Genomic DNA, 51,129 nt, shown 5'->3' with positions numbered 1-51,129 from the left:
CATGAGAAAACTGAAAACTATGAATGAGGAAAGAAATAAAGATTTAGAAAATGTCAGCAACAATAAAATTCAAAGTGACTAAAACTATGAAAAGATAAAGAAGTACATTGCAGAGGCATGTTAAAGGAAAACGATGGAAAATTTAATGATCTTCGACTTTTTATTAATCCAAACCAACTGGGTTTTTAGTCTACATTTAAACAAACTCAGTGTTTCGGCGGTTTGGCAGTTTTCTGGAAGTTTGTTCCAGATTTGTGGCGCATAGAAGCTGAAAGCTGCTTCTTCATGTTTGGTTCTGGTTCTGGGGATGCAGAGCAGAACCAGAACCAGAAGACCTGAGAGGTCTGGAAGGTTGCTATGACAACAGCAGACCTTTAATGACTGTTCGTGCCGTTCAGGGATTTTAAATGTGGAAATTCACATTTTGTACGTTTTCTACTTCTATTTTGGTCTCGGCTGTTTCTGCAAATACATCAAACACTAAAAAACAACACAAAGTGTTTTTTGACAATAAGTTTTTGTTAATATGTCTGGAAAATTAGCCGTTTCAATAACCTTACAAATATAACGTCATAAGGCACCTACTGCTGCTAGCAACCCTAGCAAAGCTCCAGCATGTTTGGTCAGCTGGTTTTACTGACGCATGTGCTGTACAATGGCTGCTGGAAAAGACGAGTGTTTTGTTGTTGACTTACCATCCAGAAACCACTTGCTGCATTCTGGTCGGTTGTGCCGGAGGCTCCACTTCTGCTTTTCAAAGTTGTATAACTTAGCATCGGTTTGCAGCCATTTTCACATGAGTGTAAAAGTGACAGGAGGCCCTAAAACAGCAAATTCTGAAAGATTAAAATCTCATTATCTAAGAATGATTTTATTCATAAAATGAAATGAGCAAATTTTGATGAACATGATTGATTTGTAAAAGTAATAAAAAGGTTAAAACATCCAGGGGTGAATACTTTTTATATGAAATATGTGCATCACTTTCGCCACACAGAGAAAACAGAATCATCTGAGCTCATTTCAGCAGAATCAATGTTAAAACGTGGAGTAAAGACATAATAAATGCATGCTTTAAATGTTATATTTAATTGCAAAATAGAGAAACTTTCACCATAAAGTTGGATTGATTATTTCATTTTTTACTTTTTCAGTTTGCCTCAGCTCTCTTCTTTAAGTCAGGCAAGATTTTTAATATATATGTCAGCTGTATTTTATAAGCATCGTTTACAGTTTTAAGACTGGAAACACTGAATTCTGCAGAGACCGTCTCAGTGAAATGCCTTTTAAACCAAGATGACACATTTCGTGGTATTTTGCAGGCTGAAGTAAAACGGCAATAAAGATGAAGCTGCTGAGTCGGTGGTTGCTATGGTGATTTTCCTCTTTTGAAAACACACGATGGTTGGAGCAATTAATGGTTTCAGGGTTATATTTTTTGATGATTGACTTTCAAACCTTTGTGATCACAGATTAGGAGTCCAAAGGAGGAAGTAAAGATGGATGAATTATAAAATGGACTATAATTACCTTGTAATGTTATTTTAATTTCCTTTAAAGACTTCCTCAACCTTTCAGAGTAAGGACTTTACCTGAGAAGCATGAGCAGGATAATTTGGACTCATTCTTTCCACATAATGCTGGACATCTTTGGCCACAATTTGCTCTCCTTCATGACCCAACTAGGAAACCAACTAACTAACCGGTTCCACATCTTAGCTTTGCCTTTCTTAGCATCCTAGCTTTATTTCTGACATGATTTATTTTTTAATTTTGCAGTGTGGTGGAGATGACGCGGTGTAAACATCGCTGTAGAGGAATGTGGCGGGCAATGCCCCGTTCCCCCGTGGGCTTTCCCATCTGAGCTCAGCAAACACATGTGGTTGTGGGGGAAGTTTGTTTTGGTCTGATCCAGATTCTGCTTCCTGGCTGCTGGGATTCCATTACTGCGTTTATTTGGTGACAGATGAGAGTGATGTAATGCCGTTTTGTTCAGGTTCCTCTCCTCTTCTGAATGTTTTCATCTCAAAGTTGGAAAACATTTGGTGCCGGTTTGCTCATTTGAACGCAGCGAAGTGATTATTGATTAAAGCTCAGCTGGCTTTGCAACCAGATCAGATCCATTGATTAACTGATTATTGGCCAGCTGTGTATCAGCAAAATACTACAAGAAAAAACCCCCATCTTATTCTGCTTTTTTAATCCCAATTATTTATTTATTCATCATTGTTTTATTCTGACGTTATTTAGTTTTACTATAGTTTTTATCCTAAATATATTTTGATTTTATTCTGGTTACAATCTAGTTTTTATTTGAAGGAAGTAAAGTTAAAATTATTCATATAGCACCTAACACAGACATTGAAATCACAAAGTCCTTCACAAACACATACATAAAAACTGACATTAAATTTAGCATAATTAGATTTTGTCTTATTTTCATCTTGTTTAAATTGAGATTTTATCCTACTTTTTCTGCAAAACACATTGACATAGAATATAGTTACTTTATAAAGCAGTTTTTCAAACCTAAACGCCGCTTTGATTTGGGACCAAAATTGCAATATTTCCTACATTTTCAGCTCCTGCAGTTCTCCTTCACGCTGCGAACCAAACATGTTCCCCTCCTCGCCTGTGGGGGGAGCTGCACCTAGAACCACTAAAGAAAACGACACAAAATCTTCAGAAGCACAATTTCCTTCTTCACAGAATGTAAATAAAAATGGCGTGCCATCAGATTCTAGCGGCTGTGGGATTTCTCTTTTGTCTTTGGCAAGACAACAGATATTTCTCCATCTAGCACTAGATGCTAGTTTGCTTTGGTTGTATTTACCCAGAATGCCCTGCGCTGCAGTCCACTTCCAACTTTTGGAGCAGTCCCTAATCCGTTTACCATCCGTATAAGCATTCAAACCACACCAGAGTTCACTTCAACCGAACTGAGACGGAGGTTTTTAGACGGACCAGATTTTGAATTTTGCTCCAAATCAGAGTTCAATTGAACATTCACAGCTCCACAAACAAACCGGACCTTCTAGTGATTGAAGTGGACCAAACAGGGCTGATATGAATGCATAGGAAATGATTAAGGAGGGTTCTGATTGGTGGTTCTTTACCACGACGGACTGGGTCCATCTGGAAAGAAGCAAACCAAGCAGGTGGTCCACCACACCAATGGAGGTCAGACTGTTGAGGACGATATGACGGGGGATCATCTCAAATAATGTGCTTTAGTGGATAGAAACCAGAATCAAACTCTTTACAGGGATAATATTTTAGCAAGATGATCATGAACCTGTAAGCAACTTTTTTTTTAAGGATTTCAAAGCAGAAATGTGAGGTTTGAAACGGGTCTGGGTTGGTTTGAGTGACCTGAATGAATGGGGCTTAAACAGGCATCAGCATCTCAGATGCCAGCTGAGCTTTATGCAATGTTACCAAAGAAGTTTAAGAGATGAGGAAGCCTCATTTTGTTTTTTTTGAAAGACGTATACAACTTTTCAGAATTAAAATGGAGAAAAGGCAACAGAAAACCCCTTTAAAAACCTGGAAAGAACAAATCAAAGAGACAGTAAAACCACAGAAATGTTTCCTCCCTCACCAGCAGCGGTGACTCAGCTGGGACAGAAGTGCTGTGTTGCTACCAGTAAAGGGCCTGTGGTCTAACTAAGAAGTGTTGTTTCATCGACTTCTGCCTTCACTTCTTTTGTCGACAGTTAGTCAAGACATGGAGCGTAATCTCGGCTAAATGCAGAAGTCCTCATGGATTACATCTGAGAAGATAACGGACATTTGCTCCAGATGCTTTGCAGTGATTTCTGCTCTGACCGTATTGATCAGACGTTTTTCCGGCTGTGGCTGAGGGACTTTAACCCCAAACCGGAGTCACATGTCAAAGAAGTGGGACATAGTGGGAAATTTTTACATGCAAACTTCAGATTACAAACATTGCTAGTTGGAGTGGTTCCTCCACCGATCAATAACTGCGACTGGCTTCCGACCAGAAAATGAGAACAACAGATGAAGTGGCTGAAAGCAAGAAAGAATGGAGAAGTTTGTAATTTATATCAGGCCAGGTTTATTTGTATTGCACTTTTCTTCAACAAGGCAGTTCAAAGTGCTTTACATCATAAAAACATAATGCAGTAACCAATTATAAAAGAAGCAATAAATGTTACATTTTCTCAAATCCCATCATCTTGGCCATTTAAGAACCTTGAAATGCTTCTAATGGAGCCACATCTAGTGGTGCGTTCACACCAAACGCGTTTTGAGCATCAGGTCTGGTTTACATTCAAAGTCCATGTGCATCAAAGGCTCAAAACGGGCCCTCATGGTGCCTCCACATAGACTTTGAATGTAAATCAGACCCACCTGACGCTCAAAACTGCACTCATCTGTCTTCACAGCGAGTTTTTAACCAAAAAGGTCTATTTTGGTCTAATCTGCTTTTCTGCATCGAAAGGAATTAGTTGAGGTGATTCAGGCGTCTGATCAGAAAGCCTCTCTCTGCAAGTTTTCCAGGTATTTCCCAATGGGAGGAAATCCAGAAGAAGACCCAGAACTCACTGGAGGGAAACTGTATCCCATCTGGATTGAGAAATCCTTGGAATAAGAATGACTGGGGCTTCCTTCTGGACTGGTTGAAGGCTCCAGAAGCGGAAGACAACAGAAGACAACGTATGATGGATACAGAAAAAGATGGGTTGAGTTTCCATTGAACATCAGTGTCATCAGTGTTAAAAGGGACCCAATATGCAAAATTCACATTCTGCAGGTTTTTATACTTTCATTTTGGTCTTTACTTCTAAAAACAGTCAACCTTATAAAAAAACAGATTGATTTTTGGAAATAAGTTTCTTGGTGTCTGGAAAATGAGCTATTTGAAAAACCTTCAGAAAGAAATGGTGCAAATCAGCAGGCACTGCCTGTTACCTAGCAATCCCAGCAATGGGGTGCTGTTATTTAGCAATCTAAGCAGAGCTCCAGCATCTTTGGTCAGCTGGTTTTACCGCTGTATGTGCTGTACAATGGCTGCTGGAAAAGACAAGTGTTTTGCTGTTGACTTACCCTTCAGAAACCACTTGCTGCATTCTTACTGGTTGTGCAGGAGGCCCACTTGTACATTTCAAACTAGTACATTTATATGATTGCTCATGTTTGCAGTCATTTTCACCTGCAAGTGTAAGCTGCAAGCAGCATCTTATCTGGATTTAAAGGGACAAGAGTCCTTATAAAACAGCTCATTCTGAAAGGAAGTAAAATAGCAGACTAAAATCTCTATCTAAGAATAATTTTGTGCAAAAAATGTAAAGAACATGTTTGTATAGACCATGGACCTATTCTAACCTGTTTAAGGAAGCATAATAGGTCACCTTTAATTGCTAGCTTCTTCTGCAGCAACGTTTTTACTGAAGGATTCAGTTTATTCTTCATGTTGATTCCTGATTCTAGATTTTTTTATGAAATTTATTGTGTGAATTGAAACATGAGCAAAACTTTAATTGTGTCATGCGCTCTCTTGATACAAACATCAACAAATCGTCTGTTTTCCACAGGTACGTGTCAAAATAAAGTCCCACATTTGTTTATCTGGAGCACGACGATCTTACAAAACAACTGTAACCAACTTTGTGTGTACAGGTGCCGTGGTGGTGGGTTGTTTGGGCAGAGAAAGCACAACCGGTCAGAACAATGAGGACAAATAAAATGGCTTTGTTCCCAGAACCGCACCGCTACCCTCTACCACCAACCAGCCGCTGCAGCCTGAGGACAGCAAACACAGCAGCCTGTCTGTAACTTTCCCTCCAGTCCCCGAGGTCGCTCCATCTCTCAAATGTTTGGGTTTCACTCCCCCCAAAATAGCCTCAGTATGTTTAACAAGTCCGTCAAATAGATCTCTAAGGGTGGCTGCACAGATTCAAAATAAATCCTGTGATTATTAGCTGGACTTGGACATGACCATCTCATGCCGTTTGTTAGGAACGTGCAGACGATGTACAGTAGATTATAGTAACTGATTCACAGCTTACTTCCAATGTCTGCCTTTAATCTGGCTTCAAATAGTGAATTGCATACCGTTTGCAGACTGTTTCTCTAGCAGAAAGTATTGGACCACTACTGGACCAAAGGAAGCATGATGGTTTCAAGCCTTTATGGAAGCGCTTTTGGGTCTGTGGTGGCAGCAGCTGCACTGGAAGAAGAACCAGTACAGTTCGTGCAAAGATGATCTAAAGTCAAATTAATCTCACGTGACGTCAACAGTTTTAAATGATGTTCAAAATTACTTTTTATACTTAAGCTTTGTGCAGACCTTTCCGGGTATTTATAAAAACAAATATCTCTGTTGTATTGTTTAATAATAATATTGTACACATGACTGGTTTCAGAAAGGTTTACGCCCGCACATACACCCCAAGTGTTGTTTAAACATGCCAAACCCATAGGGGGCAGCGTAGCACGTAGCCAACACCTGTGTCAGCCAATCAGGGTGCTTCAAAACAACCACATCTTCCTCTTAGGAATTCAACGTGGCGCCAGGAGGTTCATTTGACAGATGTATGGGTTAAACTATTTTAAAATGAATTTATTAAGACAAACATCAAACGGGAATCGTGTCAAAGCAGGTACGTCGATATACTGACACATTATTTGTTGCTGACTTTATTTCCGGTTTCCCATGGAAAACACACAAGTACAAATATAGAGTTTTCTCAATTCTCCACTTTAGACAGAGATTTTATAAATAATTGTTTTTAGAGATATTAAGCTGCATTATTGTATCGATGAAAGACCAAAATGCATAAAAATATATTTGTTTTCCCAGGTATCCAGCTATGTCGACTCGACCTGAATTTTATGACTTTAGATGTCAGATATTGCGGTCTGGCCTTTCCCCCTCCATAAAGCACTTTACGGTGCCTCGAGGCACCAATCATCGGGTCGGTGCCCCGTTTCCCCTGTCTACACTTTTAGCCTGTTTTTACTGTGCTTCACTGTTGACCTGCCTCCTTATCTAGGTTCTGGTTATTCTGTTGGTGTCTTTCTGTTTGTCTGGAGCTGCTGTTGCCTCCAAGAACCAAGGCCACCAGCCAAGGTTCTCACTATTCTAACAGATATGCATCTCCAGATGACAACTTAGTGAGCAGGATGAGGTCCTGATTTAATAAAGCAATTTACACAAATACTATGCAATCTCCAGACTTGCTTTTTCCAGGGGAATTTTGCTCTGATGCAAGGAGCTTCTCCATACAGAATGCCAATAAAATGGTCACCCAGCTGAACCACATGCCTGTGATTCACAATGTAAAATCTGCACCCTGGTGTCAAACAAGCGAGGGCAACCAGAGAGGCAACCAAACAAGTCATTATCAGTCTGTGGATGGCAGCATTAACAGGATATTTTCTTTAATTGACTAATTTGAAACAATTTTTATGGATTTCTTCACCCACATGATCACGGTGCAGACATTTTTAACCGTAGACCCGGCGGTAACTCAGTCAGTCAGTAAAAAACAATCCCATTTTTAGTATCATCTCTCACCCTGACAATAAATCTTGTTATCCCTGAAGAGTTTTGGACCGGAGTGTGTCTGGTGCTGGACTTTTGTTTCACCAAAAATCTCATTCAGCGAGTCTCACTAACTTCTGATCACTTGATTTGGAGAAATGTTCCCTGATTTCAAAACTGAAGTGCCACTTGTAATCCCAGCGTCCAGTGTAGCAAAGAGGCTAATTCTTCCTCCAAATCAACATCAAAACTTAGAGACATTTGATTAACAACCTGAATAATTCAGGTCGATGCGGCCGAAGCTGTGAGACTGTCAGGCCACTGTAGTTAATCGTTCCTAATTTAAGTGCGATCGTTTAATTTCATTATTTATGTGTAGTTACTATGGCAGAAGTTAGTGGTTTTGGTTTTTCATCTGCTTACTGTGTGACGACATGATGTGGATTCTCTGTTCAATATCAAACTGAATGAATATGTCATTATCATTTTGACGGGTAAAAACAGATTATGACAGATTTTCTTTTGATGCCGTCAGTCAAAATAACTGACCATGAAAAAAAATCTAGCGCAAGCTCTGGACTGAAGTCTGAAAAACGCAAAACTGATAAGATGAACTACATCTTTCTGTAGTTCATTTTGTGAACACAGAAACGCTTTGAGAGAACTGAAAAAGACACAAAACAGTGGAAAGATTGATGAATAAATAGGAAGTAAAAAAACAAATCCCAACGCAATGATAATTAATTTAACAATAAAAGCACATCTTGCTCTGTTTGATTTTACCAACAATAAAACCCAGTGTGCTTTCCTTGAAAGGTCCAGGATTTCATCCTTTACTAGGGTTGAAGCATGTGATTTTTATTTTCAGCCAGCTTTAAAGCTTCAGAGGTTGTTCAATCGAGAACACGCCTGTGGACAGAAGCGACAAAGTTAAAAGTAAGATTTATGTCCACAACCCCCTGCAGGTAGGAACTAATTACCAGCCCAAACCCTCAAAGATGGCGAGGAGATAAAGTCTCGTGTCACATTTAATCAGATCTGCTGCACTAATGAACTGGGGTGTTTATAACTTCCTATGACACATTTCATATCGCTTTTTGAAGAATTTATTTCTTAGAATAACTTGTTTACAATAGTTAATTGTAACTACTACTTTTCACGTGGCTCATAAAGAGCAGCCAGACCACAAGATGTTGACAATAAAGGCCAAAAACAAAAAGACACGCTGTAATGTGACGGTGATCAGTGGACAGGAATCAGAGGACAACTTGGACAAAACGCAGGTCCATCACTGAGGACAAACATCATGAAGGGAAGTTTAGGGAGATCAAGTCATGTTTTTGGTCTGTGGGAGGAAGCTGGAGTACCCAGAGAGAGCAGACTCATGCAAAGGGAGAACATGCAAACTCAGATCTATGCAGTTAAATATAAACAGCAACTGTGACAAGAGAGGAAAATATCACACAATCTTCAGATTTTCTTTTACAAATCAAGCGGAAATATTTACCCTGGCATAATACAACCATCTTTATCTGAATTTTCCTGTTTTCAAAGATCTTTTTTTAAAATAAATTATGCACATTTACATTACAGCTGCAACTCTTTTATTTTGGGCTTATTTCTCTATCATCTAAATTAAACTTTGTTCGTTTAGTGCTGACCTTTCTTCCATGTTTGTGTTGTGATGTGTGTGTTTAAGGTTGAACCAGAACTCAGACCGGAGCTTTTAAAGAACACAACGAGAGAATTTATTAACAAAAACTGAAGATTTACAAACACTGGCGCAGGCAAAAATGGAAAAATATGAAAACATAACTCAAATAATGAAGGATAAAAGAGGTGAAATGATAGTAATGGGGTAACCATTGAAGAGAAAAGAGGATAGGCAACCAGAGAAAGAGTAAATCTGAAATTAAACTGAGATTAGCAGTTTAATTTGCAATTCTAATACACAAATAATAATAAACCAAGAACTTAGAGGAATTAACAAATACCTGATCTAAGTAAATAGTGAAAAAAAATCATTAAATCAGAATTGCAAATGAAACTCGAGGCTCAAAACCTTCTTAAAAATGACGACTTAGACTGTTGGCTATTTTTAATGTTATTTTGCTTCATACCTGCAAAAATCCTAATATTTTTATAACTATGTTATAAATATATTTGTCTTTATAAATATTTTTATACAAATATTTTACATTTATTTTTATAATACAGTACAAATATTTTTGCTACACGTATAATAAATATTTTTATAAATATTTTTTATTATTCATCTTACTATGAAACAGTCACACCAATTTAAGGTCAGTGAATCGTTCCTGTTTTCTCCAGGATATTCCAGGGTCGTCACACATTGAACGTATTTAAAACCCACAGAGTGACGCCAGCCTGATTCATTCCTGAAAACGACAAATTGTGTCCAAACGTGTTTAAAACCGACCACATCCCGCTGAGTGTCGCCCCCAAACCCTCAGCGCTCCAACCTGAGGTGATGCATTTCCTCCACAGACCCAGATAAGGCTTTTACTGCAGCAGGAGAGAAAACTTTGCCTCACAACTGGATTAAACTGCTGGGCCACATGAAAGGAGCTGTCAAAAATCACACCTTGGTTCCTGTCGGAGGGAAGAACCCGGCGAGGCGCTGCTCTGATCTCAGGGACTGTTGTTGTTCCAGCAGACAATAATGTTCGCTTTTTACAACCCACAGCATCTTTCCTCACTACACACAGTATCATCGCTTCTTCTCATCAAACTGTGAACTGAGTTCAGTTTTTATTCATATTAGTTTAAAAGGTTTTTAATCTAATCCAGCAGATTGGATCCAGTCTATAAGCTGCGTTTTCATTAACAATAAAATCATTGGAATAATAAAAATAAATAAATTTATTTAACAGAAACATTTCTAGTTACATTTACTTGAGTAACTTTTTGGGAAAGAAATGTACTTTTAGGAGTATTTTTACTTTTACTTGAGTAATTTTATTATGAAGTATTTCTTCTCTTACTTCAGTAAAATTTCTGGATTTTCTTCCCACTGAAAGAAAAACATGTTTTCAACCCAACAATCCACCAGACATGGACACACCTGCAGTTTTTATTAAAGTTTCATACGTTTTTTATTGAAAGAAACTGATTTGGAAAAATATTATTGTGCCTTATTTCTATTTTTTTGTTACTTATATGAATTATTGTCCTTTTTGTCCTTAAAATACCAAAATTTCCACTCAACTTGAAATTTTGATCCATCAAATGAAGCAATTTTAAAATATGAAATGATTGATAATTTGATCAGTTACTCAGTAATTGAGTAGATTTTTTACTCTTACTTGAGTAATCTTTTGGATGTTGAAGTTTTTGTTTAGAGTTGTTTTTATGCATAATAACTGGAACACTGATCAATTTATTGGCTGTGTATTTGCTTGGTGATTTATATGATGAAAATTTACTAAATATAATGTAACTGCTGTATCATAATTGGTGCTTTTATGATGTAAAGCACTTTGAGCTGTTGCTGACATGCATTATTACTAATAAACTTGACTTGATCGAGTGTCGTTTCTATAGAGGGAAAGAAAAACTATGAGGAAAAGTTAAAAGTTTAAATAACAGCAAATATTGCAAACTGAAGAGTAATAGAAGAAGAAAATGAGGAAAAGTGGTCAGTATGTTTGTGACATTGTTAGAGACAACAGACTTTACTGGCCCTGAATGAATGTATTCAAACTGAAAATAGTATTTTTCCAGATTTCTCTGTGTAATTTTCTCCTACTGCCACAACAGATTAATTCATTTAAGGGTTGGGTTTGTATGTATCTTTATTAAAGGTCCCACATTTTGGTCTATGAGGTTTTCTCAGAGTTCAAAGTATTTGCGGTAACCTTCCTCAGCAGAACTCCGATGTTTTTGGTTACACTTAAATAGTTGTCGAATCTGGTAAAGACCAGATGATGTTCGTGATCTCCTGGTATACAAAACCGTAGAATTACAAGAGGATCTCACAATGACTGCAAGTTAAATGAAGACAGGCTCAGCGATGACGGTGTCAAAATGACAGCAAAACCAAACCCAAAGAACATTTGACCGCAAGCCGAAACGACACAGAAAACAAAAAGTGTCCATCAGTTTTCCTTCAAACGTCTGAATGATGGAAATGAACCTCTCTCTGCGGTTTGGCACAGTCTGTTTTCTTCCAAAGGAAAACAAAGAGAGTAGAGAAGAAGAAACTTTCAAACCTGCAGAACACATCAACAACCATTTATTTGGAAAACAGTACCTGGAAAGAGTCCGGATATTTCTTCACTTCGGACTGCTTTGAAATATTTTTTCTTAAAGTGAAAAGTCTCCGAGTTCAGCAGATAAGAAACAGACGTTCACACAGCACATATGTGACTATATATCTGATTTAAAAGAAAACAACCTCTTTGTTTTAGGTTCTGAGGTAAATTTACCATGATTGTTTGTAAATGCGGCTGTTTTTGAAGAACTGTTTCTGGGGGGCATCATCCTGAAGTCCTCCCGGTTTATGGCTTTATGCGTTTTCCTAAGAGATAAAGTGAGAGGGGAGCTGCTTCTCCACACAGAAGGAAATAAAATGAAGTTGTTCATCTTCTGGACTCCTTCATTTGAAAAAACACAACTCTGTAGATCAGCGTTTCTCAAACTTTCTCGGGCCGATTACCACTTGCTCCCGTTTAACAAAAACTCACAGACCACATCATTTGAAATATTCTGCGCAAAAACACAACATCTTAATATATACAACCTGAAATTTAAATATTAGCCTCTTAACTTATTGCCTTTGTTCCTCCTAATGTGAAGGGTGGCATTGTTTTGTAAATGTCACTGGCCACCATACAACCATAAACTGCTACATGGGGCATTTTGAGTTATTCACACATTTTGAAAGTATGGATTTTAAGTTTGGAAATCAAAAAAGTTCTTTACCAGAAATGTTGTGTGCACTAATAACATATCAGGGCTATTTGTAGTTAAGAATCAAGTAGACTTGAGTTGCTTTGGAAGCCAACAAACATTTTCTTTCAGCCAATAATCCGATATAAATCATTTCATTTTAGGTGTTAAGATGCAGTTAGTCAGCGTGGGGCGCAGCGTTGCTCAGTCGCTCGTCACCTTCATATTGAAAAACTAAAGTTCTGCGGCTCACCTTGAGAAACTTCCCACCAGGATCATCAGATTTTCTTTTATATGGCCCAGTTTTAACCAATTTATCCATTATTATTTTAAAGCACAATCCTTAGGTAAGCTAACTGTAGCGTCACTCTTTGAGCTGATGTCACAGCATGCAGCACCGTGTTTACATGCAGTACTTTGTGGACCACTAGGGGGTGTCGGCAAACCACAGTTTGAGAAAGACTGTTCTAGCAGGTCCATTTCTACGTCTGCAGACGTCTCAGGTTGGCATATCACAGGCCTTATTTATGCTAAAAATACACCGAAGCTTCTGCTGTTATTTGAGTAAGTTCTACAGTTTCCTAACCTGTTGGTGAAGATATTGTTTTTAGTTTATTCCCAGCAACAAAAGTGATAATTGTCTTTAAATTTTAAATATTGGTTGTGTCTAAGTCTGTCTGTCTGGAGATTTGTGGCTATGCTTACTGTGACATTAAAATAAAAGCAAAAAACTTAAATAAACATGGCTAATAAAAGGAAAATAGCTTTCTTGTCATTGAAAATCTCAGACAAAAAAAACACAAAACCATTTATAAACCACATCCAGGGACCACACAGAACTACTCCAAGGGCAGCAGTTGGCCCCCGGGCCACACTTTGGACTCCCTTGGTCCAACTGAAGACCTTCCTGTCTGCTGCAGCTTATCAATGGAAATGAATCTGCTGGACCCGGACGCATCACATGACAACACTTTGTTTTGTCATGTGATGCAGCCGCGTTCTTCTGTGTCACTTTAATGCTTCGACTAATTTTCCTGCTGAGAGACGAGAGACAGAAACGGCCGTAATGGACCTCAACTGGGACACATTACCTGTATTTGTTACAATACAAAATGTGGAAGTGCTGAAAAATACAACCCAGTTCACTGTCAGCTCCTAATCCAGCTGGAATCCCAGTACGCCCAGTAAAGAGTTTTGACTTTTAGATAAAGGTTTGATGGAGATGATATGTTCCAGTGAAAGCTGGTTCTGATCCTCATGGACCAAAACAACATGGATGTTGATGAGAACCAGTAAATGGGTCATTACAGAAAGTATGGCAAGACATCTTATCATTAAATCGCACGACCCATTATTAGTAGCTTCTGCACCAAATCAGAGCAACTTAAGTTATTATATTATACACATTTACATCCATCCATACTAATCCGTTAGTCATTGACTCAAATTCTTTGCTGCATTTGAGAAGCACCAGTTACTTTTTATTAATTTTGACTAAATTTTCTCTAATTGCTTTGATTCTTGTAAACGGTAAATGGTTTGTAATTATCCAGTCCAGAGGACTCCAAAGTTCTTCTCATTCAGTCACACACTTTAAAACCTTCTCTGTTGAGTTTGGGCTGAATCCTGCTTTAACTGGTTCTCTTGTCTCTCCAGTGAAGTGTTTTTGTTAAAGTGTTCACAACCAAATATCCATTTCCAAATCTCTAACTGCAAACCTTTAAACGGCATCCAGAAGGTGCAGCATCTTGGAGCCGGATCAGATGGATCTGATTCCCTCTGGTCAACAACATCTGAGTGGTTCTGTTCCCTCCCTGGGAGGAACTGCTAAGCAAAACATGAATACATAAAGTTAAATACACAACAGAAATAAGACGTTTCTCCTTCTGAAACATCACAAACACATCTGACTGCATTATTATTTCAAATGACCTGCTACGTCTCATCTTCAACCGTTTCCAACCAAAACAAACCTAAAGATTCTGCACATTTCTCCTCTTACATCCCAACAGAGCTTCCGCTTTAACCATTTCACAAAACTAAAGCTGACCAGAGGTCGGTCATTTGCCATCATAATACGATCAGAGAGGGAAATAAAACAAACAGCAGCAGTGAAAATAAATGATCCGCGAGGCCGAAGAGGTTATCAGGAGAGTTAAACCAAACACTTACTGGGACTAATCTCTCATTTCCTGACCCGTCTGCACTAAACAGGCCAAGGGAGGCAGGCTCTGTTTATTCAGACTTAAATTAAACGGACGGATTTATTTCAGCAGAGGCATGTGAGGAAACTGAGGTCCTAAATAACTCAGACTCAAAGTGAGACAGCAGAGAAGCACTAAACGTCCTGCAGCTGTGGCCAACAGTCCAATAACGAGATGACAGATTTACTTCGAGGCTGAAAGTCAAACAAAGCACACAGCTATGAGACGAGAGCCTGATTTACACACCGCTCATTCCTCCCAGCAGGTTCACACACACACTGCTGCTCAACTTTGATCAGATTCAGAGGTAACCGCTGCAAACGTTTATTAATTCAGGGTGTTTAAAGTATCACTTATCATTGTTAGCGTTAGCATGTTGGGACAGATGGGAAAACTTTCTACGACTTAAACTTCCTGCCTCCAGTTTGATCAACTTTTTATAAAAAATAGAAAGTTTACACTAAACAAGAAACTCTCAACTCAGCAAAGTGATTTTAAAGGGGCAGTGTCATATATTTTCAAAGCAAATTGTGCCATTTTGCACAATTTACATTGTGCAAAATGGCACAATTAATTACATAAGTAATTATGTTGCCTTCAGTTGTTCTAGAAATTCTATATTTGTCAAACATGGCTTCGCAATTTAACACCTTGTAGTTCCCCCAGGTAAGTTAGGCTGCGTTCACACTGCAGACTGAAATGACCCAATTCCCATATTTTGTCAAATCGGATTTTTTTGCCGGGGCCGTTCACACTGCCACATGTATGCGACCTGCATGTGTTCTGCAGTCTGAACGGGGAAAGGACCTGAAAGTGTCCCACATGCGCAGCAGAGGGCGCAATAGCGTCAGAGAAGAAGTGCTCAGTGTTTGCGGAAGTAAACATGGAGGCTAACGGTGGAACACAGCTTAGATATTTGAAATTGTTGTCCGACCGAAGTAGCATATTAACAACTTAATCCTCATTATAATCCGTTGTGGTTGTTATACGTCCTACTTGCGCGTATCAGGGCGCAGAATAGTGAGATTTGTCCAGAATCAGTGACGTTCAGTTTGGATGAATGTGACCTGGACGTCAGGTCGCATTTGAATCGGATACGTATCGGATTTGCAAGTGGCCTGGGTCACGTTTGTTAAAACTGTCACCATGTTGTGACGCTATGAAACAGATAATCTGTGAAAAGATCGCTCTCCTCCACCCTGAGCTATTATTGCTGTCTGAAAGAAATGCACCAAAAACAACCAATCAGAGCCAGGAGGAGGGTCTTAGCGCTGTCAGTCAACCTCATCAACAGGCTGCTAAATGTGCTAATGGTGGAGAAACAACTTACAGTTATAGGAGAACTATCCGCTGTAATCTGTGACTATGCTAACTATGCACATAGTGCTACACACAGGGGTGATTGACAGCGCTAAGACCCGCCTCCTGGCTCTGATTGGTTGTTCCTAGTTAGAACTGGGAGAAAGTAAAGGAGTTAGAGTTTTTGGTTTATCTGTCTCATAAACTGTCACAACATGCTGACAGAATCAACAAATATGTAAAATATATTGTTACAAGAGTTACATACTGAAACTTTAGTTATTGGAGTATCAGGGACATGCTAAGAAAAAAATATGATGAGAATAAGTTGAAACAATACGAGAATAGAGTCGTAACATTCCAACTTCATTCTCATGTTATTCTGACTTTATTATTGTAATATTTTCTTATATTACTTTATTTTTTCAATATTATGGCTAATCTGTAAATTTTATTTATTTTTTTATTAGTGTGGCCCTAATACTGTCGTGACAAATAGTTTTATAACAATATGTTCTTTTTACTTTGTGAAATCCTTTCTTCTGCTTATAAAAAAGAAACAAAGTAACTTTTACTCAAAATTTGTAGTTGGGAACTTTCTACTTTCATATGAATAACATTTTCGTGGTAGTCTTACTTGTATTTAAGTGGAATTTTATAAAGGCATCTGCTTAAACACACATCGCTCCATGCTCCTGCAGCATTCCCCTGCAGAATGCCTCAGGAGACGTGGCTGTAAACCTCCTCCAGGTCCGCAAAACACTCGTTTCCCCAGACGTTCCAGGTCATCTGACGCCTTCAGGAGCTCTCAGAGGGAAAAAGGTTTGGCTCACTCTCCTACATCTAACACCAGATCCAGAGCATCCTTTCCCTGAAGATGCTGGGAAGTGTGGTCGCCTGCTCTCTCAGATCTCTATTTAAAAGTAAAAAAATCTTTTCCTGGGGGAAAACTTCAGAGATCACCTCTGAACCGCGCGGTAAGGTTTAGGAAACTTCAAGGCTTAAGCTCCTCCTAATGTCTACCACGTCTTATGAATCTCTTTCACTGTGACGAGGGCAAAAAAAAAAAAAAACAAATGACAAAAATTTCCTACTGAAATCCTTTGAAAGGCAAAAATCACAAAGACAAGGAGTTGTTTTGAAGCCATCAATTCCTCCCGGAGTAAAGAAAACATCAAACCGAGTAACTGACGCAGCCAAACGTCTTGTGACAAACTGCTTCTTTCAGACAGCTTTCATGGTCTTTTATTGGATTTTCATGGCTGCCAGTGAAGGATTTGAGATCTAACATACCAGGTGTGTTTGTGATTTAATTTGCCTAATTGTTGACGCCACTAAACAAGCTCCAAAATGATCTGAAGAAGAAGAATCTCTGGTGTTTATCCAAGCATTTAGATGTTTTTTCTGTTAAGTCAAGTTTAGTGCAGGAAGATAAAATTAGCCCAGTTCTGACTGACTTGAGGATTCTTAAGTCACGCAACCTGTTCGTGTAATCTGATTACAGTGGAGGTCTCTATGAGGTTCCTTTTGTTGGCCAGATCAGGAGCGAAGGCTGCATTCACACAAACCCAGTTTAGTTTGCTTTAATCCAACTCCAGTTTGTTTGTTTGGAAAGTCTGGTTCGTTTGGGGAGGTGTGAATGTGAAATAAAACTCTGACTTGGACCAGAACACATAACTCTGATTTGCCTTTTAACCTTGGTCTCAGTTTGGCTGAAGTGAACTCTGATGCGATAATGAATGGCAAGCGGACCAGAGACCGCTCCAATAGCAGGAGGCGGACTACAGCGCAGGGCATTCTGGGTAATTACAACAAAAAAAAAGTGAGAGTCTAGAGCTAGTGGGAGAAATTACTTAATTTTTACATAGACAAAAGAGAAATCCTAAAACCGCTAAAATCTGACTCTACTCCATATTTGTTTACATTTTATGAAGAAGATAGTTGGGTTCTGTGTCTCTTTCAGTGGTTCTTGGTGGAGCGCCCCAAAGGCGAGGAGGGGAACAGGTTTGGTTGGTTTGACAGTGCAGTGTGAAAGAGAACTGCAGCAGCTGAAAATGCAGCAAATGTTACAATTTTGTCCCCCAATCGAACCACCAGACTATCAGGTGTGAAAGCAACGCAAGGCTGAATTCAACAGCTCTGTTTGGTCCACTTTAATAGTTTGTTTGGAAAGTGCAGTTCCTTTGCGGAGGTGTGAATGTGTAACCAAACTCTGATTTGTACCAAAAAAAGCAAACTGTGATCTGCCTACAAAACTTGGTCTTGGTTCAGGTGAAGAGAACTCTGGAGCGGTTCAAATGTTTATGTGAATGCCAAACGGACCGGAGATTGCTCCGAAAACAGGAAGTGGACTCTAGTGCAGGGAATTCTGGGTAAACTCAACCAAAACAAACATGCTAGCGGGAGAAATGGCTCATGGTCTTTAGCAAAGATGAAAGAGAAATCCTACAACAGAATCAGACTCTGCTCCATTCTTGTTTACATTTCGTGAAGAAGGAAGTTACACTCTTCTGAGGTTTTTGTGTCGTTTCCTTCAGTGTTTCTTGGTGCAGCGCCCCCACAGGTAAAAGGTTTAGGTGTTTGGTTTACGCCAACATGAAGCAGAGCATTACGACCAAACATGCCAACTCTTTTTGGTCTCATCTGTACAAAGAACATTGTTCCAGAAGTCCTGTTCTTCATTCAGATGCAGCAAAATAAATTCATACTTCCATTTTCCTCTTAAAGAGCCGCTCTTGTTCACTCTTCTCCCTCCTCGTCCTTCAGTGGACTCTAAAACTTAACTTGCTGCAGGTAAATTCTGCCATCCTGATTCAAATCACTTTATTTAATTTACAAAACCCAACATAACTGATGGTATAATAGAAGGATGATTTTATGAAGACAGTTTATTCCTGCTGGTGTAAATTTGATCAGTCTGGGTTGTTTAAGGGAACAGTTTTTTTATATTTTTAACTTCGAAATGTTCCCGTCTCTCAGTAAACAACCGCTTTATGTTCCTCTACTAGCAAAAATAGAAAAAGGTTGCTCGAAGGCTGATTGTGCAAAAAAGATATAAAGTCTTCTGAGGCTAAACAAGGTGAGCGGGTTGAACCGAACACAGCTTCTCCACTACTTTCACCTCATTTTCTTGGTTTTTTTTTTTTGGAACATTTTCTAAAATATGTTTATAGTCCTGAGGACCAAATGAGCAGCAATTCAACTTCGCTTTTCATCTGAAAAACAATAAAACTACCAAGCACACAATTACATGACTATAATTAGAAAACAACATCCAGAAACATCACGCAAACACACACCGCCGTCTAACTCGGTCAAGTGCAAAAACAGTTGGAGAAAAGAAACAGTTTAGATAAATTTGAACCTTAAGCAACGTCTGAACCCAAAACACAAACAGTGCCGGGGTCACAGACGTTGTGCATTCATCACATGCCGGCTGCGTAATTTCAGTGTTGCAGTTTTAGCAGCGTAAGCAGAAATTCTGTGAATTTTGTTAAAGCTCAGAGCAGCTGCGAAACGACGTCTGTGTGCAGAGTGACGGATGAGCCGCCGCTGTCACAGAGACGACCCCTGACACAGGGGCGCTGCTGTGGGTTTAAAAGAGACGACAAAGAATCATCCAGGAGAACGTTTCTCTCCTCAGGAGAAAAACTCATTCGTCACAGAGTTGGCTAAGTTACATTTACTGCAGTAAAAGTTTTGAAAAAAATAGACTTTTAGGAGATTTTCACTACGCTGTACTTTTTACTTTTGAGTAATTTTATTATGAAGTTTTTCTACTCGAGTAAAATTTCTGGATTCTCTACACACTGAATAAAACACAAACATGTTTTAACCTAAAATTCACTATTTTTGTCAAAGTTTCAAATTGAAAGTTGATTTAGGAAGAATGTTTAGTTTGCCTCATTTTGTTACATTATTTATATGAATTAGTTTTATTTTAGTATTTAAAATACAAAACTTTTCTCATAACTTTATATTTTGGTCCGTCTGATGATGTCATTTCTAAATATTAAATGATTGATAATTCGATAAGTTCCTCAGTACTTTTAACCACATACTTTTTGACTCGAGTAATTTCTTGGACTTTCACTTTTACTTGAGTAAAAATAAGTTGTGCTCCTCTTACTTGATTGCAATTTTAGGGGGCTCTTTCCACGTCTGGTAATCCATACCTGCTCAGAATGAGGGATTGCTGCAAAATTATTGATTCAATGCCTCGTCAATATGAGGAAGTTCTGAATAGTTAACAACTCTGAAAGAAAAATAGCTGAAAATACGAGTGGAAAATGTCCTGCAAACCCTCAAGTTCCCCAGAGGTAATGTGTTTTTTTTTGTGAGTGTTAAACAGGTAAGCAAACCACGCGTTTCTTTCTCCTACTGTTGCTATGGATACCCAACCTTTCATTTTGACTTTAAACCAATCTATACTGATCTGTAATCAGAGAATAATGCCTAAATGAATCCCTGTTCTTCCTTTAGGAATACCTTGAAAGGTTCTGGATGTGAAGCCAACGTGGTGTGGTTCTGATCTGGACTGGATGAGACCCACAGCAGAGAAAACTTTATTGCTCCATATGCATTTTACATACTCGCCTTCCTTGTGGCCATTGTGCCATTGTTCTAATTGAGAAAGTTTAGTCTGAGCATGTTGTGTCGATGTTTTTCTTCCCTTCCCGCAGAAGCAAATCATCACACCCGGATCGTTACGCAACTTCAGAGCGCCGGGAGGCAGCGAGGTTCTGTGTGGACATGCAAAACGGTCCCAGACGGACCTAAAGTGGGTCCATAGGCAGGCGTTAGCGTTAACCGCCGTTTCCAAACCAGCACAGACTGCTTCTCTCTGCTGGTTTAGAAGCCGTCTGAATCAGGAAGATTCATTAAACAATCCAAGTTTAACTTATTGCTCAGCAGGCAAAGAAAACGGGTAAAACAGATCATGTTTTACCTTGATCTGTTTTACCTCGATCTGTTTTTCTTTGAACTGTTTTACTTTGATCTGTTTTACCTTGATCTGTTTTACCTCGATCTGTTTTTCTTTGAACTGTTTTACCTCGATCTGTTTTACCTTGATCTGTTTTTCTTTGAACTGTTTTCCTTTGATCTGTTTTACCTTGATCTGTTACTGTCCCTCTGAAAAGTCAAAAACCCAAATTTTCAGTTTGTACAAACGGCAGATGTAGAAGCACACAGCTTCAGTTATTACAGCTGGAAACCAGCGAACAGGCCCAAAACCTGGGAGGAGACTCTGGCCTGAATCTTCAGAGCCACATAAAGACGGTCACAAAGTCAGCCTTCTATAACCTGAAGAATATTTCCAGGATTAGAGGACTAATGTCTCAGTGAGATCTAGAGAAACTCATCCATGCGTTTGTTTATCTTTAGCCGCATAGATTACAGCAACAGATCTGCCTAAAAAAATTAATCAGCTGGTCCAGAATGCTGCTGCTGGTGTTCTGACTAAAACCAGGAAGATAGAGCACAGTTCTAAAGTCCTTCCTCTGGCTCCTTGTAGCTCAGAGAATAAACTTTAAGATACTGTTACTTTATAAATCACTGAATGGATCAGCACCCCAACACATTAAAGATTAGCTGTTGTCATAGCAACCTTCCAGACCTCTCAGGTCTTCTGGTTCTTCTCTGCACTGCATTCCCAGAACCAAACACGGAGAAGCAGCATTCAGCTTCTATGTGCCACAAATCTGGAACAAACTTCCAGAAAACTGCAAAACTGCTGAGACACTGAGTTCCTTTAAATGTAGACTAAAAACCCACCTGGTTAGTTTCTTTTGAAACCTAAAAATGAAACATCAACATTTTGATGGGCAACGACGGCTCTTGACCAAATAAAAAATATTTACTGCTTTTCTCATTTGCTGGGTGAATGATGGCCTCTTTGTATTTTTATGTTTTTGTAATGTAAAGCTCTTTTACCTGCCTAGTTGCTTAAATGTGCTATAGAAATATTTCTGTATACTTCCTCTATTGTCCTGATTTATTTCTTTCAAACTGAAAACAAAAGCCTCTTAAAAGATGAGGTGTGAATTTTTCTGCTCAGTACCTTCAAAATTGGATGGTTCAGAAATCAAGGAATTTGACTTTTTTCCATTTTGAAACTTTTATCTAGACAAACAAATTTTTCCACATCTTAGAAAAAAACATTTCTGGTTCAATTTGTCTCTTTATCCAGATCCTAAGAAGTCTGAGCAGCTCAAAACTAATGTTGACGTTTTGGATCAAAACCAGACAAATTGGTAATTTTCCTGTTCGTCGTCTGCTCTTGAATCCAGCGCTGCGTTTAAATCTCATCTGGGATTGACTGGAGAGGGAAGCTGAGTAATGGGATTATCCGGTTTGTCGTGTGCGCGGGGTTTGTGAAGGAGTGACAGACGGATGAGTAACTTCCAGGTTTGTGGAAGAGGCTTACGCCAAACCGGACTGTTTACACTGGAACTGCAGCGCTCAAGGTGCTACGCTTTTTCATTTTCAAAACAAAAATCAAACTCAACAGCAGCAAAATTATAAACTAAGATGTTTCAGGTAGGAATGATTGAAGATTTAAAAAACTGGATTAATTTTGCTTCAACCTGGAAAGTTTTCAAACAGAGACAGAAAACTGATTTTCTAAAAACAGATTTATTTACAAAAAAAACAACAAATGTTCGCCCCCATCCCACAAACCCAAACGTCCACTGATTTTTTTATTCATTTTCATTTTTTTGTTGGAATGTCGTCTGTGGCTGAGGTTGGGAATTTACCACCCGGAGCAGACGGCCAGTGTTTTTCCACCATGACTTTCCCGGTCGTCTAATGACCCAGCAGGACAGAGAAGAGCCACACAAACAGGTGGAGGTGAGGCTGAAACTATGACTAATTAATGCACAGTAAAATAAAACATTTCCTACATTCTGCTGGGATCAGAGTCAGCAGAAAAATCAGGAATTGCGTCCTTTTATTTCCAGCTTCATGGAGCAGCAGAAAATTTATTTCCACAGGTTAGTGTTTACGAACGTTTCTGCGTGAGCCGTCCGTAAAAAACTAAAGTTCTCTTCAGTGATCTGTGTCTTTCCTGAGCAGGCGTTACCTGATGGTGTGAGTAAAAATGTGGCTCCCTGCTGGGCGGTTAGAAAGCGTAACGGGTGCGAATGTCCTCCAGCTTCTTGGAGACTTCGGGCGGCGTTCGGTCCAGCTCCTCCGCCACGCTCTTCTGCTTGTGCGGATCCATGCTGTTGAACTGCTCACACAGATCGCCGTCGATCACATTCTGCAGGAACGAAACGAACCAAAGATTAAAACGTTTCTGGTTTGGAGTAAAACTTGGATTTCTTTCATCTTTCTGTTCCAGCGAAAAGCTCATCAAAGATCTGAAGAGAGGTTTAATATCTTCAGGGATAGATCGCTGCTGATCCGAGGCAAACTCATGATTTGCTCAGAAATACTCCAATCCTCTAAACTTTTCCACAATTTATCGCATCACAACCACAAATCTTAACGCACTTCAGTGGGATTTTATGACAAACAAATGCAGCAAACTGAAGTGTGAACTGAAGTCTAATAATGGCAAATTAAATTCAGCAACTGCTTCACAAGCCGGGTCAACAGTAAACTGATTCCCTGAGAAAGGCATTAAAGAGAGCAGGAGAAAAAGACAGAAAGAGTGAGAAAGAAAGAAAACAAGAGAAAGATGGAGAGAAAGAAAGCAACCGATAGCAGGAGACAAAGAAAAAGAAAGAAAAAAGAGATCTTTAGATGAACATTTCCTCTTACTCAGACTGCTGCCGTTTAACAGAAAATTGGTTTTACAAGGTACTGAAAGGTGTTAAAAAGTGTTTTCCCCTCATTGTTTTATAAAGTTGCTGGATTATACGAAGCCACTCCAGTAAAAACACACCAACCTTCACGGGGAAGTAGTAGGATCTGAAGCTGAGGTGATCTCTGCCGCACAGCGGAGGAAACTCGGAGCGCATGTGCATCTCCAGGTGCTGGAAGAAGTCGTGATCCTGGAGAAAAGATGGAAAAACGTTCAACATCTGAGAAACATTTCAGAAAAGACGGTTGGCAACGTTTAATACAAAAAATAAATTTAAAATTAAAATGTTCTACATTTTCATCCCTCACTTCAGAAACTCAATCATTAAACCCAATCATCACAGAGTGAAATATTCAGTCCTTTTTCTTTAGAACTATTTTTTGTAATTCTAGAAAAGGACTTGACTTGTAGTCCTTGTTGTTCATTCAAGGATTTCAGCTGTGTAATTCTTTAATGGACTACACAGCTGTCTGTTTAAGGTGGCTATCAAAGCAACATGAACTTCCTGAACCACAGGCTGATCTTCTCCATGCTACACCGCATTGATACAGTAGCCAACATCTGAATGCACAGAAGTGACATTTCTGTTAAAAATCACTTTTTTTTAATTGATCTTATGAAATATTAATTTTTTTAATTCTCTATGAGCAAAAATCATCAAAATTACAGGAAATAAAGGGACTCTTTCTGAAATGAAAGATTAAAAGGGATTATTCTTTCTTCTATATTTTTTGACATGTATCTGTGTGTAGCAGAAGTTTTACCTCGTGTGACGTGAACGGCACCAGAATGCCGATGCCCCCCGACAGCGTGGTGTACACCAGCGACTCCGACCCTCCGGGGATCAGAGTGGTCTTCTGCAGCGACAGCACCGTCTCTCCGATGTTGTAGTTCACCACAACCTCTGCCTGGAGACCAACAGAAAGCCACAGGTGACTGTGCTGCCCCAGAAACTGCCGGCTGAAAAACTACAAAGCACCTGGCTTCAGCCGAGGCTAATCGATGACATCACGACGGCGGTCAGATGCAGCGGTTTTAGGCCTCAGAGGCCTTCAGCGTCTGCGTGATCTGGCCGCACATTAACAGCCGCATCCGAGCCGGGGTCGACCCAGTGTTGGGTTTAATCCGATATTGCTCGCCGCAGATAGTGGAAGATAAGCATTGGGGAACAAAGGTGGCATTCAGCGGCGGCAAAACCTCTGGACTGGTCCAGTCGTAAGTGACGCTGACGCCATGAGACCAGAGGGAGCAAAGCTGATGCTAAAACAAAGCCTGTGGTGAGACACAAATAAGCAGAGACCGCAGATGCCCTCTGATGCCGAACAACGGCGGCTGTGTGTGAAGCCGCCCCGTGACGGGTAGCGAAGCCCCCCGAGCGGCACGGGAAGACCATGGCGCTGCTGTTTGATCGCAGCAGTCAGAGCGAATAGATATATCAACACGTAAACAAAGCTGCCGCAGAACCCTGCCCCAAAGAGGCCAACTGAATGTGGGGCAAACGGAGAGGAGAGAAAATACTCTGCTTTGATGGAAAGATCATCTGGTCTAAAAATGAGGCAAATCAAGAAACACAAAGGGCTTAAATAAATAAAAATAAGTGCAATCCTCTTTACTTTTAAAGGAAATGTAGCAGACAAACTAATTAAAGGGGCGATGTTGTGTATTGTCCAGGCAGACGAAATTTTATAGCTTTATTTTCATATAATTTTGACTTTGTCATATGACTTGGTCTTGTACTGCTACGACTGTATTTTTGTAGTATTATGACTTCATACTCGCAAAAAAACAAACAAAAAACGAAAACTAATACATCTGAACCTGACATTTATATTGTGCCATAGATTTGACTTGAATTTAAAGTCCAAAAACAAATCCTGATTTTCCAAAAGTAAAATCTTCAAAAACCAAAATTGCAATTGATCAATAAAAATCAATTTATGTTCCAGCTTCAGTTTGATATGAGTAGCATTTTCATGACAACGGAAGGTAACATTCTAGTTTCTAGAGCAAATATTTCAGTACACTTGAAATAAAACTAACAAGGCAACTTTTCAGCAAGAAATAGGAGCTTGTTTGAAGTCAATAATTCCTTAATATTGGTGAAAATGTTCTAGTGTCACTGTCATATTGTTTCAATTATGGGAAAAATGCCTTGTTATGAGACAAAACTATAAATATTCTTTTTGTTATTGTGTCTAAATGGATGACTGATGCTTTGTTGTTTTGTGGTTCAGTAAATTCACTTTTTGAGGTCAATTTGGAAGATTTTTTTCTTCCAACTACTCTTTTTTATTCAAACTTTTTGTTTATGCGACATGTTCATTTTAAACTGTAAATTAATTAAATGAACAAAAATATTGTAAAAAATAAAAAATAAAAAAATAAATAAAAAGCTTTATTCCTAAAAAAAACAACAGTAACAGTTTCCATTCGGACGACTCGTCTTCGGCTTCACACAGAACATTTTGTGGACAGACAGTGGTCCCTTTCATTTTGCCCCGTGTCCGCCTGACCGCGTTTTCTCACAATAAATTAATCAAATGAAAGAGGAATGCTTCTAATTTAATGTAAAACTCTCAGAAAGTTGAGCTGACACACAACATTCTCGGCGTTTCCATTCATGGTTATAAATAGAGCTGCAGTACATTTCCAAATGAATCAACGGTGCAGGGGACAAACACTGGAACCAGCTCATCATGTCTCAACTGGAGGGACTTTCCCACCCTGTCTGCTACCTAAACAGATCCTGACCAGCTCCTCAAGTATGAGGCTGAGCGATGCTGCGAGGAGCTTCGACCTGCGGTTGGTGGAGGTCAGAAACAATGCAGGAAGCAGATCAGAGATTTCAACCCCAACAGTCAAACAGTTTTCTCTTCGGTTTCTGTGTTCCTCTGAGGGGTTTTGTTCTGTTTAGCTCCAACTTTGGTCTCTAATTTAGCCGTTTGCTGCGGCGCATGAACGGCAGGGCTCCAGACTTCTATCTGTGGTTAGGATCTGACCCTTGAAGGCCCAGACTGTCACCGTGTGGATAAATGGATTCAGAAACGCTCAGTGGACTCGCAACTCGTGAGTCCACTGAGTCACTGAGTCAGCAGATTCTGAGACGCTCTGGATAATATCAGGGTTGAAACAATTAATCGCATTAATCATGATTAATCACAATATCCATTAGGGAAATGAAAACCAATTAATCACGATTTATTACAATTAATATGTTAAATCTGGATTAATGATTAATAAAAAAATTTCATAAGGAAAATGAAAATTAATTAATCATGATTAATCTGGATTAATTGCAATTAATTATGATTAATCATAATTAATGATTAATCAAAATTTTTCATAAGGAAAATGAAAATTAATTAATCATGATTAATCGCTACGTCTGATGATGTGTAATGAAACAAGTCGAGATCTAGACCTTCTTGTAAGCAACAGTTTTTCAGATTTTCTAAACATTTTTTGTAGATGTTCGACTTTGACCAAAGAACCATTCAGAGAAAAAAAAAAAAGACTCTTCAACTCAAATAGACATCAATCACAAAGTAAAAATGTTATTCCAGTTAATTTAGCTTTTCAGATCCTTCATCTGTAATTGTCTGCAGATTTGATCCACGTTTTATCAGGTCCAATAAAGATGTAACGGGTGTACTTTCTTTTTATCACATCTATGAAATCTGCTGTTTTTCCCCTCGTTGTAATTTTTCTTCATTCCATTTTAGCCAAACTTACTGACCCAAAAAGTATGTAATTACTGTGTGAATGAAAATAACTTAACAAATCAATAGTCGGAGATCAATATTTCCTATTTTTCTGTATGACAAATGAAATAGATTGCTGTCAATTAATTGTGACTGATCAATTATTGAAATAATCATCAACTAATTTAGTAATCGATTGATCATTAACTAGAGTACACAGACTAAAAAAAGACCATTTGGTGACCAAAAAATATACTCAGATCCGTAATTAAGCCGAAACTGGACAGAATATATTCACATTTTGTATTTAAGATAAAAACACCTTCATCTGTCAATGTTTTACCCAAAACTCCTCAAGTGGCATTTTTTGATTCACTCAGTTCAAATTCATTAAAGGGATGATGGATTATTCCATTTTACGCAATAAAATGCTTATTTTAATATTTAAAAAAGAATTGATTTGTTTATATTCATCTTTTAATGAATTTCTAATATTGTATAGAAGAGGCTAAAATCTGCAGAATTTGCCAGTTTTATAAATCTGGTTAATCGATTAATCGTCGGAATAAACGATAGATTAATCAATTTCTAAAATAATTGCCAGTTGGAGTCCTAGATAAAATCTTTGGGCCAGCTTGTGCAGGTAATTGTTTATTCTCGTATTATTTAGACATTATTCTCGTAATTATTATAATTTATTTTTCTTAGCATGGTCCTAAGACTCCAATGCGTAAAAGAGACTCAATTGGTGAAGAACTTTTTTTTTCTCTTACTTTCTGTGATGCTCCATTCAGGAGACCTCGATCCCACAGGGCCTTGTTTCCTGTGGGGTCTTCATCCACATCATCACTGGTGTTGGGAGGAAGACGCACCTGAGAAAACAACCACAGAATTAAGACGTATTTGTCTTCTCATCTCGTTAAACCCCCCACGGATCTCCAGATGGTTCGGGATTCTTAGAAGAACTCACATGAGGGATACATTTTCTATTTGGACTGGGGTTGAATTTAGTACAACATGTTGGAACTACATGTGTTTCTACAGACATCAGGTCTTGAATTACAGTGTGGGAATGTATGGATCACACGGAAAGTTCAAGAAAAAAGTCCTAAAATGGTCCAACGTCGTTAGCTGAAACAAATGCTAGAAAGCTGTAACAACAGCTTGATTAATGAGAATTATTACAAAGCATTGTGTTCATATAATCAGCTGTTTGCTTCAGGAAGTGGAAAGAGGAGAAAAAAAGAAACAAGAAGAAGAGCATCCTGTTCCAATATGGATGTCCATATTGTTGCACTTACGATGCTGATGTTGCCAAACTTGTCGGCAGAAGCCATGGTGTCGTAGTCGAGCAGACAGGCCGTCGTCACCCAGCGGGGGTACGTATCGTCGGCGAAAATGATTAGTTGGTTCTCGTTGCGCCGGTAACGAACCCAGAACAGGCTCTCCTGAACGTCGGACACAATGACACGCTGGCCAATGGTGTAGATGCCCGTCACCAGGTTGGGAACGTGCTGCAGGACAAAGCAAGAGCAGTGAGATTTCTGTGGCGACAGCTTCAAAAATGTAATTGTTATGCACATGGTGGGACTTCCAGCATTCATGAGGGCTCAATGTGAACAAAATGTATCTTGATTGGATAAAAATGGCAGTTTGTGTGCATCCTGAAAGATTCGCAAACACGCTGAAAAAAATTTGCACTTTTTGTCAGCAGTTTAAACTTCTTCAACTCCGACAAAGTTCATGTACAGAACCCAGACTCTGCAGACAAAAGCTATCAATGCTTTGATCTGAAGCGCTACTGCAGCTCAAACACTTTATCTATTGTAAACTGAGTGAAGTGTAAAACTAAGTGCTATGAAATCAGTTTTGGTTCTGTTGCCATAAGTTTCCAAAATTCCATTTAGCATAGTTTTAATATATTTTTATGTTGTTCTACTGAGAATACTATGATGCCGTATTAGGGCCATTTTAGATAGATTAGACATTTATTCCTCCTTTTCTCAAATAGAAGAATCGGTTTATAATAGTTTAGTCTACTTCACGTTGTCAGATAGGTTCTGTATTATAGATTTCTTGATTTTAGAGTTGTAAACTGAAGTGAGCTTTCCAAACCTTGTGATTAATTCATGCTTTAATAACAAAGCAACTACATCCTTTTATATCAACTGAGATTTGTTTGAAGATTTACAGACTTCAACTGAAAGAAAAACAATTTGTAACAATCTGTGCTTTCCACAGCATTGTACAAACTACAAATCACTTCAATCTATTGTGCAGAGAAACACACAGGGGAAAAAATTACCAAAGCGCTATAATGATCAGGCAACAACTAGGATGAAGATTTCAAAGTAAGTGTTTTTTGTTTTTTTTATCTCTCTCGTTTCTGCAGCAGCTTTGAGATTAATGTAAAAGACGAGTTATTATTCAGAGCGATACGTGTCTTCTCACAGACAAATCAATTAGTCGTGGGTGAGCTAATGGGCAGCTGCACAGAGACACCTCAACGTCTCAACCAAGGCCTCTGAGTTCCACCCTCCAAAGCGCTTTCAGTAGGTGGGAGACATCAGAGAAAACCGTAAATCACTTATTTCATCAGGACTTTAAAGAATGACCATACAGCTGTGGTCAGAAGTTTCCATCCACATTTCACGTTCAACAACGTAACATTAATTTTGGTCTTTTAAGATTTAGTTCACTCGTTCTTGTTCCAGGTGGGAGCGATCAAACAACACACACCTGCTGTCGTTTTTATAAACAATAAGAGGGATAAAGGTTTGAGTTTACTAAAGTTGGACATGGAGTTAAAATTAAAACTAAAGGCTCAAAAGCTCACAGCCTGTAAATGAAAAAAGATCACACCTTCATCTGCCTCTGATGAGCAAATCACTGAGCAAGAGAAGAAATCAGTAGAGATGCACCGATCCAGTATTAATATCTGTATCAGTCCTGATATTGGAAAAATTCTAGATTGGATATCTGTGAAAATGTACCCGATCCATAAGGGCGGATCTGTTAAATCCAATTCTACGCTTAATGCTCTGAGCAAAGTCATGCTTTTTTTATTTTACATTATATTTTGAATTAATAATTGCCCTTTCTGAACCATTTGAAAGATGATTTGTTGCAGTTTATTTATACAACCTGTTGTTTTTGTCAGTTTCTTTACCATTTATTTTATATTGCCTGTTAACCTCCTAATTGCACTGACAAATTAAAAGTTGTTTTTACATGTTTCCCCAAGCTTGTGACACTATTGGTGTATTTAAGTGTGAGGTACTGGCCCACGGTTATTATATAAATTTGTAATTCAGTACATTTATGTTTGTGTTTAAAAATAAAACACTTTCAGTCAATTTAGCTGTTTTTCTGTACCTGCCGATACTAAAAAAGTGGATCCACATGACATTCTTCCACAGAACTAGCTGAGGTTTAAGACTCAGAATATTTTTATTTATTTATTTTACAGGAAATTGTTTCTTTTCTTACCTTGTTCTCACACTTGCGCAGCAGCTTCTTCTTGCCCATGTCATAGATTCTCAGCAGTTTTCCGACTCCGACCAGGATGCGTCCTTGGAACGGTGCAATGGCCAGAGGCACGTCCTCCACCGGAGTCTGGAAACACAGTTCAGGGAGAATAAACACAGGAGGACTGATATGAGTTCCTTTGTGTCACATGCCCATATTTAAACATTTATTGTCCGAAGTGTTTTTTTCCTGCTAAGTATTTTGTCAGCTACACATCAGGTTGAAATGAGCTAGCTTTTCTTTCTGAAGAGACTCTCAATGTTTACAGATCTGCTCCACCTCATACACACAGGAGTGAAAGATTCCCAGATCAGGATTAGGAAGTCTGAGCTACTGGAGACATGCTGCTGGTCTGAACTCACTGCTCCCTAAATAACATTTGGAATAAAGTTTAATGTTAATGACACCAACTGATCGACTCTGGAGTTTTCAATAGGATTCACAGATCTATTCTACTTATTTAACTGAGCATGCTCAGAGAATTTTGATCTGGTTTCTAGTGCAAATATATTGGTGCACTTGAAGACAAAATAACTCATAATTAGTAATTTTTCAGCATGATATAAGAGCTTGTTTTAGGCCAATAATTCTAAATATTGGTGAAAAAATTCTAGTTCCTTTGACGAATTATTTCACTTATAACTTGGAGAAAATGTCTTCCTATAAATGAATAATCTGCCAATGTAACATGGACTTTTTCACCAATATTAAAAGATTGACTTAAAACAAGATCTCAGGTCTTGCTAAAAAATTACTTGTGTATTAGTTTTGTCTTATTTCAAACTAGACCAAAATTACTTTGTAACATTTTGTGTCTTGCAGTGTTACCTTTCAGCAATAAACATTTTCCATTTTTTGTTTTTTGGGGGTAAAGGATCAAAACTGGAGGATTCTAAAATGTTGCTTTAAAAGAGAAGCTTTCAATACAGAACAAGTTTTAATAGAAGGTTAAAGATCTGCGCCGACAGATTTTCTCACAGGAAGCTTCCCAGATGTGATGTTTGCGTGCAAAACAAAACAAAATAATATAGTTGATGACAGAGAATCAGAGATGGGAATCAAAAACCTGTCCTGTAAAGGAAAAACGTGAAACTGCTGCAGAGTGGAAAAATCTGAAACACCTGGATCTTTCTGAACAGGTTTCGTTTAGCACCAGCAGACCGGACGCTATTTGCTGTGCTAGACCACAAATATCCATGAGAGTCTGCCGAGGCGTCTGTCACCACGTTTCATCCAGCTACTTATTTCAGCTCAGAGTTCTCTGGATAAAAAGTCCAAACTAGATCTGTGTGATCGGGCGGAGCGACCGTGGGATCCGGCGAAGTGGTTGGGAAAGTCCTGGAGCTCCGTGAAAAGAAGCGGCTGATGCGGCTCTGAAATACGCTGACTCATCAGTCACATCAGGTGACAAAAGCACTGATTCACGCCGATCCCCTCCGCCCTGATCTGGTTTCTGGGGAAATGCCCAAATCAGCCGAGATGCTGCGGGCTTCTATGCCACCAATAAAGGGGCAGCGTCATGTACAATTTACTTTTTTGAGCTTTTTATATCATGTTATGTTATTCCCTCGTCAAACCCATACCTGGAATGTTTAATCTCCATGGCAACCATTCAGCTGTGGAAAACGCCTGGCTGCACCTAGCTCTGCCGGGTCCTCTGAGCTGCAGCTTTCAAGTTTCTACCTCACAGAGCAGCCGTCCCTGTTACTCCCCCACTCAGCTCCTTCAGACTAGCCGGCAGCAATTAGCAAACACCGCGTGGAACTGCACATCAGCTAATTTTATACAAGCTTCTTGTCAGTGAAACGCTGTTAAAGGGTTAATAGAGGAGCCATGTTGTGATGACTTCCTGAAGCCAGAGTTTCACAAAGAGCAGGAGTTTCTTAAAGAGACAGAGGCCCAATTTCAAGGCGTTAATTTCCAAAGTCAAATTTCTTGTAAGTCAGATTTAACATATTGCATTTTTATAACAATTAAAGGTATCCTTGATTGTAGGGCTATAGTAAACAATTATTTTAGTAATTGAGCAGTCTATTAATTATTCAGGGGCTGCACAGTGGCGCAGTTGGTAGCACTGTTGCCTTGCAGCAAGAAGGTCCTGGGTTCGATTCCCGGCCGGGGTCTTTCTGCATGGAGTTTGCATGTTCTCCCTGTGCATGCGTGGGTTCTCTCCGGGTACTCCGGCTTCCTCCCACAGTCCAAAAACATGACTGTTAGGTTAATTGGTATATCTAAATTCTCCCTAGGGGTGTGTGTGTGTGTGTGAATGGTTGTTTGTCCTGTATGTCTTTGTGTTGCCCTGCGACAGACTGGCGACCTGTCCAGGGTGTACCCCGCCTCCCGCCTGGAACGTAGCTGGAGATAGGCACCAGCAACCCTCCCGACCCCATTAGGGACAAAGGGTGAACAGAAAATGGATGGATGGATGAATGGATATTAATTATTCAGATGGTTAATCGAGTAATCGAATAAAAAATTGTCCCATTCTGTATTTGCTACTTAAGGTCCAATATAAAAGAGAAAATGACAGTAAAAAAATGTTGTTCTTTTTTTCCAAGAAGAAAACATTTCATCACCCTGCTAGTAGCGCTCCGCATTAATTAGCAGCTCACTGGCAGAAGTGACAGCGTTGCGCACAGACCTGTAGCAATAAATCAATCGGATGATTGATTTAAGCTCTATAATTTCCATTTGGATGATTTAAACTGGATGATAAAAGTCCACATTGTGGGGCGTAGTGGTTAGCGCGACCCGTATTTGGAGGCCTTGAGTCCTCGACGCGGCCGTCGCGGGTTCGACTCCCGGACCCGACGACATTTGCCGCATGTCTTCCCCCATCTCCTTCCCTGTTTCCTGTCGGCCCACTATCATATAAGGGACACTAGAGCCACAAAAAAGACCCCCTGGAGGGGTAAAAAAAAAATGTCTACATTGTAGTGATTTGGTCTTAACTCGCCGTTTTTTGAAGAACAATTTTGCTTACAAAGACTTCATCATTAATTTTATTTGTTGTTTCTGTTTAGTTTATTTATTTTGGATATTTAAAATGTCTTCCAGTTCCAGTGCTTAATGATGATTAAAGTTTATTGATCTTTGAGAATGTGTTCTTGCTTTATTATTATGCGATTACTATTATATTACTTGAAAATGGTCTAAAAAAACAAGATGATCATTTATCGCAATAAATTCTGGAACAATTTATCGTCCAGCAGAACTTATTAATGTAAAAGGCCTACTTGTGCAACACAAATAATCATCCAGGTGCAACACATGGCATTAAATAGTAAAACATAATTAAACCTTGAGAAATTTGAAAAATCAATGTACTCAAATCATTCATTGAATCGTTACAGTTCTAATTGATTGAGCTATAAATGCCACTATGAGACTGGAAAATACATAATACCGCCCCTTCAAGACCTAGATGGGAGTAATTTTCCCTTTTTTTCATCCCAAAACACATTGCTCCATCTTTTCCACATGCACAGCTAGCAGACATGATTTGCCTGCATCAGAAGCAGCTGCTGCAGACTTGAGGTGACCGGGTCAAACATCAGGAGAGGGGAGCAATTTAACCACATGGCAGGAGATTTGTCATCACAGGCAGAGGGAAGGAATCCCAGATGGAGAGCTATATTATGGAGGTGAGCACATTCCCAGTTATCAAACCCACCTTGTGCACAAACTCCAGCTTCTCCCCTCCGGCGGTGAGGCGATACGTGTAGATGAAGCCACCACCGACAGATCTGGGGTTGAGGATCATGTCTCTGGCGACTCCCACCAGGACGTACCAATCATCGCCGGTGTTAGGGAAGCGGCACACGGCCACACTGGGAAAGGGGAAGAAGAAGAAAATCAGTGAGAAGGATTCTGACGGGTGAGGAAAGTGAGATGGAATACATTCCATCCTGCTCACCTAAAGGCAGCTTCGTTCTGCTCCAGTTGCACCTGATCCAGAGTGGAGCCCTGGATGGGGTTAACCAGTCGCACCAGGGAAGCCCACTGACCCGCTCCGGCTTTAGGCGCGCCGAAAATGGCTTCTGGGAGGTTCTCGTTCAGGAACGCCGCCGCCATCTCAGCAGCCAGCTCTCGCTCATCCTCACCAGCCGCCTCCACCATCTCCTGCAGGGGAACCAGAGGATTACAGCGTTCCTACAAAAACTTCCACACCAAACATCCGTCAAACCTCCTCACTTTTAACGACATAACAGAAAATGTTACCAGAAATTTTTTACAAACCTTACATACACCGATTGGAGTTTTCTAGCTGATTGTCAATTACAGATATTTAAAAAGTCTGATTTGCCAATACTAGCAAATACCAATACTAAATTTTTTTTTTGTTTGAAATTTTGCTAAATATATTTAAAAAAATCGTTGAGCTGGTAACATTGGGTGACTATTAACAGCAAACATGCAGACATGACCATGTGGGCCAGTCTATCAGTCAATCCTCTCATTGCAGAGCAGAAGAGGACAGTGGCTGGTTTTTAGATCTTTGCTGAGGTAGTTAAGATTGTTTTTCTTTTTAGAAAGATTTAAAAAAAAAAAAAAAAAGCTAAAAAGTGATTAAAATTGGATCTCGTACAAAAAGCCCCCCCAAAAAACAGAAAGTTGATCGCATTTCTTGCTCCTCATTTGGTTCACTTGATGGCAGAGAGATGACTCGAGTCAGAAATAAAAGACTTGACTTGGACTCGCCTCAGTAACAGCTTTTATCTCGTGTTTTATTGAGAAAGGATGAGGTTGATTGTTAGCCAGTAAAGTTTTATGAGATGTTGATAACTCCTAACAATTTGTTCATGTTAGCTGTAGCTTCATAATAATGACCACATGACTTGGTTGGGCCTTATGTCGATGGATTGAGGAAAATCTAAGTAGGAAACACAAAGTAACAAAAATAAATCCTGAAGAAGTAAACAGTTGAGTCTTAAATAAGTCGGAAACTCTTCGCACCTCAGCCATCTGCTGCTTCCTCTGAGCTTTGGTCGTCTCGGTGTAGGCGTTGTGGTCGGTCTCTATCAGGATGAGGTTGTTGGTTTCCGGGTGAATTACAAACCTCCGGGGCGTATACTGCAGAGGAAACGCCACCTGGTTGAAAACGGCCCCCAGTTTCTCCAGAGCCAAAATCCTGCAGGAAGAAAAATGACATTTTTAACTGGTTAGATTTACCTCTGCATGAACAATCAATAACAATAATAATCTGTTATTATTATTGTTACATTATTTAGTGATGGAAATACATTCAGACTTTGTACTCAGATTTTATCTTCTTATCATAATAAAGTTCAGAAAAATAGCAAAAATGTGTTTTTACTTAGCCTGAAGGAGAATCAGAAAGTAAATCAATCAATTTTAGAAATTATTTATTAATCCCAAAGGTTGATAAAGCAATTCAAAGTTCTCCTGTCTAACCAGATGTTACATTTATAAAACTATATTTGAATTCAGAGTAACAAAAGAAAATTAAACAAATGCTTTATGGCTAACATGAAACTAGAAATGCTATCTAAATGTAAGCAGAACATAGATGCTAACCTGTTTAGCACAAGAGCCTAAAAACACCTTAAAATGTAAACACTATTTTGTTGTTGTTTTGAAAAAGTAAAAACAAACAGTGACGTCTTTCTATGCTTTTAATACAAATAGCCACTGCACATGGTGGGAGGTTTAGAAGAAAATGCTTTTACATCAAATATTTAATAAATATTAGGAGGTTAAAGCTCAAGATTGGTCACAATTTCTGATCAGTGCATCACTGTCAGGGATTATTAAAATGTTATTTGCATTTTTTGGGGGTGTCAAATAATGGTCAGAGCCTTAGCAATCACAGAAATTAAAAGTTTGAATAAGATCCACAACAAATCCAAATGATTTAGCATTTCATGGGTTGTTAGTAAACCTGAATCTTACCTCAGAGTGTTGGTGGAGATGGCCACGATGCCTTCAGGGCATTGCTCTGAGGCAAAGCCGGACGCGTACTCCAGCGTTTCATAAGAGAGCGGCGTCAGATGGAAGCGGGACTGATAGGAGTAGCTGAGCCACGAGCGGCTGGACATGGCCAGAACCTGCCAGGAAGACAAAAACAGCTCACTTGTCCACAGGGATTAAAAAATATTTTCAGCAAAACAAAAATATTTACATATTTCAGCTCAATGTTTCATGGTGATAAATAAAAGTGACATACGGCCTCCTGTCCCTGCATCCGGACTCTGAACAGCTTGACTGGACGGGACCCCAGGTATCGGGTTCTGGTATCCGACAGGTCACCAGTTACCGGGTCCAATACTGTCCTCAGCAGAACACCGTTCTACAGGAAAGAAAATAAAAAACATTTAAACAAATGATCAATCACCACGTTATTCAGACTAAAAACACATGATCCAACATGTCTGCTGAGAATTCTGTTTGAAATAAACTTTAAAATACTCAAACAAAATGCATTAAAAATGCAAATAATTCAATTCATTTTGGCTTAATTACTGCTCTGAGTGTGTTGTTTCAGCAAATGGCCATTTTTTTGAGTCTGTATGCTCTCCAGTTAATGATTAATCGATTACGTAATTAGTTGACGATTACTTAAATAATTGATTCAATTGTTTTATCACTAGTTAACGGTTTTCAAAGAACAATGTGTGTTGGGTTTTCTTTCTGGATGTGGATAAATTAAGAAGGAATACCTGCAGGCCGATGTTGAGGTAGAGGAAGCCGATGGTTCCTTTATCTCCGATTTCATCCTGTTTCTCGACGCCTCCCATCTCGACGATACACAAGCTTTCCGGCTGAGCAGGAAGCGCCTGCATGCTCAGCGGCTGCAGACAGTCCTGAGGAGGTGAAAGTTTACAAGTTACAAACAAAACTGAGGTGGAAAAACCATGACTGCAGTTTTCAACAACATCTGCACAGTTCATCTAATTATTTTTCCAAGTCAAATATGATGTTCTGCATCCAACTGTCAGATTTCAAACCAGGCCAGTTCCAAAAAGTCTAAAAAGTTCATGTGAATGACAAAAACTGCTCTCTGGAATTGACTTGTAGTGAAATATGGAATAAAAGTCTGTTGATCCCTAAAGTGCTTCATTTGGGTCAGCAGGGAAGCTTCATGCAACATAAACCTTTTTCTTCTGGGAAGGAAGGAACTGCTAAGACACACTCCTGGCCTGAGAAGACAGAAAAACACAATCCATCCTGCAGGAAACTCAAGCCCAACATTTTGGAACAATTTCTCAAGTCATCCTGACGTTTGGAAAACATCAACACGTAAACTATCTGACTGAATCATTGGATCTTTTGTCTTTCATCTGCAAACCATCCTTAACTAAGAGGATAATGCAACTTAAGTCACACCTCAACAAACAGACAATAAATCAGCTTTAGAAGCTCCCAAAGTGCAAAGCCGCTCCACAGGATGCTTCACTCTAAGCCAGGTGTTTGTGTCGTACCGACGGGTCCAGGGAGATGATCCGAACCGTGTTGTCCACCAGGCCCACAGCCAGGAAGCGGGAGCGCTGCTCGCCAGGCGGGACGTTGGCCAGGCTCATGCAGACCACGTCTGCAGACATCTCCTTCCGCTCCGTGTATTCGTTCAGCTGGCCAGACTGCAGACAAAGCAGAGGCGCGTTATGAGCCCCGAACGCAGGAAAAATACCCACTCAGGGTGGGTTCTTCCACACCAGGCTGATCAGCTACAGCCACTGACAAAGACAACTAGGCCTGCAACTAATGATTATTTTAGTAATCAATTATTCTGATGATTAATCAGATAGAAAATACATTGGCACATTCAGCAGATTTTTCAATTAACCACTTAAGCCTTTATTTACAATATAAGGAATAAATTAAAAGATGCAAAAATAAATAATTTTCTCATATAATGAGCATTTTATTGCCTAAAATGCATCAACATAGCATTTCTTTAGTAAACGTTTATCACTTGTAGGAAAGGATTGACCTGCAGCTAAAAAAATTCTTCTAATAACATGAGAAGTTCAGCTCTTTCTGCTAGACTTATCAATAAAGCAAAGGGCTGATCTGTTGATTAGTATTTTGGTTGACAGATTAATAAATTTTCAGAATTTAAAGAAGCTAAAACTGCATCTTGAGGCGTTCTGGACGGAACATATTTACAGACAAGGAAAAATTTTTATGTTAAATGCAAACATGTATATATTTTTATGTAGTTTTGGATTAATTAGAGTCTGTATACTCCAGTTAACAAATACTCGATTACTAAATTAGTTGACGATTATTTCAATAATTGATTCATCATGATTAATCTGATTAATAGTTTCAGCTCTATAGACAAAATTCCTTTTTCTGGAAGTTATTCTCTATACTATTATATACCAGATGTTTCAGACGGCAGTGTTTTTAATAATTGAATATTTTAAGGCAGGTGATTAATTTATGCTGATACCATCCTGGTTGGACAAATGCAAATAAACACATATCTAATGTTTGGATGAGGACAAGTAGTTAGAAATATGTTTTTAAAATTGTGACATGGACTTCAGAAACAGGAAACAGAAAACAGCACCATATATGGGGCGTAACATGGTGAGTAATGAAGGCTTTCTGAATGTATTATATACCAAAAGGATTGTGGTGTTTTTCATTCCCCAGTTCTGTTGAAAAATGTTAAAGGACGGTGTTGGAGTAGAAGAGGGGCAAAACTTTCCTAATGTTAATCAAGACAGTCATGAAACAGATTGTCTTGGTTTTACATTATTTAGGCACGTTAGTGGGAGTAAAACCTGCTTTTAGTTCTTCTAAATCTTAAATCTTTCGGTCCAGGACTGTTTGGACTTCCTCGGTACACAGCTATAAGTCTAGCACACTTCGCCTCACAACAGCATCATCATCCTTCAGATCATGTTCAGCCTGTCCGAATTTTTTAAATGCTAAATCTGGGCTTTAAAGAATAATTGATCCATAAACTTAGACAGTGTTAGTGCTAAATAAATTGTAAAAATAGAAAATTTCTGTTTTCTTACCGGGTCCATCTCGAAGTAGACGAGTTCTCCTCCGGTCAAAGCGATGACGACCTGCCGCTGATTCACGGCGCAGCGGACAATAGTTTTTTTCCCAGGAGTTTTCCACTCGTTCACACGCTTGTCTGCTCGAATATGACGAATGCCGTCTGGGTAAACCTGGACGAGGCGGGAAGCGAGAAAAATACAAGATGAAACACTTCCAAACTCCTAACACCACCATGAACGCCTGAACGCCTGCTTCAGGGAAGAAACAGGCCCACCGCAGCTGTTTCCACTCTTTTACACACTGCAGAAACTGGTTACTGTAGGCAAAAGGTCAGAGGTCAATAAGTAAAAGTATCTTCATGCTGTGTCTACAGGTATCCAGTGAACACCCACCTGCACGAGGGCGTCTTCGCCCAGCAGGGAGCAGGACAGAGTGGGCGTTGTTCCCAGAAACCCGGAGTCTGTCACTTCCTCCACGGTTTCTCCGATGGACAGAACCAGCGTGGCGTTGACGAAAGACACGATGATGTAAGCGTCGAACTCATCTGAGGAGCAGAGGAAGATCAAAAACCTGAAGCTTTAAACGTTAAACAGCCTCAGGCCTTCTTCACTTAAAACAATAATTTTCTGTCTCATTTGTGGCCACCAGAGGTCGCTGTTGGCAGGAGAGAAAGAAATCAAGCACTTTTTAAACATTTTCAAGGAGGTTTTCAATCTTTTCCATCTACTTTGGAGACAAAAACAATACAAATGAACTAAAATAGAAAGCTTCAATTCACTATTTATTACTGCTAATAATATATAATGATTAGTATTCAACATTCTAAGTAAACGTAAAGTACAATACATCTGACTGGTCTGAGAAAGTTACTTAAAAATCTCATTGGGTAAAAAATTATTTTGGTAATTCTAACTGACCTAAAATAAGAGAAATTTGATCTGATTTAACTTCAGATTAAGAAAAAATGTGTCTCTTTTAATTATCTTTAAATATCTGGTTTCATCATAACGCTCTCCAAATGTAAACTTTAAATCAAACATTAGATTGAAGTTATTACAAACATTCCAGTTTGAATATCAAGCACTTTCCAAGCCTTGAAAACACCCAACTGATATTCAAGAATGTTCAAGGATTTCAAGCACCAGTATGAGCGATCGGATAGAAAGAAAGAGCAATTCACAAGTCATAGAAAAGAGTTGGAGAAATAAATAGAAACGAACTGTAAACCGCCACTCTAGAAAAACAATAAAACACTTGATGTTGAATGTCCTGCATTTATTACTACCTTTAAATGCTCATATTTTACTATAAGCAGATATAATTTCTTTATTCTTTGAGAATGCGTTTCTGCTCTGTGCCTGTTTGGTTACCTTCCACGTGTCGGCGTACGGTCCACACGGCGTTGGGGTTACCAGGCAGCTCAGACACAGCCATCTCTGAAACCTGAACACAGAAAAACACACTCAGTTTATCCCATTTCACCCACTTTCCAAAATATGACACATAAATTAGATAATACTGAGAGGGGCTAGGCGCTTTGATGACCACACATATCACAACAAGAATTTAAACTGTGAGGATAAACAGAATTTCTCTGTTTAATATCAGTGATGCCCAAATACAGTTTTGAATTATTTGTGTACTCCATTACTTTGGTCTCTTCTGATCAAAACAATGTAAAAACCTGTTATTGATCCTACAGCAGAGACAGACTGGGAGTGCATAAAAATTAAAGCACCAGTTAGGAAAAGTCCAGGCTTGGCTGAGCTGTGACTCTCCACAGCAGGGAGAAACTCTTTCTTTGGCCAAAATCATATTTCTGACAAGAGAGAAGCTTACTGCGGTTTTCTAAAACTATTGTTCACAACTTATGATAAATTGCTAACAGATCTTTATATTTTTTTTATGTTTCTCTGAGGACGAGTAGGGAACTGGATACAATTACAGAAATGGAGCAACAGGAGGAAATGTGCTGAACAGTACAAGTGTGTCTCAATGCTTTGGCATCGACAGCCTTTACCAGGATGAAATGTAAAAACAGGGCAGCAAGTAACGATAATTTCATTATTTTATTTTATTGATTATTCTCACAAATAATCGGATACTTTATTCTGCAGATTTTTCATTTAACCACTTAAGCCTTTTTGATACGATATTAAAAATGCAAATAAGCAAATAATTCAATTATTTTTTAAATAAGAAAATAATCATTTTACTGCCTAAAATGCAACAATGTAAAATTTCTTCAATGAATTTGAAAGGGATGAATTTTAAAAAATGTGATGAGTTTTGGGTAAAATATGACAGACAGATGTTTTCATCTTAAATGCAAAATCTATTTCTTATACTTTTGCTTTCATTAGAGCTCTGAATATCTAGCTTTTTTTTCAGCAAATGGTATTTTTCTGAGTCTGTATATTCCAGTTAATAATTAATCAATTACTAAATTACTTCAAGATTATTTCACTAATTGATTAATCACAATTAATCGTTCCAGTCCTAAAACAATGGAGAACTAATCTGTTGAGTAATTTTTGGATTAACTGGCTATTAATTGGATAACAAAAGGTGCTTAATAGGAGATTTTTTTTTTACAGAATTTGAACGAAGTAAAACTAATACATTGTTCTGTTCTGGGTGGAACATATTTACAAACATTTCTGTTTTACCTTAAATGCTAAACATTTAGATTTACTGTTATATTGACTTAATTACTGCTCTGAGGATTTAGTTCTTTTAGCAAATAGCCTTGGTATTGTTGATTACTAAGTTAGCTGACGATTATTTCAATAATTGATTGATCCGATTAATAATTTCAGCCCTAACATAAAACAGAAACACTTTGCCTTTGAGCTGAAATCAGAATATTTCAAAGACTCTTCAGCTTTCATCAGAGAAGAGACATGAAAAGCTCATCAGTTCTTCAGCCGGCAGAGTGAGTGAGGGTCCGTACTGATCCGGTAGCAGGTTGGGGATTTACCTCCAGTCCGTGGCGAAGAACCCTCAGTGTGGACCTTGGGCCCCGTCCACAGGACACGTAGAGCTGAGGCGTGTCTTCATTGGCCAAATCAGCAATCTATAGGAAAAACAGATAACAGATCTATGTTCCTTCATCTTATCGAGCAGACCTGATAAATCTGAGTGAAACTATACGGACTGACCTGACAGGACATGATGGGGGAAAGGTTCTCCTGTTCGTCCACCAGCACCAAGTTTTTGAGCGGCCGAGGTTGAAAGAAGAAAGTGTCTCCCTCCTCCAGCGGCATCGCCGAGGAGAACTCCGGCTCCTCGTCGTCGTCGCCCAAGTGAGCGATTTGGTAGAGATAACTGAGAGATTCAGAGGCAGAGTTTCACCGGTTGGGGAGATCCGACAGAAACGAAGGATGATTGAGTTAAACCAGGAGGAGAACTTACTGGTTTCCAAACTCTGAGGCCACAAACAGGAAGCCGGTCTTCAGGACGCACATGGCTGTTGCCACGGGGATCGTGTCAAAGTATTTAAGCCGGATTTCAGTGACCTGAAAATAGAGATGGATGATATGAACTTAAAGTTTAATCACAATATTTTGTGGTACAGTTACGATAACGATAAAAGTGGAGATAAGAACCATTTATAATTTTTTTTAGATAACTGTATGATTGTAACTGTGTGTCACAGCAATTGCTGTCCCACAAACACAAATAATGAAAAACATTTCCATTGTAATGCGTTTCTTTGGACACCAGCCACATAAAGAAGTGTAATATTTATCACTAAACTGGACACGGTATCTGTATTTTCAAATTTATTGGCATGAATTTATGCTTTTATTGAACAAAAGATTGGAGAAAATAGTAAAAGTTTTGGAGGGTTTTAAACATGATTAATTGGATTTATTGTGACAACAATAAATCAACAGTCTTAGAATAAATTTATCATGATAAATGTCCACCTCTACTTGAAAACACAAAAATTTATTTGAATTTATTACCAGAAAACCCATCATAAAAGAAAAAAAAGCTTTTATTCACCATTTCTTCATCGGTCTCCAGCGTGACCTTGAAGATGTCTCCCTGCTCAGTCTGAGCCAGGAAGAAGAACATGGACTTGGTTTTGTGGGTGGCTGAGCAGACAAAGATCATGCCGCGCTCAGGGTCGTCCAGGTCGTTCTGTAGGATAAAAACAGACACATTTTCACATAATCAGCATAAAACCAGCTGCAGTTTTACCCGAGTGGCAGCAAGTTGTCTCCCCAGAGGCAGAAGAGTCACAGGACAGCACCGCAAGGTCAACGAGGTCACTAGGACTCACCCTGCGGCGGGGGATGGGACAGCGGATGTCGGGCTGATCCCCAAAGTTCTTGTAGGTGATGTAGTTTTCAGAGCAGATCAGAACGCCGCTGGGTCCGTCCGAACCGCCGGGAACTAAACGGAGAGGAAAGAGAAACAGCAACAGGTTAATTTTCACAGGAATCACGAATAAAACGGTGCTGCCGTATTGGTTAGGGTGAAATCTGTGTTGAGATCAGAGAGTTGAATGTTTCTCCACTTCTTATATCAGAGAAGAGACATGAAAAACTCATCACATCTTCAACACTTTGATCAGTCAATAATTTACCCAGTTAATTAATCCATCAATAAAGGTCAGAAGCATTTTTCTGCCTTACGCTAATGTCAGAAAATCACTAGTTCGTAAAAGCCATGTTCCAATAAGCAAATTTATTTTTGTAATTCTAAATTGTGCAGTGGAAACGCAGCTTCTGTGAGCACCTTTACACAAGAAAAGGTTTTTTCTGCTCTCAAGCATCTTTGTATTTTACAGGGTTTCTGCCGGTTTCACCAACTCAGGGTTAAGACTTTTTAAAACCATTATGAATGAAGATTAAGAACTATATCTCAACAGAAATTCAACTTCATCCAGCCAACAGGCAATAAATTTGTACTTACTTATGATAGATGCAGAAAGGCTAGCTAGTTTGTTGGTTAGCAAGGGCAAGTTAGCAGTGAGTTACTGGTAGCCTCAACCGCAGATGTAACAAATGTATTTATTATTTAGTTAAGTCTATGGCCTCAACTGTATAGCAATGTTAAAAGTATAATTCCAGGAATCTTTGGCTACGTTTTAAACATCCATACCAGTGATGAGGAAGTTCCCATGCTCCTCCAAAGCCTCGCTGTACTTCCGGACCACGTGGTTCAGACCCAAATCCAGCTCATAAAAGGTCAGAGTCTGCTGTGTGTTTGCAGCAGCTTCTCCTGTCGGGTCGTTGTCAGCTTCCTGGAAATAAAAATGCAAAACGAAAAACATGAATAACAGGATTCCTGACAGATGTGATTATTTTCTAATCAACCCTGAATGTGAGATTTTTCTAAGGTCAGAGAAGGTAAATGTTTCTCCAGTGACAGTCAGAGAAGAGACATGACAAACTCATCACACCAAAGGTTCGGCTGTGTGAACGTATAAACTGGTTTCCGTCAGCTCACCTCATAGTCCATTTCTAAGCAGGCAAACATGGGATTCTCAAAGCCAACGTCGACTCCGACCACGTGATAAACAAGCGTGTTTGCTTTGTGAGCTTCCAGAGGAGACGAGATGGTGAGCCTGGCAGCGGCGTCTCTGTTCAGGATGTAGACCAGCTTCTGCTTCTCTATCGCTCCTGGAAGAAAGAGAAAAAAAACACACACACACATTAGATCCATGAAGATTTCCTTTAACTGGGAGAAAGAAATCCACCACTAATAAATTTACAAGAGATGCACTTTTTTCACTTCCCATACCGATGCAGATATCTAAGATTTAGTAGGAGCTGATACTGAAACTATACAGAAAAACAGCTGAATTGATTTAAAATGTTTATTTTTTTTAAACATAGACATAAAATTTCAATTTTATTTACTAACTTTACACCGGTACGGCTCACTTAAATACACCTGTAGCTTCACAAACTTGTTCAAACATGTAAAAAGAAAACAACTTTAATTTGTTCAGTCAAGAGTAGAACAGCCAAAGACACTGAAAAAACATTATCTGACCTTGATCAAACATGTAAAAATAAACTGCAACAAACCTTTTTTCTAATGGTTCAGAAAGTGCAATTAAGAATTCTAAGACTAAAATAAAAATAAAGCATAGAATTAGATTGAATAAAGCCAGCCTTATGGATCAGGCAAGTTGTCACACCCCTCCTCCAAATTTTACAGAATTTTTCTCCGATATCAGGACAGATATATCTCTAAACTTTACACACTGCGTGAAAGGTACAACACCACCCACCGATCATCACAGCTCTTCCTTTTGGGTCGACGGCCAGGAACTGTCCGGGAACGATGCGCCGGCAGCCACTCTTCCCAAATGTTTCCTGGTGAACTTTCTCAAACTGATTTTTGGACGGATGGTACTCCAGGATGACGATGCGGCCGCTGTCGCTTCCCACGACGATGTAATCTGCAGAAACAAACACAGATCACACAGTTACACACACACACTGCAGCTCCTTCTCTGACTGGTGAGCCAACTACAGCACCGCTGGGTCTCAGTGACAACACTCTTCTGTGTGGATGGTTTTACTGAAGGAAAGAAATTCAAAGTAGCTATTTTCAGTAATTAATTAAGTGACACAAGAAGCTGTCTAAAGAGAACTTTTTGAGAAATGTCAGAGAGAGAAAACATGATTATTGCCTGGAAACAAGAAGGCATTTTGAAGTTATAAACTTTATATCTTTTTATTTTGAAATAAATTCTCGCTCAGAGTTTCTTGATAGCTCTCAGTAAGAAGATAGGTATCAACCTGCTTCAGTCAAAAGGCCAGGCTTCATTCACATTTGTCGCTGATGTCTAACTTATAGACATTAATAATACTTCCTCCACATCACAAATTAAATTATTGCATTTATGTAGTAACTCAGTTATTGACCCATTAATAGTTCAGTAAATGCCATCAAAATTTTAAGAAAACTTGCCGTTTAGTGTGCGGTATGGATGCAAGACCTCAATGAATGTTGACATTTGATAATAAACAGTCTACTCTGTCAAAATTATGAAGTTATCTAAATTGGTGCTGCAAATCAAAATGAAAACATGTTATTAAATGAAACTACAAACTATTTAAGCTAGGATTTGGGATCAAATTTCTGGTTTCTTCAAGCCACAGGTAGTTAGTTGCTTGTTTAATTTCTGCATTTGAGTGAGCGTTTCCATGACGGCATACCTTTAGTTCCTCCTGTGAGCCTGAAGGCCATCAGGGACCTGATGATGCCGAACACTTCCATTGTGAGGAGGGTATGCACCTTTCCCGTGTTCGCATCTGGACGCAATAATTCCAGGATCTTTCCCCTGGAAACAACAATCTCCTGCATCTTGGTTCCTACCAAAACACAAACGGATTAAACTTAATCTGCGCTAAGCTTCCTAAAAATCATAAAATCACTTCTTCTACTTTAATGAACAACGGAGACAAAGACAGTTTCCAACCAAAAAAGGTTGAAAGCAGCTCAGCCAAATAACCCGACTGAACAGGAAGCAAAAATATGCAGAGGAAGCTCACCTGAGAAGTTTCCATGAATGGCATGAGTGATGCCGGTGGCCCGCTGCAGGGTGATGTTGTAGAGAAACATGGTTCCTCAAGCTGTTGTCCTGTGACGGCTAACGGAGCGCTCTGCCCAGAACTACAAATAAACAGGAAGAAAAGCAGTAGTGGAATATGTTTTATGTAGTTAGTTACAAAAACAGAAGCTTAACTATGTTTAGCTAAGAGTCCTGCTGGAAAAAGAGTAAAAATTAACTGAGTAAATCAAATAAAAATGTCAATGGGTACATAAATTTGGAATTACTTCTAAATTACCTAATGAAACATGGACAGTTTACAAACTTTCTCAGATTTATTCAATGCTAGTTGCACAGATTGTGGCCCTAATTATAAATGCTTCACTATACATAGCTTTCCTACAGAATTAATAAACAAAAAGATAACAAACACCACCCGCATTCCATAAATCCATTAATAGAATAGTATTAAGTAGAGTAAAAGCTTTAAAAACTGAAATTACAAGAATGTAATTTTCAAACAACAGTCTGTTGCATCTTCATTCAAATACAGTAAGAAAAAAATCATTTAAAAAACTTAAAATTCTTGTTATTGGGTTATTTGGCCTTGTGGATAAGTATTATATATATATCTTCTTTTTTTTTAGATTCTGGAGGAAAAAATATTTTTATAGCGCATCTTCTGACCCCTTACCTAGCATGCTATGGCCCACTGCGGGCTCCGAGCCCAACATTGAGAACCACTCTTCAATATTCCACCAAACAAAACCAGAACTTTCACTTTTACAAACATCTTGACATTTTCATAACTCCCGAAGCATGTTTAAGTGGTCTTTACTACAAGAAATAACGGCAGCTGTTTCTGCAAGCGCAAAGAAATGTTACTTTTATATTTTTTTAAGTATGTTACTATGGAGCTCAAAATTTACTCATTGAATTTTGCACAACATTTGGGATTTGTAATTTGACCCAGTGTGAAGGGAACTTGTATTAATGATGTGGTTTTGAATCCGGTGCTGGTCCTGGACTACAACTGGATTATTTTAGCTTCTCCTTTAGCAAACTTTCAGCTCATTGTTAATGTTTAGCTGCCCGTAACTCCACTAATAAAAAGTTAATAAATATTAGCACACACTCCTGCTTTATAATCAACCTCTGCAGATATAAACAGTGTTTTTAACAGAAACTCGGCCTGCTTTACTCGAGTTGACCTCCATTTTTACGTTTTTCATACGAAGCGCCACTTTCTGCCAGATGCATCCGCTTCACTGAAAAACAGCTACATTCTACCGCCATACAGCATCTGCTTTGCTCCAAACATACTAAAGATGTGCAAAATAAAATATTTACCTGGGTAGTTAATTAGATGTCTGAGATTTCAGCGGATAAAAATCATCCATTCAAACGTTTCTCTGAAGCTTTCCGAAGCCGGGGTCCGTCTTTCCAACGGTCGCCAAAGATAGGTAGCCCTGAACAATGCCTGACTGAAATTATTCTCTGCAGTAACGAAATGTGTCCAGCAGATGTCGACAAAGGACAATAAAGTTACGGTACAGTAAATAGTAAAAGGAAAAACCAAGAATTGCTATTTGTTTTGGAAAGGTCCGATTAGGAACTGATCAAAGTCAGCAAAGAAAGCATGTATTTGAAAAAATCTTTAAGAAAAGGAAGCACTGATAAAGGAGCTAATCATTGAAAAAATATGCAGGTTTGTCTCAGTAATTTGAACTATAAAATTGTATTTCTTTCAGTAGCGAAATTCAAAAATGTATATGGATTATTTACACAAAACATGATATATTTCAAGTATTTTTTTTTCTTAAGTTAATAGTCAAGTTAAACTGATGGCATGGAGACCATCAGTGACCCTTTTTTCTTCCACTCAACTTTCCATTGATATTACAGCATTGACAATTTGTGGGTGTCACTGACTATCTGCCACACATCTGTGAAATCAACAGTCTTCCCTGTGACTGCATTTCTTTATTAATAAACCTTTATATTTGTCTAAAGTTTTTAAGAAACTGAATGTTGGTTTTTATGAGCAGTCTCAAATCATTAGCATCAAAACAAGCACTTGTGATGTATTATGAATCTATGTAAAATATAACTTTATCTTTTTGAATAGGGTAATTAGCTATTCTAATGTATTCAGATCAAGATCTAGTAGGATAAAATAAAAATAAAAAAACACTCAAAAAATACACAACAAATATGGTTATTTCTTTCTAAATGAAAGTGACTTGCTATTACATAAATTGGAATTTTTTAAAAATAAGATACTTTTATCATTCATTAGAATTGTATTTATCTTTTACTTATTTAGTTAAAATTAGATTTATTTTTTGCCTAGCTGTTAAAAGAAACAGTTTTCTGTATGTCTGATTTATTTAATTATTGTATTATTTAACAAGACTGTTAATCGAACTGAACTGTCCACTAATGTTTCTACTCCAGTTTCTATAGGCCAAAGTGAAGATTTGTTTTTCCTTTTTTTTAAAAAATAATAATAATGATAAGATTGTTTATTTCTAATTTAATCCCATTTTAAGTTATTATATTTGTAGTTCTTATGTATATTTTAAGCAAATTAAGTGTGCTATATATTTTTTATCCTTTTTGTAACTTTGCACTTGTATAGTTATGGCAATTGTATTATTTGTTCTGAGGCATCTCAGACGTTTTGTTCACCTCTAGTGTTTCATGCTCGTAATTAACACAGTTGTGTTTCCTCCATCCTTCAAACCAAAATCAGTTTACATCAGTTTAAAATATTTCTGTACTGGTACTATAATTAGCCCCGAGCAGCAAAGCGCTGCCAAGGCCTATTGTTCTCATACTCTTCATTATTATTGTTTAATTTTTATTGTAGATTTAAAGAAGAAAAAATAATTCTCCACCAAAAATTCAGAAAATTTTAGATTAATCTTCGAGATTTACTAGAAAAAAAACCATTCTTAGTTTAAAAAGTTGAAAGGTCACACATTTTCAACTTAAGGAGTTCATATATGTTATTTTTTTCTAGAAAAGTTTTTAAATTAATCCCAACATTTCTAAGCTTTTGGGCAGTAATTCACCCTTATTTTGTAGTTTACGATATCCCCTTCATACCATATTTACCTTAGACTAGCTCTAGTTTCTCATTATTACCTTCTGGTTTTATCTCACATTATTTATTATGTAAGAAAATAAAGACCTATTGATTAATTGTGATTTTTGCCGAGTCGTTCGTTTCTTTGCCCAACCAACAACAAAAGAAATCTCTGCTCGGCTTTTTTTTTTTTTTTGTGAAAGACCACAACCGGAAGTTGTGGTTTATCGCCGGTCAGGTTGACAGCTGTGGCCGCCGGTGATCATCCACGGTTTCTCCGAGACGGACTCCGACCTCGCAGCTCCTCCGGGACATGTCCGACCGGCCTCGGGGCTGACTCTGGCTCTGTGGACCCCCCGCGGTCCTCCACCTGCCCCGGCGTCCTCCTCCGCTCCGATCCGCTCCCAGTCTGCGGGGTTAGCAGCTTTTAGCATCCGCAGGCAGCCTCTCCTCTGACTCTGCTCCGGCTCCGGCTCCGGAGGCTTTGGACCCGGAGAATAAAAGGACGCATTTACATTCAGACGGCGTGGCTGTCTGCTGGGAGGCTGCGGAGCCTGAACAACCTGCAGCC

General features: G+C 38.8%; 1 protein-coding gene across 1 annotated transcript; it reads right to left on the bottom strand.

Annotated features, from left to right (window-relative positions):
• Positions 1-22,544: 22,544 nt before the first annotated feature.
• Positions 22,545-48,966, bottom strand: sf3b3 (splicing factor 3b, subunit 3). Its single transcript, XM_028003727.1, has 27 exons — positions 48,818-48,966; positions 47,469-47,589; positions 47,133-47,288; positions 46,199-46,369; positions 45,409-45,581; positions 45,061-45,202; positions 44,237-44,349; positions 43,957-44,094; positions 43,360-43,463; positions 43,107-43,272; positions 42,926-43,021; positions 41,316-41,388; positions 40,338-40,489; positions 39,960-40,115; positions 38,409-38,564; positions 37,647-37,790; positions 37,154-37,276; positions 36,880-37,034; positions 35,923-36,097; positions 34,883-35,088; positions 34,640-34,796; positions 30,928-31,053; positions 28,740-28,952; positions 28,212-28,310; positions 24,502-24,645; positions 23,823-23,927; positions 22,545-23,191 (listed from the first exon to the last, which is right to left on the bottom strand). Exons 2-27 carry the CDS (start codon positions 47,536-47,538, stop codon positions 23,051-23,053), a joined length of 3,654 nt encoding a protein of 1,217 aa, XP_027859528.1. The 5' UTR covers positions 47,539-47,589; positions 48,818-48,966; the 3' UTR covers positions 22,545-23,050.
• Positions 48,967-51,129: the final 2,163 nt, after the last annotated feature.

Source organism: Xiphophorus couchianus, chromosome 2 (assembly GCF_001444195.1).
Source record: "Xiphophorus couchianus chromosome 2, X_couchianus-1.0, whole genome shotgun sequence".
NCBI lineage: Eukaryota > Metazoa > Chordata > Actinopteri > Cyprinodontiformes > Poeciliidae > Xiphophorus > Xiphophorus couchianus.
The sequence above is the reverse complement of the archived record's forward strand: the minus strand, read 5'-3'. Positions and strand labels throughout refer to the sequence as shown.

Excerpts from the sequence above, each read along its gene's own strand:
- sf3b3 (XM_028003727.1), bottom strand. The coding sequence starts at position 47,538 with ATGTTTCTCTACAACATCACCCTGCAGCGGGCCACCGGCATCACTCAT. Across the intron at positions 35,089-35,922 it reads GGAAGCAGCAGATGGCTGAG|GAGATGGTGGAGGCGGCTGG; the intron begins GTGCGAAGAGTT and ends GTTCCCCTGCAG. Across the intron at positions 28,953-30,927 it reads TGCGCAAGTGTGAGAACAAG|CACGTTCCCAACCTGGTGAC; the intron begins GTAAGAAAAGAA and ends TTTGTCCTGCAG.